The sequence below is a fragment of the Cryptomeria japonica genome, chromosome 8 (assembly GCF_030272615.1).
Source record: "Cryptomeria japonica chromosome 8, Sugi_1.0, whole genome shotgun sequence".
In the NCBI taxonomy this organism is placed as follows: Eukaryota; Viridiplantae; Streptophyta; class Pinopsida; order Cupressales; family Cupressaceae; genus Cryptomeria; species Cryptomeria japonica.
In genome coordinates, this window is record NC_081412.1 from 138,660,158 (window position 1) to 138,732,246 (window position 72,089).

The following is a 72,089-nucleotide window of genomic DNA, read 5'->3' on the forward strand; positions in this document are numbered from 1 at the left end:
GAACATTCAATGTGCATGTTAGTTTCTAGGGTTTAGGGAGAGTGTTTAGTCAATTTTTGAAAGAGTTTTCAAAGTTCACTAGGTTATTTTGAGAATTAAGAAAACATGTCAAAAATAAAGTTAAATGAGAACCCGCTCTATCTCTCATGTCCAGAATGTGAGCAATTGTGGTCTCAAAGTAGTTCAAAGGTCTAGTTGCTCTGAAACATTTTTTTTTGTTGGGCCCACAAGGGGACCCAACTAATGTAGGACATCCCGATGTCAATTGTTATTTAAAGAAATTATTATTTAACTAATTTAATGATTGGTGGGTTCTTATTTATTTCCAGATTTTAAAAGAGGATATCACTAGTGAGTGTTGAAGTTATTTAAATCATTAAAAATGATTTAAATAAATTAATGAAAGTTGAATGGTAGCACTTTAAAAGTAAAAGAAAAATCCATTTAAATGCATTGATGTTCTAAAGTATTTTTTTTTAAACATCTACCCCACAAAGCAAGAAGGGGTCAAAGAAAAACATGATATAGGGAGCAGGTAATGGTAGGGCCCATGAATGATTTTTGAAAGAATTTAAATAAAATGTTTCAAGGCATTGGTATGCTTCTCCCCATGAGCCCACAGATGAAGTGAAAAATATAATAAATGGTTGCATCCCACGTGTTTGTGAGGAATTTAAGATATTTTGAAAAGTCACATAGGCGAACGAGGTGGTTTCGCTACCTTGTGTGAAGATTAGGGTTTCAAGAAATATGACATGGGGATGTAGGGTGCACGTGCAATGTTAGGGTTTTCTTGTTGGTTTTCTCTGTTCTAAGAAAATCAAGTTTGACACATGTTTCTTGAATTTTTTAGAAGGTGCGAAGAAAACCCTAGGTCCACCATCTTTTAAGACAATATGGAATATTCAAATGTGCATCTATGAGCAATGACTAAGAAGATTCTAAATCAGTTTTGTTTTCATTCAACTAGGGGATCTTGTGGATATCTCACATTGTGCAACATTTGGAAAGTTTATCTTTTGTCTGGTACCAAATCGAGTTTTCAACTAACATCTTCTGTGCTTTCTTGGTGAGTACTATATGGTCTTTTTGTTAAATTACATATTTTTGTGGAATCTTTGTATAATGTGTAGAAAATAGGTTAAGTTTGATTGGGGAGAATGAAATGCTTAGGTTTCAAATATCACACAAAATATCACAACGAGAGGAGAATGTTCTGATGTTGTACCATTTGAAAGCTCACTTAGTAGATTTTGTTGTCATGGGCACCTTATTTGTTGATTGTATGGATTGGGTCCTTGCATCATGATCTTCTATCACTCTTTGCCAACGTGTAGTAAAAGCTAAAAGTTTTCTCTGTAGTTATTGTTGATCCATGGCTCTTAGGTATTGGCTATATTGGGTTGTTGCTTCGGTTTACAACAATATTATTAGTTGTCATAATAATCTGAGGAGAGTGCAACTTTTAAATAAAAAAAATTGTTTATCAAAGCGATTAGTAAGTGTCATATATATGAGGATGCCCTAAAGTCTATGACTAAAATGCCAATTTGACCCATTGGGTTTGCGTGGACATGTTTTCTTGATGCTTGTTCACCATGTGCATTGCATGGATCTGAGTTGGGGCTAGGAATGAATAGACAAGAAGCAAATTATTTGATTAGGATGGTTTGAGAAGAACCAAAATAAATAAATTTAAAAGGTATAAGCATTACTTCTTATGTAAGTTCAACATGTGACAGTTTATCTATTTTGAGTTTGCAAAAGCAAAATAAAGTATTGAAGAGCCCATTGAATTTACAAAGCGAATTAAAAAATTTGCAAAGGAGAAATTTTTTAGTGCCACATCTAATAGAGGAAATGAAGAGAGCAAAGTTGCCTTTGGCAATAGATCAATAAAATACCGTCAGCTCTATTTTCAAAGGAAACAAAAGAAATGCAAAAGATATCAAGATTTGAGGGTCACAGGTGATTGTGTGAAAAGTTAAGAGATGTTGTTTGGGATGAAAGATGAAAAATTAATTTGTCACTTAGAATGGGGTAAAACTCAATTATGAGTGAAAATACATGGAAAGTGGAAATTTTGTTTTTTTGTTTTACTAAAGGGGTAAATTGTAATTACAGGCTAAAATGTCTTCACATTGTAAACAAAGGTGAAAGTGACCATGCATCTTGATTAATATTTCATCACCCAATGAATTGCATGTCAAAAGGATTAGTTCCTATGACTTGCTGTATATTCATATGCTCCCTTGCTTGGTTGCAATACTCTAGGATTCTATTTGACATTTTTTCAAGGCCAAAAGAAAACTGACTTTGTAGATGTTTGATATCAATATTTTCAAAAATAATATCAGAGGTCAACTTGGGCTATCAATATTTTGCACATGTAATGGAATTAGGAAAAATATCCTAGTACATGTATTCAATGTACCTTAATGAACTGATTCCCCCAACGGTGGCTTTTATGATTAAAGTTTGATATTTTTTCAAGGCAATGATTTGGCAAGGTTTAGACAAGTTTTGAATGTTCAGTTTTAGAAAATGCTCAAGTAAGAAACTTTGAACATTATGGTATGTGCACAAAGATGGTGGTCAAAAAAGTGGACACCACCCAAAAAAAACATGGAAAAACAAGTAGCACGTACACGGTTCTAAAATTTGAATTCACCGCATACGTTCTTAGGTTTGTTATTCCCGAGCCTAGAGAAGGTAGCATGTACATGTTGCTTTTAGGAAAATGAGCGCACACGCGCTACGCCTAGGAAATGAGCACATATGCACTACTTATAGGAAAATGAGCACGTACATGCTAATAATCCAAAGATAACCGCGTACACGGTGCCTGTTAAAAAAATTGGGTCTCATTTACCTGTGAATAGCACGTTTTTACTTCATTTTTTCTTCATTTTATCTCCTAAACCACGAACGGGGTGCTAGATTTATCCTCCAGGCTATGGATCAAGGTTAGTTTTTGTTTATTTATGTCTTTCTTTCCCATTTGTTCAAATTGTTTTACATTTTGAATTTAATTTCATTAATTTTGATTAGGTTTTTTCATTTTTTGTTTCAAAAACCAAATTCTTCTAATCCATAGCAAGAACAACCAAATGTACCTCCTAAAAACCCACAAGAACAACCCCCAATTCCTCCCTTTGACTGCACACCTGAAACACGGGAGCAATTAATTAATCAGTTAGGACAAAATACGTCTAAAATCAATAGACTGATTGTTAAATTGAAAACATCTGAACTTGAGCATCACCAATCCCTCGCCACTAGCCTAGAAACATTAGCTAGTGGTGCCATAGCTATTTCCACACAAATTACCAAATGGGGAAGCCTTAGGGATAGGTGTTGTCAATTCTATGTCGATGGGCTATCATACGATGGAGTAAAAAACAAAAATATTACTAAACAACAAATATGTGCCCTTTTCCTTGATCCCAAAATTGGTCAATCATTACCTCTTAATGCAAAGAGGTTTCTCATACATTGGTGTACCAATGTGCAGATGAAGAATCTTTTTTGGCAGAGGTGGTGGATGGTCTTTAATGATCCACCTATATTAATTATGAGGTGCCATTATATTTTTTGATAAAAGTATATTGTGAGTTTGTGCTCAATGTGCGCCCAAACTATTTTGACATGAGAGAGTTCCATGGTAGAGGTGGTGGCTCTACCCAAGATAGACCTAGAGCCCATAGGCGATTACCTGTGGAGAGTCGTCGCCCCCTAGCACCCAAACCCAAGGTGCATCAGGTTGTCCCAGTAGAGCTAAAAGAGTCGATGGAGCTACAAACTCTTCAGGTGGCCACAACGTTGACTGGTGCCATCATCCAGCATGGGACGTCATTAGCACACCCTATTGTATTGGATGATGAGCCATTAGGTGGCAACAAAGAGCCCATCCAGCATATGTGTGTTAGTTGCTCGGGGATATGCTCAGGGATAGATGATGCAGTCAGTGTAGATGAATCCTCATCTCATTTGTGAACGATTTGCGGAAGTAGATGTCAGGCCTGCACGACTGAGGATTTTGCGCTGACAGATGAGTTGATGGACATGGTGTTTGCCCATGAGTGATAGACACAGGTGTGTTGATTTGAATTCATAGCATTTTATTTATCAGTCACTTTAAATTTGTAATTACATAAATGAATTTTTATTTATACATCGATTTAAATTGAGACAAATAATATGCATTTCAGGATGCAACAGTGGTATCCCATACTCCAATTTCTGGTTTTGACAGGGGATGAAATGTCCCAGATTGATGACATCATGCTCTCAGCAATCAATTTTGGCCTACAAGGCTATACATTATCATATTTTGTACAACCCTTTTTATGTATTGTTTTGATGGAATATGCAAGTCATTTCATTTTAGATTTTTAAAATTTTGTTTAATTTATTATCTGTACTAATATCTCATGTTAATTTTGTTTTTTTACGGTACCCCCTCCACGTCTAGGTCTCGTCCTAAGAAAAAGAATTCCTCGAAGACACCAAAACGTGGGAAGAAGGTAATTGAACACATTTTTAGTTGTATAATTGTTTGAAAATGTTGAAATCAAGTATTAGTTGGGGTTTGTAGATTGATTAGTGTTTTTTGTCTATTTCACATGTACAATGACCATTGAGCTATGTGGATTTATTGAATGCACCTGATTCACCTGTGGATCAAGAGAGGGCAGAGGTATGTATCACTACTTTATTTTCTTGATTTCATGATTATATGCACGCGTACATGTGAAATTGTGATATATTATAATCTTATAATTTTTTAATACAGGAAATATCCATACCTATTTTATCAATGGCGAACCCTCCTCCGTGCACTGGAGAAGCATTTCAAGATCCAGTACACATTTGTTTGATATTTAAAATTAATTGTTTTTAACCTTCAATACTTATCATTATATTAATTGTATTTAATCTTTGAACATTTTTTGTATAGGTAATAGTGACAATTTCTACATCGATGGTGAGCCATCCTCAGTCCATTGGAGAAGCATCTCAGGCACAGGTACGTCATTGTTCTCTATATTATAGCTTTTAAGTGTTTTTGATATATTTATGTTAGTACATTCTATTAATTGTACATTTGATCTACAATAGACCCCTTCGCAGTATGACCATAACGTGGATCCATTTAAGTATGTCTTCAAGAAAACTCCTAAGAGTGACAAGGAGAGGAGAGCGAAGACATTAGCTCCTAGATCAGCTAAATGCATAGTTATATTGTTAATTGTGAACTATTTTCTACAAAAGAATTCTAACTTGGCTTTTGAATTGTGTTTTTGCAGCCATCTACAGAGCCACGTACTGCATTGAAGAGGCTTGATTTTGATAATCCACCACAAGTTTAGGATCATATATTGTTAGTTTTGGTCATCGAATGACCAATACATATAGATATATTCTATATTTTTATTGTATATCGATTTGGACATGGCATATGCCACATTTTTTTAATACTTGTATTGACTTGGCAGACATGCCTTTATATATATATATATATATATATATATAAATGTCGATATTCGATCCAATAAATATGTACCGAGTTCATTATTTTGTATTCATTGTATTTTGTGGTTGTCCTTTTATAAATTTAATTGATCATTTTCCTATGTAATCAACAATATGAATATAAACAACAAAAATATATGATATAAAACATTGCAATCGTGGAATATGATTTGATAAAATTTCTAAAATGTTTAATTAACCCTACAAAACTCCTTGTATTCAGTTCATTATTGTGTATTCATTGTATTTGGTGGCTTCCCTTTTATAAATTTAAATGAATATTTGCATATGTAATCAACAATATAAATATAAACAACAAAAATCAACAATGTGAATATAAACAACAATATGTGTTTGGTACAAGAGCACCCTCACGCTCGCAATGGTCAAATTTTATTTGTCATGTGCACAAATCGACATCGCTAGCGCATTTGGGTGGGTAGGTTTACACTAGGCATGCCCCTGTCGTGCATCCCAAAGTACCGAAACATCGAGAGTCATACCATATTGATGCAATCTCTCAAGTGCCATGAGTCCAAAAAAATGTCAAAATTTGATGGACTGGTTCCTGAAATCCAAGACACATATGGTCGATCCATTTGAACTCATGGGGTCGCGTGAAGTTCCTCTACAATGACCTATCTTATTTTTTGATGATTCAGAGCCATTTTCAATTGGTAGCATTTTTTCACCTGCTACAAAAACCATCAGTTGCATGCAATGCAAAGTTGCAAGATTGGCTAGAATTGATTAGGTTTGTCGTGTGCACAAACCAACATCATGAGCATGTCCGAGTGGGTATTTTTACACTAGGCATGCCCCTATCATGCGTCCCAAAGCACTAGAACATCAAGAGTAATACCGTACCGGTGCAATCTCTCAAGTGCCCTGAGTCCAAAAAATTGTCAAAAATTGACGAACTGTTTCTTGAAATCCAGGACACATATGGTCAATCCATTTGAACCCGTGGGGTCATGTGAGGCTCCTCTATAATGGCCTATCTCCGTTTTTGAAGACTCAGAGATATTTTCAATTGGTAGCATTTTTTCGCCTGCTACAAAAACCGTCAGTTGCATGCAATGCAAAGTTGCAAGATTGGCTATAATTGATTCAGTTCGTCGTGTGCACAAATTGACATCATGAGTGCATTAGGGTGGATAGGTTCATGCTAGGCATTCCCTTGTCATGCATCCCAAAGCATCAGAATGTCAAGAGTCATACCGTACCTGGGCGATCTCTCAAGTGCGCTGAGTCCAAAAAATTGTCAAAATTTGATGGACTGTTTCTTGAAATCTAGGATACATGTGGTTGATCTATTTGAACCTGTGTGGTCACATGAGGCTCCTCTACAATGGCCTATCTTGGTTTTTGACGAATCGGAGCCATTTTCAATTGGTAGCATTTTTTGCCTATTGCAAAAACTGTCAGTTGCATGAAATGCAAAGTTGCAAGATTGGCTAGAATTGATTCGGTTTGTCGTGTGCACAAATTGACATCATGAGCACGTCTGGGTGGGTATTTTTATGCTAGGCATGTCCCTTTCATGCATCCCAAAGCATCGGACATCGAGAGTCATACCGTACCGAGGCGATCTCTCAAGTGCCCTAAGTCCAAAAAATTGTCAAAATTTGATGAACTATTTCTTGAAATCAAGGACATATATGGTCAATCCGTTTGAACTCATGGGGTCATGTGAGGCTCCTCTACAATGTCCTATCTCATTTTTTGACGACTTGAAGCCATTTTCAATTGGTAGCATTTTTTCGCCTGCTGCAAAAACCGTCAGTTGCATGCAATGCAAAGTTGTAAGATTGGCTAGAATTGATTTGGTTCATCGTGTGCATAAACTGATGTCACGAGTGCATCTAGGTGGGCAGGTTTACGCTAGGCATTCCCCTCTCATGCATCCCAAAGTGCCAGAATGTCGAGAGTCATACCGTACCAAGGCAATCTCTCAAGTGCCATGAGTCCAAAAATTATCAAAATTTGATAGACTGTTTCTTCAAATCCAGGACATGTATGGTCAATTTGTTTGAACCTGTGGGGTCATGTGAGGCTCATCTACAATGGCCTATCTCAGTTTTTGATTACTGGGAGCCATTTTCAATTGGTAGCATTTTTTTGCCTGCTGCAAAAACCATCAGTTGCATGCAATGCAAAGTTGTAAGATTGGATATAATTGATTCGGTTCATTGTGTACACAAACCAACGTCACAAGCATGTCCAAGGGGGAAATTTTATGCTAGGAATGCCCCTGTCGTGCATCCCAAAGTGTCGGAACGTCGAGAGTCATACCGTACCGGGGCGATCTCTCAAGTACCCTAAGTCCAAAAAAAAATCAAAATTTGACGAACTGTTTCTTGAAATCCAGGACACATATGGTCGATCCATTTGAACCCGTGGGGTCGCATGAGGCTCCTCTACAATGTTCTATCTTCGTTTTTGATGACTCGGAGCCATTTTCAATTGGTAGAATTTTTTCGCCTGCTGCAAAATCCATCAGTTGCATCCAATGCAAAGTTGCAAGATTGGCTAGAATTGATTCAGTTCATTGTGTGCACAAACCGACATCACGAGCGCATCTAGGTGGGAATTTTTATGCTAGGCATGCCCCTGTTGTGCATCCCAAAGCACTGGAACGTCGAGAGTTATACCCTATCGACGCAATGTAGAAGTTGCTTGACAACTTTTTTGACAAATTTTGCTCAAATTGTATCTAGTCTCAATGTATGACCCCTATGACCCGATAATGACTCAAATAATTCTCCATGATTATACAAGAATTAAGAATGTTCATGATTGACCAGGGACACATCACATATACTCAAAACATAGTCACAAAACATTGACACACAAAATAGTCACAAAATATTGTCACATATTTTTTTTAAAATTGCCTCTAAATATGGTCAAATCAGCTCTTGGCTATTTGATTATACAAAAAATTGTCTTACAAATAATCTCATGGGCTTTTATACAAAATTTGGCATTACAATATGTGCGATTCATCTCATCGTCATTTTAATATACAAATCATCTCATGGGCTTTATACAAAATTTGGCATTACAATATGTGCGATTCAACTCATTGCCATTTTAATATACAAAATTTGGCATGTACATATGTACAAATCAGCTCATTGCCATTTAAATATACAAAATTATGCCCCTAAACATGTAAAAATCAGCTCATGGGCATTTATATATACAAAAAATGAATATAGAACAATTCATCGACGATTTATACAAAATTCTCAAAATCATTCTACTCTGAACCATAGAATCAATCAAGTGAGCCTTCAGGATCGGCTCTAACCTGTATTGTGTCAAGTATTGCCTTGTGGTCAGATTCACAAACTTTCCATAAAATCTTGTTATGAGGTCTTCCATGATACTTCATCAAATGAATATTTGTTGCAACAACAAGGTTAGAGAAATGAAGAATATGTCTATGTGTTTCAAAGTCCTCGAACAACCAAACATCATAATTCTTGATAGGGTATCTCTGAAGCCATGTTCTTGTCACGACAACAGACCCTATTGGGTACTCAATACCCTCTCTGTCAATGATTGTGGTTGTCAAATTTCTTTTTGGCTCAACACAATGACACAAATAGTAATATGTTCCTTCTTCATTGTTCTCTTTTGCAACAACTGCATACACATGACTTGCATTTTATAAAGTGTTAATTAATACCAAAAATAAAGTATGATGTACAAAAAAATAAACCAAAAAAGAATACTTGCAAAAAAATTAACTCAAAAAATCACCTGAATCCACTAGGTCGGATACATGGTCAAAATCCACTGATGTCTCCATCTGGCTCAATTGTAGTGCTTTGGGAATTTGATATGAATCAATGGGAAACAACGGTCTACAAGACCATTTGTCAACTCACTCGTGTGATTCACATTCTTCCCACAAACAATACATGCATGAAGAGCAAAAACATACCATCTGTCTCATATAAATTACCAGTGAACTTGAATTTGAACTCATAAATGAGTGCATGTCACTCGATCCTCCAATTGTACAACAATCTAGATAGTTTTCAATGTTAGATTCAATGATCAACCAAAAATATCTATGAACCATTGGCGTACCTGGATTACCTGGACCCATCGTAGACTTACACCATCGCACAATTGTTTATGCATCTATCAACTCAGCACCACCTTCGTATTTCAATTCTTCTCTAGTTAGGGCTCTTTTCACACATGCTCCTGCACCATCGTGCTCTCCCTTACCATGTCCAACCTCAGTGAAATTCCAAAAATGTTGTACACCACTTGTCATATGCATCCTTTTCAACCAATAAAACATCCTTACATTCTTGAATTGTGCGGTGCAATTATCTGACCATATTAAGTGTCAGTTGTATCGTATATTCCTTTCCCTTAAACTATCATAGAAAACTTTAAAGAATCCTTGTACAAACTCCAATGAATGAACATGATCATCACTTATGTAGTAGTCATTCTCTCTTACAACCTTTCTATCCTCCTTTGTGCTATCATCTACATGCATGAATGCTATGCGTACAAAATTAGAAACTTGTGTAGAGTGATAATACACAGATTGCACTTCATTTTAAGGTTGTAGTGTATAATTTTCAACAAAATCAATGATAGAGACAATGGCACCAAGAGGAAAAATGTCCTTACATAGCTTGAATTGCTCATCTAACCATCGAGCTCTATGTGTATGCATTATGTACTCATAAACTAGTTTCTCTTGAAACATTTTCATAAATTCAGCTACACATATCATTTTTCACTAGCTCACATCTCTTCAAATCTTTTCCATCTTTAACTCCATATGTGACTGTCTTGTATTTTCCGAAAGAAACTAGTTTCGTACCAATTTCATGTCTTCTCTCCAAATGTACGCATATTGGTAAGCATTTCAAACCACCACATATAGTACAAGAACCTTCCAAACAAGACATCTTATATTACATAGCACACTTGAAATAAATTCTCTTACTGACTTAGGAGGTGCTTGTATATTACATTCCTGCAAAACATCCTTAGTGTGCAAAGTAGAACAAATATGATGAAAAATATCATAGTGCATGGAAAATTCAATATGTATCCTACAACAACACGTGGTGCATACATGATTAATCTTAATATAAAAAGGTTTTGCCATTTCAAAAAATCTTTGAGAAATTCTTATTTAAGGAAACTTTTGAAGGAATCTTTCATAAAAATTAGTTTGAGTCATATCCAAATAGTGTTTGGCATGTGGCTCACGATTTGTAGACCCAATTCGCCTTCTAACAACATCTCTTTGGTTGGGCAAAACTCTTGTGTTGTCATGCCAAAAATTTTCATTTAATGTTATTAGTGCATCAACAACAACCTTGTCTTTGCGTGGTAGTCTACCCGAGAATTCCCAAAGAGAATTATTGTTAGGTTCCTCTATTTTTTCCTGCCTCTTTAATGCTTTACTTAATGTTGTTCTACTAACGTTTAATGACTTGTTTTGCTTATCAGATGATCTTTTTTTATTTTCTTGCTCATTATGGTTGATGTAATGACACGTCGAGTAGCCTTAGAATATTTAGTACGTGACTTTGAACCAATAGCTTGATATGCATCAAATAGATTTCTCACAATAGTCCTTTCACTGTTACTTTTCAGATGATCTTAGGCCTAGAATTTTCATTGTCTCTCTAAAATTCAAATTTTTAATCATTTGAACAATTAATTGACATCTTGCGGTTTGATTTAAGTTTTCAAAATAGTTATGCTATATTATTTTAACCATTCTCCTACAAGTTTGTTCATTCATTTTATTCGGCATTTTCTTCAATATGTTCTCATCAATGTCAATTAGATACTTTGGTTTCCTACGAATGATTCTAGGAGGTGTTAACATCGGTGCATTATGTACATTCAATTCATCAAATAGAGAAGGTGTATGTTCATCATTTAATTGATTATTCAATGTGGCATCTTCTTCAATTGCATTAGGTTCATACGGTAAATCAAATGTCTCTTCTTCAATTACATTAGGTGCATTATGTTCATTTGGTAAATGGAATTGAGATGTTGAGGATGACATACCTTCTTCTCCCATTGTTCTTATGTCACGCAATTTCTTCATACGATTCCTTTGTCTTTCCTTTTGATCCTCTCGTTGTTCCATCGTTCCTTGCTTGTTCTTTCCCATGGTTGATATCGGTTGTTCTAAATAGAATCATATTACATATATATGTAAACAAAAGTTCATAAACAAACAAATAACCATAAATATGTATCTTATCACTATTTTTTTGGAATCAAACTATTAAGCAATCACAATACTATTGACAAAACTAATAAGAACAACAATTCAATCATTTGAAATCATGCAAAAACAAAAAAATCATTTACTTCTATGTATAAAATAGTGATAGAAGTGCAAACACAGTTTCAGTGGGGCCTTCAAGGACCTTGAAAACTTCTCTTGAGTCCATTGAGGCTCTTGGGCAACTAAAACTATGTCTATGTACTGCATACGTGCTACATTAATAACTGCATATACGTTGTTAGTCCATTAAATGTTGGCAAGCCCAACACACAATATGACCCTTAGAACATAATATGACCCCTAACAACGTCTGAGGGGTCATAGGGTGTCCTAAGGGGTCATATGACACTATCTTATCCCTTAGCAGACCATACGACCTATAACGAAACCAAATAGTGTCCTAAGGGGTCATAGAACACCATATGACCCTTTAGAACACCATATGGTGTTGTTATGGGTCATTGGTGTCCCAAGGGGTCATATGGCATCCTATGACCCCTTAGGACACCATATGGTGTTGTTATGGGTCGTATGGTCTCTTAAGGGGTCATATGGTGTCTTAAGGGGTCACAGGACACTATATGACCTCTTAGGAAACAATACGACCTCTAATGACACCTAAGGGGTCATATGGTGGGCCAATAAAATGATATATTAAATTTAAAGTTATGAATAGAACATCATACAATGAGACTCCAAGTGAACAAACAACGAGGCTTCGCTAAAAAGCAAGTGTAAGAGCTTGACCTAACCCTAAGAGTACTGCCTAAGTTCTAAAACATATGATGCTATTAAATTTACAAGGTTATAAAACTGATCTCGATTGTGACTATAGGAATTACACACTTGATTTATTTTATGGGTATGTACCATTCCAAGTCGTTTGACAAGTGATAATCATCATATACTAACACTACCATGCATACAACAAACTTTAATTTCTTTAGGTGATAGGCTTTGTGGAACAACATGGGAACTCTCGAATACCCACCACTATCATTCTCCAAGACATCATTTGTGTTACCCTCCCTCTTTCTCTTCCTATCGGTTGTTTCCTTGTGAGAAACATGTTGCAGGTACTCTGACTCATCATGTTGCTTTGTTGACACTATTTTCCACATCTGCTTTGCTCATTAAAAATGCATTCGAGAATAATATTGCTACAAGTTTCCTTGTTTGTCATGGTAATACACCCGTGGTTCAATTTCAAACCCTATTCCTCCTATTCAATATACACACACAAATCCATCAGTCAATTTTCTTAGGAGAGCATACATGATAAAAATCAAAGAGGAAGTTGTAGACAAGAAATAAATTTACTTACTTCTATAGAAGTGCAGACACAGTTACAGTGGGGTATGGAGGGAGGGAGGGAGAGAAGAAGAGAAAGAGGAATGGGGTATGGAGGAAGGGAGAATGGGAGAGAGGGATGGGGTATGGAGGAAGGGAGAAGGGGAGAGAGGGATGGGGTATGGAGGAAGGGAGAATGGGAGAGAGAGAGAGAGAGAGAGAGAGAGAGAGAGAGAGAGAGAGGCACCTTGTATGCGTTTGAGAGGGGGAGACAATACACTTACATGTGTATATATATTTAATATATTATATATATATATGTATATAATGTATATATGTATATAATGTATATATGTATATATATGTATATATACATGTATATATACATATATATACATATATATTATATGTATATACACATATTATATATACAATATCATATTATACAATAGTGCGTACATGCTACTTACACCATAAGTACCCCATACGCGCTTTTTAAACCATAAGTACCAGGTACGCGCTTTTGACTGTTTAGGCTTGGAAATAGGCCTTGATGACAAAGCTACGGTTTGGAAGTTTGATTTCCCTCCATTTCTCTCATTTTTGACGTGTTTTATTTTATCAACTTGGTTTATCGACTTTGTCATCATCAGGTTTACACTTCATCAAGTGGGTATTTCTAAAATTTCCACCATATTTTCACCCATCTTCTGAGCTTTCTAACCATATAATTTTTTTTCAATTTGAACAACAATAACATATTATTATTGAATTCTTTTACCGGTGTCTCCATAGTTCTCACAGACATAGGTGCACCATTTTTTGAATAAATTTTGATATACTTATCCAAATTTTAAAAACTTTATATATAATTGTAGTGCACTTTATTCTTTACTATTTTAAAAAAAAATGTATTTTCTATTTGTTTAGTGCAACTTATGCTTCGCGCACAAATAGGTACCTAATTTTCAAGATGTGCTCGATTGGAAAAATCATAAAAAAAACAAAATACCCAACAAAAAATTACAAAAAAATACACATCTTCTATTACTCACTCTTAACTATCTTTCAACCAAAGGATTTGTCAAAATACTAAATTTAACTATGACTGTTTTGATGCGCATGTCAGACACTATGTTATGTTTTTCAGAAAAAATTAGGGTCAGTTTTTCGTGCGCGAAGGATTTGACCCCCTTAATCTTATCCAATTTTGAAAAAGTTTAGTAGTTTGGAAACTAGATTCAGAGTACTACAATATTTATTCTTTGATTATCTTCATATCTTGAGTGGATGACTTTCAAATTTTGCCTCCAAGTTCAGGTTCACCCGATTTTAGAAAAAAAGTGTCCACTTATACCCCCCTTTTTGACCACCATCTTTGTGCACTTACCCACTAATATTTTTCACCTCGGGTATTGTTATGTGATTCCACTCAGTATTTTGATTCTCAATACAACATTCAATGTGCATGTCGATTTCTGGGGTTTAGGGAGAGTGTTTGGTCAGTTTTTGAAAGACTTTTCAATAGTCACTAGGTTATTTTGAGCATTAAGAAAACATGTCAAAAATAAAATTAAATGAGAACCCGCTTTTCCTCTCAGGTCCAGAATGTGCGCAATTGTGGTCTCAAAGCAGTTCAAAGGTCCATTTTCTTTTAAACATTTATTTTTGTTAGGCTCGCAAGGGGACCCAACTAATATAGGACATCTCGATGTCAATCAAGTGTCATGTAAAGAGATAATTATTTAAATTTTTTTTATTAAATAATATTGTGCTTAATGATTGACGGGTTCTTATTTATTTCTAAAGATTAAAAGAGGATATCACTAGTAAGTGAGTGTTGAGGGTATTTAAATCATTAAATACATTAATGAAAGTTGAATGGTAGAACTTTAAAAGTAAAAGAAAAAATCATTTAAATGCATTGATGTTCTAAAGTGTTTTTTTTTAAACATCTACCCCACAAATAAAGAAGAGGTCAAAGAAATAGATGATGTAGGGAGTAGGTAATGGTAGGGCCCATGAATGATTTTCGAAAGAATTTAAATAAAATATTTCAAGGCATTGGTATGCTTCTCCCCATGATCCCACAAATGAAGTGAAAAATATAAGAATTGGTTGCATCCCACGTGCTCGTGAGGAATTTAAGATATTTTGAAAACTCACATAGGTCAACGAGGTCTTTTTGCCTTGGGAACTTCACTTATTGAACTTGGGTTATAGCATGTGCTTTCATTACATACTAAATAATCCCCCTATTTTAAAAAAATATTGCCCTAAACTCCTTTTTTATGACCCCCTCCCAATACACAACCTGAATTAAAAGCCCCCCTATTTTCAACAAATATTATAATTTTCATAGTAGAAATTAAAAACCCCCTATTTTCACCGATAGGCAATATATTGCACCCTCATTTTTGGGATATTAAACCCCCCAATATGAATGCACATGATATAATATTGCCTAGGTAGTGAAGCCCTAATGCTTTTCACTACCCTGTGTGAAGATTAGGGTTTCAAGAAACGTGGCACGGGGATGCAAGGGGCATGTGCAATGTTAGGGTTTTCTTGTTGGTTTTATCTATTCTAATAAAATGAAGTTTGGCACATTTTTCTTGATTTTTTTGGAAGATTCAAAGAAAACCCTAGGTTCACCATATTTTAAGACAATATGGCATATTCAAATGTGCATCTGTGAGCAATGACTAAGAAGATTCTAAATCAGTTTTGTTTTCATTCAACTAGGGGATCTTGTGGATATCTCACATTGTGCAACATTTGGAAAGTTTGTCTTCGGTTTGGTACCAAATCAAATTTTCAACTAACATTTTTTGTGCTTTTCTTAGCGAGTACTATATGGTCTTTGTGTTTTATAGAAAGGAAATAGGGCATAGTTTTGTGGAAGCTTTGTATAATGTGCATAAAATAGGTTAAGTTTGATTGGGGAGAATGAAATGCTTAGGTTTCAAATATCACACAAAAGCTCACAACGAAAGGAGAATGTTCTGATGTTGTACCATTTGAAAGATCCCTTAGCATATTCTATTGTCATGGGCACATTATTTGTTGACCGTATGGATTAGGTCCTTGCATCATGATTTTCTATTACTCTTTGCCAACGCATAGTAAAAGCTAAAAAAATTCTCTACTGTTATTGTTGATCCATGGTTCAGAGGTATTGGACATATTTGGTTGTTGCTTTGGTTTACAATATTATTATTAGTTATGTCATAATAATTAGAGGAGAGTGCAACTTTGAATTTAAAAATAATAATTTAATAAAGCGATTAGTGAAGTTGCATATATATGAGGATGCCCTAACGTATGACTAAAAGGCCAACTTGACTCACTGGGATTGCGTGGACATGTTTTCTTGACACCTTTTCACCATGTGCATTGCATGGATTTGAGTTGTGGCTAGGAATACACAGTTGGGAAGAAAATTAATCGATTAGGATGGTTTGAGAAGAACCAAAAAAATTCAAATTTAAAAGGTAGAAGCATTACTTCTTATGTAAGTCCAACATGTGATAGTTTATCTGTTCTGAATTTGCAAAAGAAAAATAAAATATTGAAGAGCCCACTAAATTTGCAAAGGGAATTAAAAATGTTACAAAGGAAATAAATTTTAGTGCCACGTCTAATAGAGGAAATGAAGAGATCGACGCCATCTTTGGTAACATAAACAAAAATCCCGTCAACTTTGTTTTCAAAGGAAACAAAATCTATGCAAAAGATAGCAAGATCTGAGGGTCACATGTGATTGTGTGAATAGCTAAGAGATGCTCTTTGGGATGTAAGATGAAAAAATGATTTGACACTTAGAAAAGGGTAAAACTCAGTTATGAGTGAAAATACATGGAAAGTGGAAATTTTGTTTTTGTTTACTAAAGGGGTGAATTGTAACTATAGGCTAAAAGTTCTTCACGTTGTAAACAAAGGTGAAAGTGATTTAGATAAAAGGGGAGTGCTAATTTTACGACTGGGGCTAAAATATTTCCCACCAAATGTGAGCATATACTTTATTGAAGAGGCCAAGCAAGGAAAATAAAATAAAATTAGTTGTAATATACAAAAGAGAGAAATTCGTATGAGAATTATTTTACTCAAAGAATTAATTTTCACCAAAGGTGAAAGTTGTGAGAGAAATGACAAAGGCAAGCAGAGGTGATTTTACGTTATCCTTATGGGGATTATGTATAGTTGCAAAAATATTTATTCATGTGGACAAATTATTATTTGTGAAAATGATATTCAAGTTGCAAGGCATTAAAAGGAAAAAGATTATTACAAATTATTATTTTTGCCTACATAAAAATATTTTTCCATGGGAAAAGGCAATGTGCAGAAAATAAAATATTTTTAGCTATAGATTAAAGACAAACATAATGCAAAGGAGAGAAAATGTATATAAAATTTAGGTCAAGAAGAAATATGGAATTTGTTTTCTTACAAATCATATTTGAAAGTGGAAAGTTGTCAGCTACAGGGGCAATCCAAAAACTTCTACTTCTTTTTATTGTTCTCTCTTCTCAATTGTAAGGGTTTTGGATCTCTTATTTCTAAGAAGTATAATAGAGCAATGTTTACCTTAGGGTTGAAATTTCTTCAGTGGAATGAATGTGTAATTCTCTGAGCAATGCTAGTTAGTTTTGAGTAGATAACAAAAGTATTGCAGCAAATTGTCTCCACATTGTATTCTGGAACTTCATATGAATTGATAATACCAAGGGTATTTAGCTTTCTCATTACAATTTCCTTGTAATTGTGTGTTTTTTGTGTGTTTTCTTCAAGGAATGAATTAAATACATTATGCAAATAGTTGTGGGTTTGAGAATATAATTTGGATCTATAAGTATAATTTTTGTAATAGCACGAGGGGCTACAATAATGTTAGGCATTAGTGTCAAAGGGGCCACTAATTGGGAGTAATTTGTTGTTTGAATATGCATTTAGGATCTAAAAATTGACTCCACACCCAAGGATTAGGCATTGATTTATGGCATTTCTCAAATCTAGTTTAGCAACATTAATGTTCTTAAAATCTCTTTTAAATTTCTGTTGTAGGATTTAGTGTAGTGTAGGAATTGTTTCCAATTGTTGAGTAAAGAATCAATAACCAAGATCAAAGAAAGATTTAAAGTTATTTATGTTGGCCATTTGGAGGAATTGATTATGTATTGCATTGATGTTTTGTCATTGATGTCAACACTAGTTGTTTTCGATGCTTTACCGACACCCTTTTGGTCCCTGTAGGTTGTTTGGTTTCTGGTTGGATTTGATCTGGTATGATCCGGTATGCTCTGGTATGTTTGGGTTATGGAATTGGCTTATTCATGCTACTCAGATTCATGTTCAGTTAGTTAGTTTTGATTTGGTGATCAAATGCTATCCTGTTTGCTAGAAAGCTTGGTTTGTCGTTCCGACGAGGGTTTCACCGGCAAAGTTTTGATGATGATCTTTGATGAATTACATAAGTGGTGTTGGTGTGGCTTATGGTGGAGTTTCAAGACATCGCTGATGGTGATCGTGTTTGAGACTTGGCGGATTGAGATCATTGCTTTAGCGTATGGACCTATATTGGGTCCTGGTGTATCTAGGTTATGGACCGACTTAATGTAACATGTGGATTGGACCTCTCATTGTGCTTCCGGGATGTCTTATGGGTTGGATATTATTTGTTTGGTCTTTGGCTGACATGTTTTGTAATTATGTAATTGTTTTATTGTCTTGTGGCCAACCTTATTGTTTATGGTCGAGGGTTTGTATATATATGATGTAAGATATCATTGTAGATCATCATGGAATGGGATATGGGATGTAAGGAGCGAATAATGTAATAATAATTTTGGTAGAGGATTTGGTCGATCATTGGTGATCGAGTTGGGTTTATGTAAGAGGATTTAGTCCTCCAGTATTGAACTTAACCGGAATTGTATTCAAGCATAGGAGATGCTATCTTTGGAGTTCATTCCTTCTTCCAAATTGTAGTCTAGAGTTCTATGTAGTCAGTGAGACTCCTTTTGTGATGAGTAGTGCGCTCTAGGCGGTTGGCCTTCCTGCAAGTGCAAGCCCCTCAATTGTAATTCACATACTTACTATAGAAGTATTATCTAGCTGTGGGTAGGCTTCCCACCATGGTTTCTCCCCTTATCGGGTTTTCCACATATAAATCTTGGTGTCATGTGGATGGCATTTATTCTCTGATTATTGTTTATGCTTAATTAGTTTATCTATTGTTTTGGTATTTGGTTTATGCATTCCGGTATTGATCTTTTGGGTTTCGGTATTAAAGTTTTAATTGCTTAAGGTTTCGGTAATTTGGTGACAACTAATTCACCCCCCCCCTCCCCTCTCAGTTGTCTTTTGGTTATTTGAACTATCTAACAATTTAGACTACCCTTGGTTATCTGGTACAAAATACAATGTCTATGCAAAGTGCGTGTTGAATCTTTAGGCGTTATTAGGTACACCCACCTTGGTCTAGCAGAGCTAGAAGTGCAAGAGATTTTAGCCTTAAGTGGTTGAACGTCATTCGTTGACCCAATCTACCCCTAAGTCTGAGAATAAGAAATGGCTATTCTTTAGGATTTAGTGGATTTGTTGATTTGGAAACCAACATGTTGCATTCGTGAAATGGATTTGCCTTATTTTTCCATGCAACTACGATTTTTGAGTTCAAACAAGGAGGCTTCGTCTCCTTTGCATGCACCTAACCCTAAGTGAACCCCAACAGATCAAAAGTGAGTGAGGAAGTCACAAGGATCGAGGAACCATGAGGATCCGATACACCGATAGATCACAGTGAATATTGCTTCCTTCTGCCTCCATCTTCCACATAATCAATGCCCTTTTTTGCTCTACACATTTTCTTACCCTTACATGTGCCTTGAATGCCCCCAATATGCTTCTTACAAATGCCCTACTCTTGAGCGTTGTGATTTTGTTCCTTCCCACTTGTAGCCACATGCTCCACATTCGTTATGCCACCATGACGACCACTAGGGCTCCCTTTGCACATCGTTGATTTTTTAATCTAGAGTACAAAATAGTTGTTATTTATAGGCAATTTTATTACTATGTGCAAAAGGTATTATTTGTCACATGGAAGTGAGGAGAAGTATTCTCTTTGTTGAACTAGTCACCTTATTTATCACCCATTAGAATTCAAGCAATGAATAATTTGGGTTTAGTTAAATCAATGACTTCATTACCATTTTTAATCATATGAAAAGTATGTAGATGGCTAAAACAAATAGGGGAAGAGCACAAGTAGCTGTTATAGTTCTAATAACCGTTCACTCCTTGCACACCCAACCCCAATTACCAACTTTAAAGAAACCAAATTTTATGATAACTAAAAGTCCATAAATAGACTTCACATGTACCAATAGTCGCCTACCTTTTAGCATTTTTGGAGCATAATTAGCCCATTTGTGCATGAATGCCCTAGCAATCGTGCACAAAGTATTGACAATTTTAAGTGCACGGTTATTGGGGCATCTTTTAGTAGGTGACACTTTGAAATGTGTACTTTTTGACACTTGGGCGCATAATGGATCTCACAACATGCATCATTATTAACCAGAACCTAGAACAATAGCTATAAGTAGTTAAGTTGCATGCAAATATTACACAAAAGAAAAATCGTTAAAATCCAATATGCCATTTAGGCTCAAGTTAGCTATAACAATTATTGGTACACTTTCCCTATCTTTCCACCAAAATATTGCTTTAAAAAAAAACTTGATCGAATTTCTTTTCCAGCTCATTGTCATGATGATGGATCAAAAAATATGATCTAATATATGAACCAAAAAAATACATCTAATCAAATCCAAAAACTTTAAATACTCAATAAATATTGATATTACTCTCAATTAATGATAAAACTGAATACTATATGTACAAATTTGTTTGGAGGACAGTAGTAGTACTGATAAGATAAACCAGATCAAGTGAAATGTGTTTCAGTTACTGCTTATATGCCCACTCCCACGGGTCCAGCCATCCGTTTAGAATTTTAAAAGACACGTAATTGTCATAAATGTCTTGTGAGAATCTGGGCGGGTCCTGCGTGAATCGTCCAGTTAGTATAAAGCACTTCGGGTGTCTTCTCATTTCCAATCTAAATTAGAAAGAGATATGTCTAACAGGGACGAAGGATTTCTGTAGCACTTAGCCTGTGTACAAGAACTAAAAGAAAGGCGAAAGCCCATATAAGCCAGAAAAAGCATTTCCATTTTACACGCCTTTTGCACAGTTCTCTGATTGTCTGTCTTTTTGCTTTGGCTGTATTTTGAGGAAGGTGCAGGTAAAGGCAGGGTTGAGTATGGAAGTAGAAAAGGGGCAGAGCGAAGCAGAGAGCAATCTTCTGTCTCTGGCCAAGGGAAACCCTGATGCAGGCGCTGAATTTGTTTTGCAGTCCAAAGGTATAATATATTTTGCCTTTCCTTTTCACTCCCTCATAGGTAGTTTGCTATGTCAAATTGGATAAACTCACCACTCTGTTTGGACGTAGTCATTCGAATAAGAACCATTTTTTGGTTGGTGGTTTGAAATGAAGGGTAAGGAAGAAAAATTCTTAGGCAACAGTGACAAGTAAATCCCCAGGGACCTATACTAAGATATATTGATTTGATCTAGAAACACAACTCTGCTCTTTTAAACTTATCTTCAATTCTATTTGACAATGTCAATTTCGTTTTTGTTTTAAGAAATGTATTGATTAAAAAGATTGATCAGGGACATGGTGGCACGCTGGGTTTCATTTGACGACAGCAATAGTCGGACCGACTATTCTGACGCTGCCTTACGCCTTCCGCGGCATGGGATGGGCGTTGGGTCTCTTTTCCCTCTCCGCTGCTGCAGCTGTCACTTTTTACAGCTATTTTCTCATGTCCAAAGTACTCGATAACTGCGAGAAGCAGGGGCGTCGGCACATTCGATTCAGAGAGCTCACAAGAGACGTCCTTGGTAAATTTGTATCCTATCTTCATAACCCACATTCAAATTGCACGCTATCTGCTTATATGTGTGATTAATTGTGTGAAATAGGCTCTGGTTGGATGTTTTATCTGGTGGTCTCCATTCAAACCACAATTAACATGGGAGTGGGCGTCGGATGTATCCTTCTCAGTGCCGATTGTATGGAGGTACACTAACCCAATCGCCTCTCTTCTAGCTTTTGACATGAATTGGGCTTCTAATTGTGTAATTTTGCCTTGTACAGATCATTTACTCAAACATACAGCTACATGGAGACCTCAAATTGAATCATTTTATAATCATAGCGGCTGGAATCGTGATAGTGTTCTCTCAGCTACCGTCGTTTCATTCCCTCCGTTACATCAATTTGGGGTCGCTGGTGCTGAGCTTGGGGTACACGTTGTTGGTCGTCATTGCATGTATACATGCAGGTAATATCATTTCTCGCCCAATTCATTCAAATGTCGAAAGAGGAAGAGGAAGCGGCTATGCAGTAATATAAAGTTTTACTCATATAAGAGTAAAGTAATGTATCAATAATGTGCTCCTTATATGCTTGAGGTTTATATGACTGCATTGTCATTAAGGAAGCTGTTATACAGTCATATAAATCATCAGTTCTATAAACATAAAATAATAATCAGAAAATATGTACCTTATATTCTTAACCATATGACTGCATAGCCTGTTCCATCAAAATAAGGCTACTAATTTGTTGGTGGTTCGTACCGGGCAGGGTATTCTCACCATCCACCCCACCCGCAAAGGGATTACTCGCTCAAAGGTACAAAAGTGGGGCGACTATTCAATGCATTCACCGCCATGTCTATCCTCGGAAGTGTATTCGGCAACGGTATTCTTCCAGAGATTCAGGTTAATTTTCTGCCTCGAATTCTCACCAGAACTTATGATTTAATTGAATTTTGGTTTGGTGGTGCATTGGTGAATGGTAACCTGGATATTCTGAAGGAGGTTACAAACATTGTATCCTGTTTTTGTTTGTAAGATTGGCATTAATTTTCTATGGTTTGTTTAGGTTAAGGAAGATTGATTTTGGATTTGTATGGGTTAGTTTTCAAATCGATTCATATTTACTAATTCATTATCAAAAAGTGGAGAGCAATTAGAAATATGGATTGATTTTGGATTTGTGTATTTCAGTTTATTAGTTAAATCATACTTAGTAATCTATCATCAAAAAGTGAAGAGTGATTAGAAACATCTATTGAAAAGCTAAAATAAATCCAGAAACAATCTCACCAAATTTCCATTATATGATCCAAAAGATAAGTAGGGGAAGAGCACCACTAGCCGTCATAGCTAACTTTGCGCAGCCACAGATCCTAAACGGTACATCGGATTTTGATTTTTTTTTTTAGTTGTCTTCGTATGCGACTTAACTGTTTATAGCTATTGATCTGGCTTTTGGGTAGTAACGATGCACGTTGTGGAATCAGTTATGCGCACAAAGGTCAAAATGTACACATTTCAAATTGTCGCCTGATACCTAACTAAAGATGTTCTAGTAACCGTCAACTCAAAATCGCTAGTACTTGTTGACAAATGTCCCAATAGTGGTGCACAAATGTTCCAATAGTGGTACACAAATGGGACAAATGTTCCAATAGCTGTGCACAAATGGGCCAATTAATTACAAAAAATGATTGGCTATTGGTACAAAATAAATTTATTAATGGTGTTTTCACTATGACGGCTATTATGGGATCAACATGACAATAAGGTGACGGTTATTGGAACTATGTTATCTATTGGTGCTCTTCCCCTATTCTACATTTAATTTCCTGTAACCAATTCTCATCATAACTTTAATTTAATTGAATTTTGATTTGGTGGGGCCTTGGTGAATGGTAAGCTGGATATCATGTGACTTTTGTAAATGCAGTGTCAGTTATGTAGTTGGCACGAGTTTTCTACACATTATATTGATTTTGGATTTGAATGCGTTAGTTGTTTAATCCAATCATATTTAGTAAGTGATGATTAAAAATGTAGATTGATTTTAGATTTGTGTAATTTAGTTCTTAATCAAATCACACTAATGATTTATCATCAAAAAATATGAAAGATTAGAAACTTAAAATAAAAAATGAAACAATTAAATCTACAATCAATCTTATTTAATCTAGATTATATGATGAAATAAATAATTATTCTACATTTACCTACATAAAACAAGACTTTATAAAAAAATTACATCATTCAATTTCACTAGGGCAATTTCACTGGAATATGGATTATAATTGTCCGCATACCAAAGCTTTTAATGGGGTAGGTAGCTCTGTGCTGGATTGTTATAATGGAATTATCTTTAGCACGATACCCATTATTGTAAAGGAGCTGACAGATATTCAACAAAAGGAAATCTTATCAATGAAAAATGGTAAATCTTGCAGGCCACTGTAGCTCCTCCGGCCACAGGAAAGATGCTCAAAGGCTTATGTATGTGCTACGCAGTAATGCTTGTGGCATGCTACAGTGTGGCAGTATCGGGCTACTGGGCATTTGGCAACACTGCGCAGTCTAACATATTGCAAAGTCTGCTGCCCAAAGAAGGCCCCGCCCTTGCACCCACATGGTTGCTCGGCCTCTCTGTTCTTTTCGTACTCCTCCAGCTTTTTGCAATAGCACTGGTAACATATAATCAATATCTCCTTACATTTTTTGGATTTTTTCTTTAGAACGGAAACTGATCCGTGTGTGTATGTAAATAAGGTGTATTCTCAAGTAGCTTACGAGATCATGGAGAAGAAATCAGCAGATGTTAAGAAGGGGATTTTTGCAGCCCGAAACTTAATTCCTAGGTTGTTGCTGAGAACAGTGTATATAGTGATTTGTGCGGTGATTGCAGCCATGCTGCCATTTTTTGGAGATATAAATGCGCTGGTGGGTGCCATGGGCTTTATTCCACTGGACTTCATTCTTCCCATGCTTCTCTACTACAAGAGCTTCAAGCTCGCTACCAATTCCTCAATTTACTGGATAAACAGCGCTATTATGGTGATTTTCACAGGTGTTGGGATAATGGGTGCCATCTCCTCAGTGCGCCAAATAGCCATTGATGCTAAACGATTTCGCATTTTTAGCAATAATATGTTGGATTGATGCGGCTAATTTCATTAGCTGAGCATGCCCAGCAAATTTTGAGGAATTCTCACTCTGTTGAAATCAAATCCATTTTGTCATTATCAGTAAAAGGATCAAATGAATTCTCTACTGAAAAAGTCTGTAATTTTGATTCTAGCAACTTTAAGTGAAATATATTTAGAAACCGAATCAGCGACTTTTAAGATTTGTTTAGTCAATGAATAACCTCAGATGGACAGAGAATATCTTGTGGTCAGTGGCTGCTCTACTGCTCAGATTAGGAGGCTTTTGGTCCCCTCATGAGTACTGCGAAATTTAAAACACCAATGGAGCTTTCATATTCCGGAGTTCTACCTCTTGTACTAATCTCCTAGTTTTATACTTGTTGCCACTTTTATATTAAATAATTTGTTATATTGTTTAACTTTATTGTGTTTTTGATTAAGGGAAAACGGGTTTTGAAGGATCATGAAACTCTTTACATCAAAATATAAAATAGATATAGCATTGAAAGCTCAAGATGATAGTACAATAAAAAAAAAAGGGGGAGTACTCCAAAAGACAAAGGTTACCCATAAAAATCAAACAAGGGATAGAACTTGACTTCTCAACAAAGAGGAGAGAGCCACAACTACAAGATAGTCTGCCCCGAAAGACAACAAGTAACCCAATCAAAGACAAGGCTAGAAAAACTAGCCCAAGCAACCCACAATGAGGGCCCTCAAGATTTACAACTAGCCTTGTGGGAATGAAGAGTCATATTGAAGGAAGACTTGGACGTCTTTGAATGTTTCCCCTTTATAGTAATCCAACCCTCTTCAACTCTAGCAGTCGCCGCAGACCAATCCAAGGAGCCCAACACCGATCTATCTAGATTGGAGGAAGGAGAGAGAGAGGAGAGGGAGCAACAACCGTCGTAGGTACATGGCCACCATTAGCAGATGGGGCAAGAGAAGAAACAACACCCTATGAAGCTGTTGGCGAGGTAAGAGACAACAAACCCATTTCAGCAGAAGAGACAACAACATCCTATGATCCAACATTTTTAATCACCGAGCCATCCTCAGTGGCATCCGAAGAAACATTCTTCGCCAATAAGGAGACTGTACTAGCCATCGAAATCCCAACATCCAACGAATCATTAGAAGAGTCCTTCTTAACTGTATAATGTAGGTAAGAGGCTCTTGACCACCATGAAGCTGCAAGATTTTTCTTCTCAAGCCCACAATTCTTAGCCGCATGGCCGGTTTTAAAACATTTTTAACACCTGAACGGAATACTTTCATAATCCAAAGTTTCAACCCAGCTGCCAAAAGAGGAGTTAATGACAATCTCAACAAGTAGTCCCTTAAACACATTAGCTCCACGAAAATGCGAGCAAAAGTAGTGTGATAAAGCTTAACTTTATTGTGTTGTTCCTGCTTACTAATATAATAATAATGATTTTGTGAGGATCTATTGAATGTGAGTCTATGATTTCAATTATATCTTATTATTACAATTTTAATGATTTATTGTTGGATTTTATTGTATTGTTCTTCATTACTAATATAATAGTTATAATTCTTGTAGGCAGGAACTAATAACAATGTCTTATGGTTTGTTGTCTATGATTTCATTCATAGATTATTATTAAAATTTTGATAGTTTATTGTTTGATTTGTATTATATGTGTTTTTCTTATTAATATAATAATAATGATGATTTGGTGATGGTTTACTTAGAATCTTATTTTATAATTTAATTTATGAATTTTTATTTATATTTGTTAATCTTATGTTTTGTGTATTTTATTTTAGGAAGGTAATACTCTTAGTAGTTTACAAAGGAACATGAAAGAGATGGAGCTCTTTAATTTCTTACATCTAACGTTTATTTATTTTAATGATAAAATAGGGGAAGCGTACCAATAACCGTTATAGCTAACTTCGTGCACCCATAGATTCTAAACAGTATATTAGATTTTGATGATTTTTTTTGTTGTTGTCTCTGCACACCACTTAACTGCTTATAGCTATTCTTTTGGCTTCTAGGTAGTAAAGATGCACGTTGTGCGATCTGTTGTGTACGCAAGGGTCAAAAAGTACACTTTTCAATGTGTCGATCAATACTTGTTTAAAGATGCCTCAATAACTGTGGACTTAAAATCACCAATACTTATGCACAAATGTCCTAGTAGTTGTGTGCTATGGATGCCAATAAAAGTTCACAAATGGGCCAATTATGGTCCAAAAAAGCTAAAAAATGAGGAACCATTTGTACATGTGTAATTTATATATGAACTTTTAGTTATTTGTTTTTTGAATTTTTTAAAGCTAGTAATTGGGGGGTTGAATGTGCAAGGAGTGAATGGTTATTGTCTAGTAAGCATTTTCACATCTTTTGTACATTAAAACGATTATACTTTATGAGATGTCTTATTGTTTCATATTATTAGTGGTCCTACCTTTATAATATCTACATAATGCTCTAATATTAAATTATAAAAATTTGTACATATCATATGCTCTATAAATCATAAAACATTTAAAGAATTAAAGAATCTAATAAACTATTAGATTATTAATTATATAAATGGCAGTTTTGAGTATTTGTGTGACTAATACTACTTCAAGTATTTTTGCCACCTTTTCCATTTTCAAGGAGCTTTCTTCTCATTAAAATATGGTGAATTAAAAAAATTATAACTTGTATTTTATTATTATGCACAAAAGGTATTATTGGTCATATTGAAGTGAGGAGAAGTGTTTTGTTTGTTGTATTGGTCACTTAATTGATCACCCACTAGAATGTAAGCAATGAATACTTTAGGTTTAGTTGAATCAATGACTTCATTACCATCTTTAATAATAGGAAAAATATGTAGATGGATAAAACAAATAGGGGAAGAGCGCCAAGAGTTGTTATAGTTCCAATAACCATTCACTCTCTCTACACCCAACACCCTTATTACTAACTTCAAAGAAACCCAAAAAATGATAAGTAAAAGACTAAAAGTCCATTAATAAATTTCACATGTACTAGGGGAAGAGCACCAGTAGCCGTCATAGCTAACTTCGTGCAGCCACAAATCCTAAACAGTACATCGGATTTTGATTTTTTTTTTTTTAGTTGTCTTCGTATGCGACTTAACTGCTTATAGCTATTGATCTGGCTTCTGGGTAGTAACGATGCACGTTGTGGAAACAGTTATGCGCACAAAGGTCAAAAAGTACACATTTCAAAGTGTCGCCTGATACCTAACTAAAGATGTTCCAGTAATCGTCAACTCAAAATCGCTAGTACTTGTTGACAAATGTCCCAATAGTGGTGCACAAATGTTCCAATAGTGGTACACAAATGGGACAAATGTTCCAATAGCTGTGCACAAATGGGCCAATTAATTACAAAAAATGATTGGCTATTGGTACAAAATAAATTTATTAATGGTGTTTTCACTATGACGGCTATTGGGGGGTCAACATGACAATAAGGTGATGGTTATTGGAACTATGTTATCTATTGGTGCTCTTCCCCTAATAGCCACCTACTTTTTAGCATTTTTGGACCATAATTGTGGCCCATTTGTACACAACTATTGGGGCATTTGTGCAACTACTGAGGCATATGTGCACGATTATTGGCAATTTTAAGTGCACAGTTATTGGGGCATCTTTAAGTAGGTAGCAAGCGATATTTTTGAAATGTGTACTCTTTGACACTTGTGCAAATAATGGATCCCACAACGTACATCATTATCAGCGAGAAGGTAGAACAATAGCTATAAGCAATTAGTTGCATGCGAAGACATCCAGAGACAACAAAAAACAATTGTCGAAATCCAATGTAATATTAAGATATGTGGGTGTGCAAAGTTAGCTTCAAAAAAATTACTTGATCAAATTTCTCTTGGAGTTCATTGTCGTGATGATGGTTCAATAAGTATAATCCAAAATATAGACACAAAAAATACACAGAGTCAAATCCAAAAACTTTCAATACTCAATAATTATAGATATTATTCCATACTGCTGTAAAGTTGAATACTATTTGTATAAATTTCTATTTTAAAGATTGTTTGGAGGACAGTCGTAGTACTGATAAGATAAATCAGATCAAGTGAAATGTGAAAGGAGTTGAGGATAACCATTTCAATTACTGGTTGTATGTCCAGCCGTCTTGCGAGGCTGTGCCATACGTTTATAATTTTAAAAGAAAGACGTAATTGTCACAGATATCTTGTAGAATCTGGGCGGGTCGTGCGGGAGTCGTCCAGTTATTATAAAGCACTTCGGGTGTCTTCGCATTTCCAATGTAAATCAGAAAGATATGTCTAACAGGGGAGAAGGATTTATGTAGCAGTTAGTCTGTCTTCAAGAACTAAAAGAAAGACGAAAGCCCAGATAAGCCAGAGAAAAGCATTTACATTTTACCCGCCTTTTGCTCAGTTTTCTGATTGTCTGCCCTTTTGCTCTGCCTGTATTTTGAGGAAGGTGCAGGTAAAGGTAGGGTTGAGTATGGAAGTAGAAAAGAGGCAGAGCGAAGCAGAGAGCAATCTTCTGCCTCTGGCCAAGCTTGGCCCTGATGCAGGCGCTGAATTTGTTTTGCAGTCTAAAGGTATAATATATTTTGCCTTTCCTTTTCACTCCCTCATAGGTAGTTTGCTATGTCAAATTGGATAAACTCACCACTCTGTTTGGACGTAGTCATTCGAATAAGAACCAATTTTTTTTTGGTGATTTGAAATGACTTGGGTAAGGAAGAAAAATTCTTAGGCAACAGTGACAAGTAAATCCCCAGGACCTATACTAAGATATCTTGTTTTGATAGAAGCACAACCTTGTTCTGTTAAAACATATCTTCAATTGTATTAGACAATGTCAATTTCATTTTTGTTTTAAGAAATGTATTGATTAGAGAGATTGATTAGGGACATGGTGGCACGCTGGGTTCCATTTAACGACAGCAATAGTCGGACCGACTATTCTGACGCTGCCTTACGCCTTCCGCGGCATGGGATGGGCGTTGGGTCTCTTTTCCCTCTCCACTGCTGCAGCTGTCACTTTTTACAGCTATTTTCTCATGTCCAAAGTACTCGATAACTGCGAGAAGCAGGGGCGTCGCCACATTCGATTCAGAGAGCTCGCAAGAGACGTCCTTGGTAAATTTGCATCCTATCTTCATAACCCACATTCAAATTGCACACTATCTGCTTATATGTGTGATTAATTGTGTGCATAGGCTCTGGTTGGATGTTTTATCTGGTGGTCTCCATTCAGACCACAATTAACATGGGAGTGGGCGTCGGATGTATTCTTCTCAGTGCCGATTGTATGGAGGTACCCCACCTCCTTAAACCCAGCACTATAATCGCCTCTCTTCTAGTTCTTGACATGAATTGGGCCTTCTAATTGTGTAATTGTGCCTTGTACAGATCATTTACTCGAACATTCAGCCACACGGAGACCTCAAATTGAATCATTTTATAATCATAGCGGCTGGGATCGTGATAGTGTTCTCTCAGCTACCGTCGTTTCATTCCCTCCGTTATATCAATTTAGGGTCGCTGGTGCTTAGCTTGGGGTACACTTTGTGCGTCGTAATTGCATGTATACATGCAGGTAACATCATTTCTCGCCCAATTCATTCTATTGTCAAAACAAGGCTACTAATTTGTTGGTGATTCGTCCTGGGCAGGGTATTCTCACCATCCACCCTACCCGCAAAGGGATTACTCGCTCAAAGGATCAAAAGTGGTACGACTATTCAATGCATTCAACGCGATGTCTATCCTCGGAAGTGTATTCGGCAACGGTATTCTGCCGGAGATTCAGGTTAATTTCTTGCACCGAATTCTCATCAGTACTTTAATTTGATTGAATTTTGGTTCGGTGGGGCTTTGGTGAATGGTAAGCTAGATATCTTATTGGAGATTAGAAATATGTGGTATTAGTTGTATGGATGGCATGAGTTTTCTACAGTTTGTTTAGATTAGATAAGATTGATTTTAGATTGGAGTGGATCATATTTATTGATCTATAATTAAAAGTGGAGAGTGACTAGAAATATGGATTGATTTTAAATACCTGATTTAATTTTTTAATCAAATCATTCATACTGATCTATCATTAAAAAAAGTCAAGAATTATTAGAAACATCTATTGAAAAACTAAAACAATTAAATCCAGAAGCAACTTTAACTAATTTCTTTTGTACAATCCAAAAGATAATTATTCTACATTTAATTTCCTGTATCAGATTTTCACCATAACTTTAATTTAATTGAATTTTTTTATGGTGGGGCCTTGGTGAATGGTAAGCTGGATATCCTACTGGAATTTAGAAACATTTTATCATTTAGTTTATGTAAATGTAGTGTTAGTTGTGTAGTTGACATGAGTTTTCTACCGTTTATGTAAGATTGATTTTAGATTTGCATGGGTTAATTTTTTAATCTAATCATGCTTAGTGATTCATTAAAAAAAGGAAGAGTGATTAGAAATGTGAATTGATTTTAGATTTGTTTGCTTGATTTTTTAATCAAATCATACTTAATGATCCATCATAAAAAAGTGAAAGTGATTAGAAAAATCAATTGAAAAACAAAACAATCAAATCTAAAAACAATCTTATCTAATTGATTATATGGTCCAAAAGATAATTATTCTACATTTACCTATTTAAAACAACACTTGATTTTTATAAGCTTTTTTACACCATTCAAATTCACCAAGGCAATTTAACAGGAATATGGATTTTAATTGTCGGCAGACCAAAGCTTTTAATGGGGTAGTTAGCTCTGTACTGGATTGTTATAATGGAATCACCTTTAGCACGATGCCCATTATTGTAAAGGAGATGACAAGTATTCAACAAAATGATATCTTTTTTAATGAAAAATGGCAATTCTTGCAGGCCACTGTAGCTCCTCCGGCCACGGGAAAGATGTTCAAAGGCTTATGCATGTGCTACGCAGTAATGCTTGTGGCATGCTACAGTGTGGCAGTATCAGGCTACTCGGCATTTGGCAACACTGCACAGTCTAACATATTGCAGAGTCTGCTGCCCAAAGAAGGTCCCGCCCTTGCACCCACATGGTTGCTCGGCCTCGCTGTTATTTTCGTACTCCTCCAGCTTTTTGCAATAGCACTGGTAACATATAATCAATCTCTCCTTACATTTTTTGGATTTTTTTCTTTAGAGCAGAAATTGATCTGTGTGTGTATGTAAATAAGGTGTATTCTCAAGTAGCTTACGAGATCATGGAGAAGAAATCAGCAGATGTTAAGAAGGGAATTTTTGCAGCCCGAAACTTAATTCCGAGGTTGTTTCTGAGAACAGTTTATATAGTGATTTGTGCGGTGATTGCAGCCATGCTGCCATTTTTTGGAGATATAAATGCGCTGGTGGGTGCCATTGGCTTTATTCCACTGGATTTCATTCTTCCCATGCTTCTCTACTACAAGAGCTTCAAGCTCGCTCCCAATTCCTCAATTTACCGGATAAACAATGCTATTATGGTGATTTTCACGGTTGTTGGGATAATGGGTGCCATCTCCTCAGTGCGCCAGATAGTCATTGATGCTAAACGTTTTCACATTTTTAGCAATAATGTGTTGGACTGATGCGGCTAATTTCATTAGCTGGGCATGCCCAGCATATTTTAAGGAGTTCTCACTCTGTTAAAATCAAACCCACTTTGCCATTATCAGTAAAAGGATCAAATGAATTCCCCACTGAAAAAGCCTGTAATTTTGATTCTAGCAACTTTAACTGAAATATATATTTAGAACCAAATCACCGACTTCTAGATTTGTTTAGTCAATGAAAAACCGGAGATGGGCAGAGAATATCGTGTGGTTAGTGGCTACTCTACTATTCGCATTAGGAGGCTTTTGGTCCCCTCAGGAGCATGCTCTGAAATTAAAAACACTAATGGAGCTTTCATATTCTAGAGGTTCTACCACTTGTACTAATCCCCTAATTTTATACTTAGTTGCCACTTCTATATGAAATAATTTGTAATATTGACTTTATTGTATTGTTAACAATGACTTTGTGATGGTTTACTTGAATGTGAGTATGATTTCATTTATAGATTATTATTATAATTTTAATAATTTATTGTTTGATTTGTATTATATTTTTCTTTCTTAGTAATATAATAATGATGATTTTATGAGGTAAGGTCGATGAAGTTATCAAATTCTACATTTGATCATATTAACTGATTAAAAAATAGTAGTTTATTTTTTAATTTAAATTAATAAATACTATCAAATGTACAATATAATGGCTGCATAGACAAGGGTATTTGTGATGATTTATTTAGAATTTTATTTTATAATTTAATTTATGAATTCTTATTTATATTACTTGGTAAAACTAAAATAATTTATGACTCTTTAATCTTCTACATCTAATACATTAAAATTTTAAATTAATATTTTTACAAATTAAAAAAATAAATTCATATTAGTTTCTTAATAGATTGTTAAGGTCTAAAATTAGTTTTTATTAAATTTAAATTATATTAGTTCAGGAGTTTCATATTTACATATCATCTATAGGAGTAAAAATGTCTCTTTTGATCTTCAATGGCTCACTAGATGCTATATCTTTATAGAATTCAATTTTGTTTTTTACAATATTTTTTTGGATTTAGAATCTAAGGCAACATAATAATAATTATACATATTGCATCAATTGATTTGTCGAGCACTAAGACTTTAAACTAATGGTCCTTTGGACTTGACCCCAATTAGCAACACATTGGATTCTAATATCATATACACTTATCAAGATCACAAAAATCATGTGACAAAAGGGTAAAAATAATGTCTACACTTTACTAGGCTTTACCCATGGTTACACATGCCTATTAGTTGCATTTAGTGGGTTTTCAAACCCACAATGGGAAAAAATAGTTATGAGTGTTTAGATGGTTCTCAGTTACATAAATGCAACACTTGGAATTATCTTACACACCTTACTATTGGGACTTAAGAATTAAGAACTTAAAAACTTCAAACTTTCTCAAATTTATTTTAAAGATAAATTAAAACTAGAGATCAATTCAAAAATTTCCTTTTATGTCATATCTATCTATGAGACAAATCCACAATTCATAAAAATTAAATTACAATTAATAATATTTGGACTTAACTATTTGATTGATTCAATATGTGGTTCCTACCTTAATCTAGATGCATGACTTTAGAAATTTAATCATGGTACTAACTCCTAAGTCTAAATGAATATAACTCCATGATAATTTCAAATTAGCCCCAAGAAGAATATTGAACCTAAAATATTCTTTCAGAGATCAAGTCTCCTTGGATATTGACCCAAACTCAATCTTGACATTGAAGGTAATTAACTTTTAATTTAAATGAAATACTTCTAATTGTTGCATGTCTAGGTGGCTTTGGCAATGCCATGTTAATAATCTCAATCATTCCTAGGAACATGTGGCAAGATATCACCACTAATAGACACTAAAATTAAACTAAATGATTGACAAAGGAAAATGAAAAAAGTCTAAGGTGAAATATAGGCTACTATATTAAGGCTCTTATAATAAAACAATGTAGATTTAAAAAGAAAAAAATGTGTAATGTTGTGAAAAAGGGTGATTGAGAAGTCAAGAGGAAAGCTTTTCTCTCCTCAAGGAAAGGAGTGAAAATTTCGTAAAAGATTCTCTTCAACCTCTCACACACATTACATTTAAAAGAGGGGGGAGAATTCACTAGATCCAATCTCAAAAGATTGAATGCTAAGTGAATTGACAACAAAGTTAGAAAGTAAAAGTAACCCCTCTTTTATAATGCAATAGGTTGAATTATATGATTTAGGAATAAGTGTAAAAGAGACAAAGAAATGATTATAAACTGAGATAGAAATGCAGGATGAAGCTGTGCACCTGGAATTAGCAATAAAAGACCGAGATGAAGCTCCCCTACAAATTTCGGCAAAATTTGTCGGGACCATGTTGAAAGTGCACACAGTCCTCCGAAAAATCCGCGCATCAAAAATGGTTTTTCGACCTTTGAGAATGGAGTCCGAATTTGCAAATATAGTTGCACACTTGCAACCTACACACATAAAAGAGAGGAAATGTTGTTGGGATTGGGGGTTTTCCTTCAAGTCAAACCTCGATTTTGGAATTAACCAAATGATGAAAAAAGTACTTGCAAGTAAATGAAAGTAAATAACTAAAGTAGAGTTCACCTCAAGAGAGGATGTAATTCAAATGTTGATAGAATTATTTAAGGGATATATAGAATAGGATGTCAAAGTGATCTCCTCTTCAATGGTTGAATCCTTGACTTGAATGCAACACTTAGCCTTGAAAGGAGACTTGAGATGCTCGATGCTTGAAAGGATACCAAGGTAACACTTAGCCTTGAAAGGATACTTGAGATGCTCATCGAATTACAAGGGTGAATTCCAAACACTTTGTATAATTTGATTGATGCTAGGTGGCAAGGGGCAATTAGCCTTGATAAAGAATTTATTGATTATGCACTTAAACACTTGCAACCAGAAGCAACTAAAGAGTAAATTGAATAGATATAGGTAAATTCAAAAGCCTTGTATAGATCAAAGAAGATATTAACTAGAATGTTGATAGGTGATACTGAATCAGTCCAAAAGGAGACTGAAATTCTGATAAAGAAATCATTAGGTCTCATCCCTGAAGAAGAAGAAAAATATGGAGAAGAGGAGGCTCATACACCTGTTAAGTTAAAGGGAGAAGATTTTCCTAAGGGTGTTAAGCCTACGGATTTGGAGCTAGATAATAAGTACCTGCATGATGACCCTGTTGATACTAATCTTATTGATATACCAGATGATAATACTGGTAATGCAGTTAATAATGACACAGATAATGTTGACAATACAAGAGATAATGTAAATATAGTAGATATTGATGTACAAATGGATGATCTCTAAGAGCAACAACAAGATGTAAATAATGAAGCTGAGAAGGAAACTGATAAGAGCTCAACTAAGCAATCAGTAAATGCACAGTCAACAGAAACTCAGACTGCACCAATCAATGTAAGTGCAGATGAAAATGTTAATATTGTCAATGAGGATAATCCGAAGGATTTAGTTGATAAGGCAAAGGAGGCACTGACTATTGAACAAAGTGTGGAAATGCAACCACCATCGGTAAAGGAACATCATGTTGAAAGTCAACTGCCACTAGTCACTACAACAACACAGAAGGAACAAATAGAGACATGAAAAGAGAAACCAGAGAAGAAGTCAGAAGAGAAAAAGGAGGAAGAGAAGAAAACATAGTAAGAAATGAAAGAGAACAAGGAGAAGACAGATAATAAGGATCAAGAGAAGAAGAAGAAAACATTGATCGATGATGATGATGATGATGATGAGGACTCCGTGAGTATTAAAGGTCCTATAGATATGGACATTCTAAGTTCTGTTGAATTAATGGAGATTGCTACTGCTATGCAATCCTGAGCACAAAAGAAGAGGTTGAAAGAGTAGAAACAAGAAGCAGAGACCGTTCAAACTATTGTTGAAATTTTATCAAGTATCCTAATAGAGGCTGATACAGATAATCTATCCACCCCTATTGCAAAGCTTGGACAGTTAGTTGTTGATGCTAGTGAACAACTAAAATAACTTGAAGAGATAGCTCATGATTTAGCAGAAAGAGATTACAAGAAGAAATGAGGAGAATAGTTAATGGTTGAGATAGATAAAGGCAAAGTGGCTCTTACGGTGAACAAAGATCTTTTGAAAATCGGAATAGAGACCGGAGGTAAAATTTTGGCCACTATATCTAAAGTATCATTATTCTATTTTGACTTAAAGAAAAAGAGAGAAGATACAAAAAAGGAACTAGAGAGGTGAAGCATACATACCAGTAGAGAACTCCGCAATAACTTTTGGTAAATTAGTTGATGCCTTACATCACATCTTAGAAATTTATGGTTTTGAACAGGTGAAGCGGATAAGATCCTTGAAGGAACTAAAGAATTAGTTAATTCCAAAGGTTGAAATTTTACAGTGAGCATACAAGGAGTCTGAAGCAATTTTGGCTACCATGGAGATGAGAACTATTGATGCTAAGGAAGAATTTGCTACACAGATTTTGACACATGTTGAAATCACTGAGACACTGTTAGAAACATGAGACAATGAACTTAAACAGTTGAAGTTTTATTTCAGTGACATTTTCTTGAGAATTGCATTGTAAAGACTTCAAAACTCTTATATCTATCTATATATGCAGTTTTTGTTGACAAATTTTGATGTAATGTATGTAATTTACTTTTCTATTTGGCATTGTTGTCAAAGGGGAATAGAATTAGTTGAAGAGTCAAAATTTTGTATGAACTGTCAAGGGGGAGTAATGATTCATTTTTGTAATGGCATGCAATTGCTAAGGGGGAGTGTATGTCATGAAGTTTGGATTTTGTTGTGCACACGTAGTTGACAAAATTTTCGTAAGTGTTGCCATCAATGACAACATACAAAATAGTCATCATACATAAATCTAAGTTCTATGCACAACAAACTGTAGCGTCCTAAAATTGTGACACTTGCAATTTCGACTGCATTTCGGTCTTCACGATGGCGACGCAACACGCAACCTGAATGGAGACCCCGAAACTTGCTCATGACACCAAAAATTGCATTTTTCAGCACCCTGGCCTGAACCTCCTTTGCACCCTGCTGTCCCGGGAGGTGGGACCAGAGCGCCCAGCGCCCTGGTCCCCAGGACCATGGCGCCCAGCGCCCTGGTCCCTGGGTCCTATTTTGGGCCCGGTCTCCTAAGGGGTCTCGGGTCTTTTTGTTTGCAAATTGGAAAATTATCTTTCCTGGTCAGCCTAAGGTCAGGAAAATCAGTCTATCAACCCTAAATGACAAGTATATAAACTACATTGTCCTCTCCCATTTGCGTAAGAAGGTCATATGTGCAAAAGCGTGGAAACTATACTCAAGCATTCAAGCATTCAAGCAGTCCTTCAAGCAATTGATCATTTCAAGTCTCCATTCAAGGCTAAGTGTTGCATTCAAGACAAGGATTCAACCATTGAAGAGGAGATCACATACTACATGCTACATACAACATACAAACATACAACAAACAACAACATCTAAACCTTCACACATAAGGATACAAACATCCTTAGAACAAGGTATTAGTACTTGTTTTACAGTCATTTACATTTACAGCTCTTGCTCATTTCTTGGTTAATTCCAAAACCGGGGTTTGACCTAAAGGCAAACCCCTAATCCCTAACCCCCCAATCGTCTTCGCTTTTCTGTGTGTAGGTTGCAGGTACGTGGCTGAAATTGAAGATCTGGAATCCTTGTGCAGAGACGAACAGATCCCCCTTCGTTTCGCGGATTTTTCGGAGGACCGTGGCGTCGGGCACCATCGTCCCGACAACTTTCGCTCAAATTTGCAGGACAGTGCTGTATCAACATTTCACTACTAATTCCAGGTCCGCAGCTTCATACTGTATTCCTATCTCAGTTTATAAGTGAATCTTTCTCACTTTCTATGCATTCCTAGCTTAATTCTTCTATGCACATTCTTTACAAAAGAGGGTAGCCTTGCTGTCATAACCCTTGAAACTCATTTAGCATCCAATCTTGCATTGCGTGGGATTGGATCTTGTGGGTTTCAACCCCTCTTTTGAATGTAAAGTCTCTCCCCTAAGTGAAAACCATCAACCCTAGTGAATCTCCCTTCTCTCTCCTCAGAGTTGGAAGAGGGGAGAGCAACTAGGGTTCGATCGCGATTTTCCGCTTTACATTTTGGTGAACCTGACATGAACATCCTTTCTGATTATTCATGATTAGATCTGAAATTTGATTCTTTGATTACATTTCCATGTTTGATCTTTTGCAAAAATTTTAGAGGTGATTGCATAAAAACCCTAAATTTTCTTTTTAGTAATTAAACTTGTGAAATGTTTAATTATTAATGCTTGTTTCAGATCTGCCCTACTATTACAAATTATCAATTCATATTTGTGCTTTAATTTTGAAAATTAAGTGGTTAAGTGTCAAAACCCTAATTTTTAAAACCCTCTTGATTCAACCTTTGTCTGACAATTTCACTGATCAAAACATCTCCAAATCAGCTGTAACTTTGGATTCCGCAATAAAATCACAATATCTTTCATCCCTGAAAATTTGAAAAAAAGTTGCGAGGACCGTGTGCACTCCGAGCGCCATCGTCCCCGACATTTTTTTTGAAATTTCGGGAGCGAGATCTTACTGTATTTTCCTGCTAAAATCCAGAATTTTGGCTGATTTTATCAATTATAACACCTTCAAAATTACAGTCAAAGTTGGTCTAGGGATTGCTTGGATTAACGCTTCTAATCATTCAAAAATCATCGAAATTGAAATTTTATGTCAAAATTGTGTTCTTACTGTCCTAAATTTGAAAAGTGTGTTTGCATTCATTCGAAATTTCAGTGCTTTATTCAAATTCTTACAATTTGTGACTTTTGAAATTAAGTGCTTAATTACAACAACTTTAATTTCCGCTTTCAAAATTGAATTTTGCGTGAAATTTAGTCAATTTTTTAAATTTCAAAATTTGCATTGCTCTTGACATTCCCTCTAAAATCATAAAATTCAAAATTTCAGTTTCCCTCTCTTTTTCAAAATTCAAATTTTGCATTTTTCGACAATCTTGGTAGGGTTCAATTTTGAGATTGCAACTTTAATTTGGCCTATCTACAGATCGTAAAATCACTCAATTTTTCCAGATTAGCTTTAAAATCATCATACCTTTCATCCCTGCAAATTTCAAAAAAAGTTGCAAGGACCGTGTTGCACTCCGAGCGCCACGGTCCCCGACATTTTTTCCGAAATTTCGGGAGATTGTCCTGATTGTATTTAACAGCTTAAATCTGGAAGATTGGCTGATTTTACTGAAAATTGCTACCTCTAAATTCAAAACTTTCTCTCTCTCTCTAGTGCATGAGTTTTACAACAATAAGCCCTACTTACACTATTCCCGTTAGACGAAGCCGTAGAATTAAGTCTTTCCGAGGTTTAATTACCGAGGAGATGGAACCTAATTTGAATAGCCTTTTTAACGAGGACATGGGTAATTCCTCTAATCCTCCTAATGATGAAGAAGCTCTCCATGAGGTTTCTGAAGAATAAATTTTGAAATTGGATAACCAATTTGACGATTTTTGACAATGGATGTCTCAAGAATACCCCGATAGTCAAGCTCTTCCTTTAATTGAGGGTTTAAAACGTATGCTTCAAAGTGATAAGAATGGAATTGATATTTTGCATGGTATTGCACACATTGTGGATTCGAATGTGATGCCTATGAAGAGTTGTGCTGAAAATTTGGGTTATACACAACCTCGTACTCAAGTCAATCATTCTATTCCTTTGATGACTTCTATTGCTAGCATACCTACCTTTACATCAAACATAATGGCTACTTCTACACAAGACATTCCTCCTATGATCACTAGTCATGGGGGCAATCCTCCCTCTTCTTCAATTAACCCTATCCCTTCATTCAATCCGACTTCTTCATTCATTCCTTCAATGAGTGTTCCTATTACATCTTCACAAATGAACATGACGCAAGGGGGCAATTCATTTAACCATTCCATTCCTCCTTGTAGTGTTCCTCTTGTCCAATCATCTCCTATGACTAACTATCATAGAGTCCCACCACCTTACTCTTTGCCTTCTTTCAATAACATAACACCTCCATCTCAATCTAACACATCTAATATGAATTCTTCGACTGAAGTGACCATTAACAATCTTGCACAAACTGTCTCTTCTTTACAGCAACAAATTGCCTCTATGAATCAATCTAAGTTTAGTGTGCCCACATTTGATGTTGCGAGCCCACTTTCTCTTGACATTGTTCGAGCTATTCCCCCTAAACATGTTGAAATTCCGCATTTGGAGCTTTATAATGGTAAAGGTGATCCTCTAACACATGTTAAAACTTTTCAAACAATTTGTACTGATTTTGCTTATGACCCAAGGTTGCTTGCAAAACTATTCACGAGAACATTAAGAGACAAAGCCCTACAATGGTATTGCTCGTTGCCTTCTTATTCTATTACTTCTTTCGAACAACTTGCAAATGCTTTCATTCAACAATTTCAAAACAATATAAGTCCTAAAGTTACTTTGATTGATTTAATGCATTGTAAACAAGGTGTTAAAGAAAAAGTGACTTTTTCATTGGTAGATATAAGCATTTGTATGCTCAAATTTCTTTTCTAGTGCCTGACAATGATATTCAAAGAATCTTTATTTCTAATTTACAAAAAGATATTTGAGACAAACTTCTATTTTTTGAGTTTACTTCTTTCCAAGAGTTGTGTGCAACTTTTCACAATTATCAACTGACTGTGAGTCAAATGGAACAATCACATCCTATGGCTCCGAGTGATAAGGGTGATAGCAGTCAACAACCATTTGGAAAGTTTAAACCGAACAGAGATTCCATCAAATTCAATGAAAACATCATCAACAACAATGTGAATGCAGCATCAGGTGTGCCTCCTATTTCTAAATTTTTTAAGAAAGAAAGAAAGTATACTCCTTTGGATGAATCATTGCATAGTATTATGAATAAGTTATTGGAACAAAATGTGCTTACTCTTCCTCCTATAAGGCAAATTGATCCTGCAAAGATTACTTCACCTTATTTTGATAACAAAGCCTTTTGTCAATTTCATCGTCAGCCTGGGCATGATACTGAAAAATGTTTTTCTTTAAAGGGTAAAATTCAAGATTTGATTGATAATAATACTATTTCTGTTTTTGGAGTGAATGATAAAGGCAACACATCTGTAGCTCCTCCTAACCAAAATCTGCAGATTTTCATTGATCCATTACCTTCTCATACCTCTAATGCGATTGAGGCTAATGATTCCTCTCTCTCATCTGATGGTCTTGTGTCTATGGCTCCGAATGTGATTAACTTTGTAGAGCAGCAAGAAAACCCTAAAGAACCTTCCATCACATTTGATTCCAGTGAAACCATCAGGGCACCTGATGGTCCTTTATACATAGTTGCAAAAGTCAAGAATACACCTTGCCGTGGAGCGCTTATTGATCCTTCGTACATGGTTAATATCATTACTGAAGAATTTCTTTTAACTTTGCAATTGAATCAAGTGATTTATGACAAAACAGATGTGATTGTGAAACTATTTGATGCATTTTCTTCTCCTGCAATTGGTTCTATTACATTGCCTATTGAGGTCCATAACAAATCCCTTGATGTGAACTTTGCTATTATTCCATCTTCCGAACAATTTCGTGTGAAGCTGGGCTATCCTTGGCTATCTTTCATGAAAGCTATTGCTTCTCCTATACATAAGTGTTTGAAATTTCCCCATAATGGTGAAGTTGTTACTGTCAATCATAGTCTCTTTAAACCAGCTGAAAGAACTTCTAGTGTTCCTATTGATTACTTTTGGCCTAAACAATTCCAATCTCTTCCTCCGCGAAGTGATCATCTTTTCAAATCTTATCAAAAGTGGAAAACAAATATGATCCTATCTCTAAGTGAACCTAGAACACCCAAACTTGACATTCCTATCATTCTTGAGAAGGAAGTTCTTCCTTTGAAAGATAAAACTAATGTCTTTCCTCAAGAAGATTCCCAACCCATCCCTATGGATGTGACTATGTCTATATCTAATAAACTTCCTAAAAGTAGACCCATCCCTCCTCATCATGATGGACTTGGTCTCCTTCCTAAACCAAATATTCCTCCCTTATATGGAGCAGTTCCTCCTCCTTCCTTTTATAGAGAGAAGAGACCTTCTTCTTCTCCTATTATCTAGCCTAAGAGACCACAACCTAAACACCCAAGTGATAAGGATGAGAACATTCCTCCTCCTCAATATTTTTCACTTCCTACTAAGACTAGACGAAATCGTTCTGCACATGAACGCCGACGAAAGCGTCGTCTTAGAGCTCAAGCAGCTGCTTCTCAAACTTTGCAATCTCCAAAAACACCTTCAATAAGCATTATTCCATTTTCTCCAAAATCTCCAAAACATAAGATGCATGATGGTCTTGATCTTGTGCGAGTTAAAGATCCTATTTTTATAAATCTTGATGATGATATAGATGAAAATGTTACTTCTCTTGCTTCTGATAGTGAATATGAACTTGTTGATATTGATAACCATTTATCTAATGAATTTTCTAAAGCACTTATCCTAGCTCCTGGACAAGAACAATGTGGCCCGGAACATGAACATAGCCCTTGTTTGGATCTTGTGATAGCTCCATCTGCTGTGTTGGATGTTCCTCCTCTAGCGTGTTCCCTGCCTTCCCGAAACATTGATCAACAAGATCGGGGGGTAGATGACGTGCTAGACTAGATACATTAGCATAGCAGATTCTCTCCTCCTCTCTTGTGTTACTTCTTCTATATGTTATTCTCATTCTTCTATTTGTTGTCCTTAGTGTTGTCTACTTGAAGACGATGCAAAGCATTGAGATCTCTCGATCTCTCTCATGTTGACTCAAAAGACACGTGTTCCCTTCTTCTAGGTGACCTTCCTTGATTGGGGAATGAAGAACAATTATGCATACATACATATGATATACATGAATTATCATACAGCATACTGACCCCAAGGAAAGTGAAGTCACCTCGTGCTTTGTGTTTTGTGTCTATTATCCTTGGGCTTATCTCACACTTGGGGGCTAAATCCTTGCGATAACGTGCTCCTTTCCTTTCTCATTCTTATATGTATCACTACCTTAAAGCAATCACCCCCGGTGAGGCGTGTGCGATCGCTTTAACGTAAGGGGGCATACATCCCGTTCATATCTTTTCAAGATACTTGAAAATTTCTTGACAAATTTAGCTTTGCCTTGAAAATTTTTGATATCTTTCTTGCATGACTCATAGTGAGGGAACATTACTACTGACAGTCATGGTTCTCCCTCGTGATCTTCCCTTTTACTTTGTCAATCGAAGTCGCAAGATCCTTAGTCCACTGGGGGCTTGGTGTATCTTGCCTCCTTGACATGGTGAAAGTCTTTCAATGATTGTTCCTTGTACTTTACCGGAAGTATGAGCATACATACTCCCGCTAAAGTGTGGGCTAAATGTAGCGTCCTAAAATTGCGACACTTGCAATTTCGACTGCATTTCGGTCTTCACGATGGCGACGCAACACGCAACCTGAATGGAGACCCGGAAACTTGCTCATGACACCAAAAATTGCATTTTTCAGCACCCTGGTCTGAACCTTCTTTGCACCCTGCTGTCTCGGGAGGTGGGACCAGAGCGCCTTGGTCCCCAGGACCATGGTGCCCAGCGCCCTGGTCCCTGGGTCCTATTTTGGGCCCGGTCTCCTAAGGGGTCTCGGGTCTTTTTGTTTGCAAATTGGAAAATTATCTTTCCTGGTCGGCCTAAGGTCAGGAAAATCAGTCTATCAGCCCTAAATGACAAGTATATAAACTACATTGTCCTCTCCCATTTGACTAAGAAGGTCATATGTGCAAAAGCGTGGAAACTATACTCAAGCATTCAAGCATTCAAGCATTCTTTCAAGCAATTGATTATTTCAAGTCTCCATTCAAGGCTAAGTGTTGCATTCAAGACAAGGATTCAACCATTGAAGAGGAGATCACATACTACATGCTACATACAACATACAAACATACAACAAACAACAACATCTAAACCTTCGCACATAAGGATACAAACATCCTTAGAACAAGGTATTAGTACTTGTTTTACAATCATTTACATTTACAGCTCTTGCTCATTTCTTGGTTAATTCCAAAACCGGGGTTTGACCTAAAGGCAAACCCCTAATCCCTAACCCCCCAATCGTCTTCGCTTTTCTGTGTGTAGGTTGCAGGTACGCGGCTGAAATTGAAGATCTGGAATCCTTGTGCAGAGACAAACAGATCCCCCTTCGTTTCGCGGATTTTTCGGAGGACCGTGGCGCCGGGCGCCATTGTCCTGACAACTTTCGCTCAAATTTGCAGGACAACGCCATATCGACATTTCACTGCTAATTCCAGGTCCGCAGCTTCATACTATATTCCTATCTCAGTTTATAAGCGAATCTTTCTCACTTTCTATGCATTCCTAGCTTAATTCTTCTATGCACATTCTTTACAAAAGAGGGTAGCCTTGCTGTCATAACCCTTGAAACTCATTTAGCATCCAATCTTGCATTGCATGGGATTGGATCTTGTGGGTTTCAACCCCTCTTTTGAATGTAAAGTCTCTCCCCTAAGTGAAAACCATCAACCCTAGTGAATCTCCCTTCTCTCTCCTCAGAGTTGGAAGAGGGGAGAGCAACTAGGGTTCGATCGCGATTTTCCGCTTTACACAAACATATACTGATTGCATCAAGCAAATACACATTACATTACTAGCTGACCATATGATTAAATGCCAACACCCTTGTCCTAGGAGGACCTAGGGGGGACAGGGTGCCACGCCCCTTTCCTACCCTAATTCAGGACAGGAAGCAACAACAAGGGGTGCGGGGTGCGAGGAAATGCAAGCTTCAAGCAGTGTGAGTATGTTGGTCATTTGGAGGAATTGATTATGTGTTGCATTGATGTTTTGTCATTGATGTCAGCACTAGTTATTTTGATTTCTTTACCAGTATCCTTCTGGTCCTGATAGGTTGTTTGGTTTATGGTTGGATTAGATCATGATGATCTAGTATGCTCTAGTATATTTTGGCTTATGGAATTGGCTTAGTTATGCTACTCAGATTCATGTTCAGTCAGTTGGTTTTGATTTGGTGATTGGATGCTATCCTGTATGCTGGCAAACTTGATTTGTTGTTCCAGTGAGGGTTTCACCGACAGAGCTTTATTGAAGATCTTTGATTATATGCATAAGTGGTGTTGGTGCAGCTTCTAGTAGAGGTTCAGGATGCTGATGGTGGTCATGTTTGAGACTTGGTTGATTGGGATCATTGCTTTAGCGTGTGTGGACTAAATTGGATCTCGATTTATCTAGGTTATGGACCGACTTAATGTAACGTGTGGATTGGACCTCTCGATGTGTTTCTGGGATGTCTTATGGGTTGGATATTATTTGTTTGGTCTCAGGCCAACATGTTTTGTAATTATTTTATTGTCTGGTGGCCGACCATATTGTTTGTGTTCGAGGGTTGGTATATATATGATGTAAGATCTTATCATAGATCATGTATGCGGGATATATATGTAAGGGATATGGATATGTAAGGAGCGAATAATGTAATAATCATTTAGGCAGAGGATTTTGTCAATCATTGGTGATCCAGTTGGGTTTATGTAAGAGGATTTAGTCCTCTGGTATTGAGCTTAACTAGAACTATACTCAGGAATAGGAGATGCTATCATTGCAGTTCATTCTTCCTTTCGAATTATAGTCTGGATATTTATGTTGTCGGTGAGACTAGGATTTTGTAATGAAAAGTGTGGTTTAGGTTGTTGGCCTTCCTATAAGTGTAGGCCCCTCTATTTGTAATCACATACTTACTGCAGAAGTATTATCTGACTATGGGTAGGCTTCCCACCATGGTTTTTCCCTTTATCAGGTTTTCCACATACAAATATTGGTGTCATGTGGATGGTATTTATTCTCTAATTGTTGCTTGTACTTAATTGATTTATCTACTATTTTGGTAATTGGTTTATGCATTCCGGTATTGATCTTTTGGGTTTTGGTATTAAAGTTTTAATTTCTTAAGGTTCCGGTAATCTGGTAGCAACTGATTCACCCCCCCCAGTTGTCTTCCAATTATTTAAACTGTCTAACAATTGCTATTAGAGCTCTGGTCCTCTCTGCAAAAGCTTAACTGCTTGAGGAAGATCTTGTGGTGACTAACAATTCAAGTTCATCTAGTTCATTTGATGCTATCTTTCAGAGAGATATTCCTAGGCTTGATAGAACAAATTATAGAGTATGGAAGATTCAGATGGAGACTCATCTGAGATGTCTTGGCAAGGAAATTTGGGAAACCATAGAGAATGGTGTTACACCTTATAATCCAACATCTGGCAATCCTCCTCTGACAAACCTGGATAAGGAGCTTGAGAATGATTGTAGAGAAAGAGAAGCTCTCTTGTGTGTCCTTTCTGATAAGCAAATAATGGAATTAACTGACAAATCATCTGCAAAGGCTATATGGGACAAGTTGGAGATACTTAATGAAGATGACCCTACTATTAAGATTGCTAAACTTGATGGTTATTAGGTGAGATATAAAAACCTGAAGATGGAAGAAGATGAAAGGGTTACTACATTCATGGAAAGGGTAAATGAGATTGTTATGAGAATTCAATGTTGTGGTGGAACTCTGAGTAAAGATGAAATAGTTTCTAAAGTTCTGAGAGCTTTGCCACCGATTTACAAGATGAAGGCTACTACAATTAATGAATTGAGAACAATACCTAATACTTGTGTCAGTAGAGATACCTTGGTTGGAAAATTATCTTCTTTTGAGCTTGAAGAATTTGGACCTTCTGGAGTTGTGAAGTCTGAACTTGTTTTTCATGCATCTACATCATCAACCGGCAAATAAGATTGGAAAGCTTTGTATGCAAAGGAATTGGATGATATGAAGAGAGAAGATGAAGAATTTGAGTAACTTGAAGCCCTATTTGCTAGAAGAGTACCTAAAGGACCGGTAGGAAGTAAGTATGAAGGAAAAGAAACTTTTAAATGTTTTGTATGTAATAAGATAGGACATTTTGCATCTAGATGTCCTGAAAGGAATTCAAGATTTGAAGAGAGAGCTAGAAGATCTTTTAAGCCTAACCCTAGATATTAGAACAAGTATAAGTACAGGAAAAAAAGAGATAAAACATGCTACATTGTGGATGAGGAAGGTGTGATTGATTCTGATGATGAATCGGCACAAGACTCTGCTAGTGGTTCTGATAATGGAAAGGAATGGGTGTTCCTAGCTGTCAAGGAAGATGTTCTGACACTAAAAGAGAATGTACCTGAAGAGAAGGCACTTGCTGCTAAAATTGAAGATAAGGATGAATGGGTAATTGATAGTGGATGTTCACATCATATGACTGGATATAAAAGGAAGTTTCTATCTTTGCAAGAATTTGATGGTGGTCTGGTTAGATTTGGAGATGACAAAGCCTATATGATCAAAGGAAAATGAACTATATCATTGGATTGTAAGCATAATACTGATAATGTTTATTTTTTTGAAGGTTTAAGGCATAATATTTTGAGTGTAGAACAATTGGTGGATAAGGGATTTCAATTACAATTCAAGGATGGAAAATGCAAAATCATTAATAGATCTGGTTTGCAGATTGCAACCGGTACTCAGACAAAAGGTAATATATTTCATTTGAATTCTAGTGAGAAGACATGTTTAATTGTACAAATTGACGAGACTTGGCTATGGCATAAAAGGCTATGCTATGTGAATTTTGATTGCATGGTAAAGATCAGTTCAACTAAGGCGGTTAGAGATATACCTAACATTGTGAATCCCTATAATCCAGTATGTAAGGAACGTCAAATGGGAAAATAGGTCAGAACCTCTTTTAAGAGTATACAAGACAAATCTAATGATGTGTTAGGGTTTCAAGCAGATCCGAAGCAAATATGAACTAACAATTATATGCAGATTTAAATACAAAAGATAAATAAATAAAACAAGACACAGATAAGATAGAGATTTAACGTGGTTCACCCAGAATGGGTTACGTCCACCATACACAACCGTCCAATCTTTCTTATTATCTAGTAAAAAAAGTACATCAACCTTACAATGCCTTAAGCATCTCAGCCGCTTATAACATGCATTTTTAGGGCAAAAAACAAAGTCAGCCCTTTTAGGGCAACAAACAAAGTCGGTCTTTTTAGGGTTTTATTACAATGTCGGTTTTCATCAATGAAAAATAGCAAAAAAAAATTTCTCGGGGGCTATCGCCCCCAAACCCTGGCGAGGATACGTGCAGAGTGTACAGTACTTTAGTGATTAGTCACCACATTTCAACAATCTCCCACTTGGAGACTGATACTACACAACACCACTGTACATGCAACATCCGCTGGATAAAACACTAGGACTTGATTGGTATAAATTCCACAATTATCAATCAAGAAGACCAACAGAAACTGATGAAGAAATCAACTTCTCTTGTGGAACTGCCTTTGTGAACATATTGGCAGGATTCTCACTTGTGTGAATCTTCTCAAGCCGTAACTGACCCTCCTCCAAAATAGTCCGAATGAAGTGGTACCTGAGCTGAATGTGCTTTGTCCTTGAATGAAAAGCAGAGTTCTTCGCAAGATGAATGACACTCTAGCTATCAGTATACAATGGGATATCCTCTTATGTCTAGCCCAATTCTTTCAAAAAACATTGCAACCAAATCATCTCTTTGCTGGCTTCTGTAGCAGCAACATACTCAGCTTCAGTGGTTGAAAGTGCAACAACCTTTTGCAACCTAGAAATCCAACTAACTGTAGTTCCCCCTATAGTAAAAACATACCCTGTAGTACTCCTCTGTGAATCAATATCACCCGCCAGATCAGAGTCAACAAATCCACTTAGAGCAGCATTAGATCCTTTGAAACATAATGCCTTCGTAGTAGTTCCTTTCAAATACCGAAGAATCCATTTCACAACATTTCAATGTTCCATACCCGGATTACTCATAAACCTGCTCACAACTCCCACTGCATGTGCAATATCTGGCCTTGTGCATACCATTGCATACATCAGACTGCCAACAACTGATGAATACAGGATGTTAGACGTTTTATTAACCTCTTCCTGTGCTTTTTGGCACATCTCCTTAGTCAATTTGAAATGATTAGCCAAAGGTGTACTAACTGCTTTTGCATCCTGCATGTTAAATCTTTTCAACACCTTCTTTATATACTCACTTTGGGACAAATTCAAGGTTCTATTTTTCTTGTCCCGTGTAATCCTCATACCGATAATTTGCTTAGCTGCACCCAAATCCTTCATAGCAAATGACCTGGCTAATTTTCGTTTAAGATCATTTATATGTTGCATGTTAGACCCAGCAACAAGCATGTCATCAACATAAAGCAACAGGATAATATAACTACCATTATCAAATCTCTTAAAATATACACAATGATCAGAATGACATCTATGATAACCGTGTTCAGCCATGAAACTATCAAATTTTAAATACCATTGTCGGGGTGCTTGCTTTAGGCCATACAGACTTTTCTTCAACTTGCACACCAAGTTCTCATTTCCTTTGACCTCATATCCCTGTGGTTGCAACATGTAAATTTCCTCCTCCAAATCTCCATGAAGAAAAGTTGTTTTGACATCTAATTGTTCAAGATGTAAATCATCTGCAGCCACAAGACTAAGTACAGTTCTAATTGAAGTCATTTTTACAACTGGAAAAAATATTTCATCATAATCTATACCTTTTTTCTATGCAAAACCTTTTACCATAAGTCTGGCCTTATATCTTTTCTGACCTTCTTCCTCCTCCTTCAGCCGATAAACCCATTTGTTAGGCAAGGCTCTTTTTTCTGTAGGTAAAGGGACTAAGTCCCAAGTCTTATTTTTCATCAAGGAGTCCATCTCCTCTTTCATGCCTAACTACCACTATTGTTTCGCATCCACCTGCATTGCTTTTTCATATTCTTCTGGTTCACCAGAATCTGCTAATAAAATAGAATACAAAGAAGGAGAAAATCTTTCAGGGGGTCTACTTGTCCTCGTAGAACGTCTAACACTTGCAGGAGTTTGTGGGACAATCTGTTGTTGCTGAGCATCAGGTACCTGTGGCATTTCATTTTCAGAAATCTCATCCAACACCACATATTCTTGTTTGTCATGTTCATGCTTCTTTTCCTGCATTTGTTCTTTATACATAACCTTCTCATTGAATATAACATCTCTACTTCTAATTATTTTCTTATTTTCAAAATCCCATAGTCAATAGCCATATTCATCTATCCCATATCCAATGAAGGTACATTTCTGAGATTTAGCATCAAGCTTGGTTCTATTTTCTTTATCAACATGGACAAAAGCTTCACAACCAAAAGTTTTTAGAAAAGAATAATTTACCTTTTTACCAGTCCATGCCTTCTTTGGAATACCACCATCCAAAGGGGTTGAAGGTCCTCTATTTATCAAATAGACAACAGTATGTACAACATCTGCCCAAAAATGTAAGGGCAATCCAGCATACAATCTCATGCTCCTCGCACGTTCCATGATGGTCCTATTCATTCTCTCTGACACACCATTTTCCTGTGGAGTTCCTGGAACTGTCTTCTGCTTTCGAATCTCATTTAAGGAACAGTAATCTTCAAATGCTTTGCTGCAATACTCACCTCCATTATCCGATCTGAGACACTTCAACTTTTTCCTATCTCATTCTCAACCAAAGCTTTCCATTTCTTAAAAGTTTCAAAAACATCTATTTTTTGTTTTAGGAAATATACCCATGTTTTTCTGGTTGAGTCATCAATAAAAATAACATAATAACAAGAGCCACCAAGAGATGATACCTGAGCTGGTCCCCATACATCTGAATGTACAAGCTCTAACTTCTCACTCTTCTTCTCTTTCCCAACCTTAAGAAATCTGACTCTTTTTTGTTTGCCATAAACACAGTTTTCACAAAACTCTAAATCAATCTTCTTTAGTCTTGGCAATAGATTTTTGGAGTGAAGGATTTTCATCCCTTTCTCACTCATGTGCCCAAGCCTATAGTGCCACATTATCGAATCTGTTCTTGCAACATTTATTGTTGTTGTCCCTGCAGTAACTTTATCTGTAGCAGCTAAGGTAGAGTAAGTGTTACCAGTACACAGATATAATGTGCCTACCTTCCCACCTTTAGCTATTACTAATGATCCTTTAGTGACCTTCCACATACTGTCTGAGAAGGTAACTATGCAACCTTCACTACCTAGTTGTCCTGCAGAAATTAAATTTCTTCTTAAATTAGGAACATGTCTTACCTCCTGTAGAAACCAGTCATTACCATTTTGCAACTTGATCTTTATCTTTCATTTTCCAACAATTTGACAGGGCTCATCATCACCCAAATATACCTGTCCAAAATCACCTTGAACATAATCTAGAAAATATTTTCTATGGGGTGTAGCATGAAATGAAGCCCCAAAATCTATTACCCAGGAATCATTAACATTATCCAAACATAAGATTAAAGCATCTTGTAAAGTATTACTTGCAATATTAGCTTCCTTACTGTCATTTTCATATTTGTCTCCTTCTTTGTTTTTCCGAGACCAACAATCTTTCTTTAGATGACCAGGCTTTTCACAGTACCAGCAATCTTTCTTTCCTCTAGATTGAGAGCATCCTTTCTTTGACTTCCCTCGTGACTTCTCATTCCCAGGGCCTTTTCCTCTTTCCTTTGATCTTCCTCTGTTCTCCACATTCAAAACACTACCCGATGATGTTGGAGTCTCACCTGTGCTTTTCCTTCGCATTTCCTCGCTTAGGATAACACCAACAATATCATCAAATACCAAAGTATTTTTACTAAAGACAGAGTTACTTACAGCCATAACCAAGTTATTCCAGCTTTCTGGCAAAGAACATAAAATCAAGAGAGCCCTAACCTCTTCTGCAAAGGTAATTTTTACTAAAGACAATTGACTGGTAATTGTATTAAATTCATTTAAGTGTTCTGCTACAGATCCTCCCTCACTCATTTTCAAATTAAACAAACGCTTCATAAGAAATACCTTATTCGAAGCCGAGGGTTTCTCATACAACTTAGCCAATGTTGCCATCAAATCTATAGTCATTTTTGCTTCTGTTATATTGAATGCTACAGATGACGCAAGGCACAATCGAATGGATCCCAATGCCTTTCTATCTAAAATGTCCCACTCTTCATCTGATATTGTGGTCGGTTGCTTTGCCTTTCCTTCCAATGGCTGCCACAAATCCTTTTGATACAGGTAATCCTTCATCTGCATTTTCCATAACTGATAATTCTAGCCGTTAAACTTTTCAACCTTGAATTTGGAATCCTCCATTGCTCCCACTCAAATCTGAAAGTCCTGCCAATTTACAGAAAACATCGCTCTGATACCAATTGTTAGGGTTTCAAGTAGATCCGAAGCAAATATGAACTAACAATTATATGCAGATTTAAATACAAAAGATAAAGAAATAAAATAGGACACAGATAACACAAAGATTTAATGTGGTTCACCCAGAATGGGTTACGTCCACCATACACAGTCGTCCAATCTTTCTTATTATCCAGCAAAAAAAGTACATCAACCTTACAATGCCTTAAGCATCCCAACCGCTTATAACATGCATTTTTAGGGCAACAAACAAAGTCGGCCTTTTTAGGGTTTTATTACAATGTTGGTTTTCATCAACGAAAAATGACAAAAAAAATTTTCTCGGGGGCTGCCGCCCCCGGACCCCGGCGAGGATACATGCTGAGTGTACAGTACTTTGCTGATCAGTCACCACATTTCAACATGATGTTCTTGATCTTATTCATACTGATTTGTGTGGCCCTGCTAGAATTAAAAATTTTCAAGGTGATAGATATTTTATGCTAATCGTTGATGATTATTCTAGAATGATGTGGGTTACTTTTCTAAGGGAGAAATTTGAGGCTTTTGAGAAGTTTAAAATCTTTAAAGCTAAAGTTGAAACTGAGATAGGATTGAATATTAAATGTTTTAGGTCAGATCATGGTGGATAATTCACATCCAGTGAGTTTAATAGCTTTTGTGAGAAGCATTGCATAAGGAGACAATTTTCTAATCCCCAGACACCTCAACGGAATGGAGTTGTGGAAAGGAAAAACAAAATTATCTTGGATGTTGCTAGAACAATGATGATGGAAGCTAATCTACCTCATATCTATTGGAGAGAAGTAGTGAGCACAACAGTTTATACATTCAACAATGTACATATCAAAGGAGAAACCGATAAGACACCTTATGAATTATGGTTTGGCAATACACCTATAATTAAGTATTTCAGAATCTTTGGTAGTAAATGTTATATTAGGAGAGATGACAACATTGGCAAACTTGATCCTAGATGTGATGAAGGAATATCTCTTGTTTATTTTAATGAAAGCAAAGCATAGAGATGTTATAACAAGAGATTGCAGAGAATTGTGGAGAGTGTTAATGTCAAGGTGGATGAGTTGAATAGAAATCAAATAAGAGTTAATGAGCAAGAACCGACAGTGGAAATGATCATAATTGAACCAGTAACACCTTTATCAGAACAAAATGTTGAACCAGTTACTCTAGCAGTATCAAAAAATTCAATAGTACCTGAAGAACCGGGAAGAAGAACAGAGAATCATAGGGCTCCTAGGTATGTAAGGTTGAATCATTCAGAAGGTCAGATCATTGGGGATAAGAACAATGGAGTGATGACAAGAAGAAGATTGGCAACTAATGAGGTATGTTTAATTTCTCAAGTTGAACTGGTATCAGTAATTGAAGCATATAAAGATGAATGTTGGATGAAAGCTATGGAAGAAGAATTAGATCAGATAGAGAAGAATAACACATGGACTTCAGTTCCTCGGCCTAAAAATAAGAATGTTATTGGAACTAAATAGGTTTTTAGGAATAAATTGAATGAAGATGGACAAGTTGTAAGAAATAAAGTTATATTGGTTTGTAAAGGATATTCTCAAAAGGAAGGAATTGATTATGGTGAAACTTTTGCACCTGTAGCTATGATTGAAGCTGTAAGATTATTTCTTGCCTATGCTGCACATAAAAACTACAAGGTTTACCAGATGGATGTTAAGTGTGCCTTTTTGAATGGAGATCTTGATATGCAAGGTTAGATAAATATCTTTTCAAGCTTCGTTTCAGTAAAGGTAATGCTGACAGTAATTTATATTATAAAATCCATGATGATAATATACTAATCATTGAGGTGAGGATAAGTTGTACATGAAATTTTTTAAAAATATGGAGAAAGAATTTGAAATGTCTATGATTGGAGAAATGAAATGTTTGGAATTTAGAAACATTTTATCATTTAGTTTTTGTAAATGCAATGTTAGTTGTGTAGTTGGCATGAGTTTTCTACAGTCTATGTAAGATTGATTTTAGATTTGCATAGTTAATTTTTTAATCTAATCATGCTTAGTGATTCATTAAAAAAAAGGAGAGTGATTAGAAATGTAAATTGATTTTAGATTTGTTTGATTGATTTTTTAATCAAATCATACCTAGTGATCCATCATTAAAAAATAAAAAATGAAACCGACTAGAAACACCAATTCAAAAATAAAACAATCAAATCTAAAAACAATCTTATCTAATTGATTGTATGGTCCAAAAGATAATTATTCTACATTTACCTATTTAAAACAGCACTTGATTTTTATAAGCTTTTTTAGACCATTCAAATTCACCAAGGCAATTTAACAGGAATATGGATTTTAATTGTCGGCGGACCAAAGCTTTTAATGGGGTAGTTAGCTCTGTACTGGATTGTTATAATGGAATCACCTTTAGCACGATGCCCATTATTGTAAAGGAGCTGACAAGTATTCAACAAAATGATATCTTTTTTAATGAAAAATGGCAATTCTTGCAGGCCACTGTGGCTCCTCCGGCCACGGGAAAGATGTTCAAAGGCTTATGCATGTGCTACGCAGTAATGCTTGTGGCATGCTACAGTGTGGCAGTATCAGGCTACTGGACATTTGGCAACACTGCACAGTCTAACATATTGCAGAGTCTGCTGCCCAAAGAAGGTCCCGCCCTTGCACCCACATGGTTGCTGTTATTTTCGTACTCCTTCAGCTTTTTGCAATAGCACTAGTAACATATAATCAATTTCTCCATAAATTTTTTGGATTTTTTTCTTTAGAGCAGAAACTGATCTGTGTGTGTATGTAAATAAGTTCTATTCTCAAGTAGCTTACGAGATCATGGAGAAGAAATCAGCAGATGTTAAGAAGGGAATTTTTGCAGCCCGAAACTTAATTCTGAGGTTGTTTCTGAGAACAGTTTATATAGTGATTTGTGCAGTGATTGCAGCCATGCTGCCATTTTTTGGAGATATAAATGCGCTGGTGGGTGCCATTGGCTTTATTACACTGGACTTCATTCTTCCCATGCTTCTCTACTACAAGAGCTTCAAGCTCGCTCCCAATTCCTCAATTTACCAGATAAACAATGCTATTATGGTGATTTTCACGGGTGTTGGGATAATGGGTGCCATCTCCTCAGTGCGCCAAATCGCCATTGATGCTAAACATTTTCACATTTTTAGCAATAATGTGTTGGACTGATGCGGCTAATTTCATTAGCTGGGCATGCCCAGCATATTTTAAGGAATTCTCACTCTGTTAAAATCAAACCCAGTTTGCCATTATCAGTAAAAGGATCAAATGAATTCCCCACTGAAAAAGCCTGCAATTTTGTTAGTTTAAAAACGATCAGATAAACACATAATAATGAACAGAAAACAACAGAAAGAATAATAGACACAACAAAGAACTCAAGACACAAGATTAACGCGGTTCACCACTAAGTGGCTACATCCACCAGAAACGCAGGGAGAATTCTCATTAGCCAATATCCAATTACACAGTACATACATGACTTCACTTAGTCATTTATATAGACATCTCAGATATGAAATGAAGAGTCTTCTGGGGAAGACAAACAACCATGTGACTGTTGGGCTTCATATACCCAACAATCTCCCCCGTGAAGTCCAATTGGCACAACCTGTAACATTCCCTACATCTTCATTTCAAGGCTCATACTACAACCAGCTTTTGAGAAGATTTTAATATTGCCAAACTCTGTTCATGAACAGTATGAATTAATCTTCTCCAAGTCAGATTAGAGCTAAAAACATATTTTCTAACTACTTCATCTGGTAATCCATAATCAGGAACACTACTATCTGCAGATGCATAATACACTCCTCCATCAAAGTCTCTTGCTCTTGTGCTCCCCCATAATAGAATATCTAGAAGATCACCATTATCAGATTTTAATACCCAAATATAAAACTCTCGTACAAGTGTGAATAGCATACAAACATCACTCCCAATTCTCACGGTTGCCTCATTGCCCACATCTGGAACACACCAACTCTCATTTGGTCCCACGACATCCAACATAAAAAAATCAAATGAATCATTACTACTGCCATCAAACTGGCCAGATTGGAATCCATGTTCTCTCTTTATTTGACCAACACCAGATGCAATATTCTTATGAAATTGGGCTGCCACGAGATCTGATTTTGACCTTCCAGCTGTAGACCTTGCACCAACGGGCTCCATATCAAATGAATTTGTTGTATTTTGTGTAGAAACTTGTGTAGTACCTGCAATCAATGCATTCCACTCCACCTCTATTTTTGCAATCTCGAGCAATAAATCATCACTCTTTTGTTCTTTTTGAAATTCATTTTCCTCAAAAACCTTATCCTTAGCCTTTTCGAAGTCTTCTGGATCTTGCATAGCCTTGAGCCAAAGGCTCTCTCCTGCCTCTGTGAGCTCTATAATCCCTACGCTCCTGGGATATTCAATCTCCAGGCACCTCGAATCGTCTTGTGGATTCTTTCCACTAAAGAAAGGCTTTTCTATCAATAAGGCATACTTTTTTGTGAGGAAAGAGTCCTCTATTAGGAGTTTCCCATCACTTTCCTCTTGCTGAAATACGGTCTCTTTAGAAAAATCCCATTCTTTCTCAAAGTTATCTTTTCCAATATTCATGATGCAACACAAAACCATCAACTTCTGGTCCATACAAATTAGTTTGTCGATGAGTAGGAGATTCTCTTCCTTCAACCTCATAAATTTTTCTTTTTCATAATCCTCCCGAATCTTGGTCTCAACCTCATCAACTTCATCCCCACTTGCTTCAGCGTCCTCCTCTTCAGCATCCTCTTCTTCAGTCGAATCAAGAAAATCTTCAAACAACGAATACTTCAAACCCTCTTCTTCTTCAGCCGAAGTCTCTTCCTTTTTCCAGCCATCCCACCAATGACATTCGGTTTCAACCTCCACTTGAACATCACTCTCTACCGAGTCTAGACTGCCAAGAAATTTTTTGATGATTGATTCAGCTTCATCATCTAATTTGGCCTCATCATCTAAAACTTCAGCATGTTTGTCAATAACATAAAAGCACCCAGCTCTGGGATCAAACAAAAAGTAAGGGCACCCATATCTAGGATCAACTATCCAATAGGATCCCATCTTTGCTCAAGCCAACCGTGGCTCTAATACCAATTGTTAGTTTAAAAATGAGCAGAGAAAACACATAATAGTGAACAGAAAATAGCAGAAAGAATAATAGACACAACAAAGAATTCAAGACACAAGATTAATGTGGTTCACCACTAAGTGGCTATGTCCACCAGAAACGTGGGGAGAATTCTCATTAACCAATATCTAGTTACACAGTACATACATGACTGCACTCAGTCATTTATATAGACATCTTAGATATGAAATGAAGAGTGTTCTGGGGAAGACAAACAACCATGTGACTGTTGGGCTTCATATACCCAACAAATTTTGATTCTAGGAACTTTAACTGTAGTATATTTAGAACCAAATCACCGACTTCTAAGATTTGTTTATTCAATGAATAACTGTAGATGGACAGATAATATCTTGTGGTTAGTGGCTACTCTAATACTTAGATTAGGAGGCTTTTGGTCCCCTCATGAGCATGCTGTGAAATTAAAAACACCAATGGAGCTTTCATATTCTAGAGATTCTACCACTTGTACTAATCCCCTAATTTTATACTTAGTTGCCACTTCTATATGAAATAATTTGTAATATATTTTGATAATTTATTGTTTGACTTTATTGTATTGTTAACAATGACTTTGTGATGGTTTACTTGAATGTGAGTATGATTTCATTTATAGATTATTATTATAATTTTAATAATTTATTGTTTGATTTGTATTATATTTTTCTTTCTTAGTAATATAATAATGATGGTTTTATGAGGTAAGGTTGATGAAGTTATCAAATTCTACATTTGATCATATTAATTGATTAAAAAATAGTAGTTTATTTTTTTAGTTAATTAATAAATACTATCAAATGTACAATACAATGGCTGCATAGACAAGGTTATTTTGTGATGATTTACTTAGAATTTTATTTTATAATTTAATTTATGAATTCTTATTAATATTACTTGGTAAAACTGAAATAATCTTTTGTTTTCTATACTTTATTTTAGAATGGTTACATTCTTAGTGGTTAATGATAGAACATGAAAGAGATATGGCTCTTTAATCTTCTACATCTAATATATTAAAAAAATTACAAATTAAAAAACAAATCATATTAGTTTCTTAATATATTGTTAAGGTCTAAAATTAGTTTAAATTACACTTAAATTATATTAGTTTAGTATTTTCATATTTTCATATCATCTATAGGAGTTAAAATGCTTCTTTTGATCTTCAATGGCTCACTAGATGCTGTATCTTTATAGAATTCAATTTTGTTTTTTACAATATTTTTCTGGATTTAGAATCCAAGGTAACATAATAATAATTATACATATTGCATCAATTGATATGTCTAGCACTAAGAGTGTAAACTAATGGTCCTTTGGACTTCACCCCTATTTGCAACACATTGGATTCTAATATCATATACACTTATCAAGATCACAAAAAAAATGTGACACAAGGTTAAAAATAAGGTCTACACTTTACTAGGCTTTACCCATGGCTTCATTGTCAACTTGTAAAATGGTGACACATGCCTACTAGTTGCATTTAGTGGGTTTTCAAATCCACAATGGGAAAAAATAGTTTTGAGTGTTTAGATGGTTCTCAAGTTACATAAATAGAACACTTGGAATCATCTTACACACCTTACTATTGGACTTAAGAATTAAGAAATTAAAAACTTCAAACTTTCTCAAATTTATTTTAAAGATAAGTTAAAACTAGAGATCAAATTCAAAAATTTCCTTTCATGTCATATCTATCTATGAGGCAAATCCAAAATTCATAAAAATTAAATTACAATTAATAATATTTGGACTTAACTATTTGATTGATTAAATATGTTGTTCCTACCTTAATCTAGACACATGACTTTAGAAATTTAACCATGGTACTAACTCCTAAGTCTAAATGAATAACTCCATGATAATTTCAAATTAGTTCCAAGAAGAATATTGAACCTAAAATATTCTGTCAGAGATCAAACCTCCTTGGATATTGACCCAAACTCAATCTCGACATTGAATGTAATTAACTTTTAATTTAAATGGAATACTTTTAATTGTTGCATGTCTAGGTGGCTTTGGCAATGCCACATTTATAATCTCAATCATTCCTAGGAACATGTGGCAAGATATCACCACTAATAGACACTAAAATTAAACTAAATGTTTGACAAAGGAAAATGAAAAATTCTAAGGTGGAATATAGGCTACTATATTAAGGCTCTTCTAATAAAACAATATAGATTTAAAAAGAAAAAATGATACCAAAACACCAAATGTATTCTCAAGACTATGGAAATACCATGATTCTAATAGGACATTAGAGATAATAGTAACTAATTTGGATTGAGATCTATATTGAATCAAACCTAGGATGAGAACCACTTAATCTGTTTTGAATTCAAAGGGATCCATTATGAATGTTAGACACCATAAACTACCGTATCTTATTTAACAAATAACTTTGATCTAACACTAAGCAAATAACACCATGAATAAGAAGAAGAATAGAGCATAGAAGTGGGTGAAAGTTGACATCTAAATGCATCAAAGAGGTTATCAAACCACAAAGTAGTTTATAGCTAAGGACTTTATTATGGTGCACCTAATTTTTCTTGAAACTTGAAAGTGAGAAACATGTGTATCTCAATTTTGATATGGTTTTCAACCATAGACATGATCATATACCATAATTAAATATACTATAAAGGAATTAAGCGGGATCCATTCACTAAATCTAAGGAGTTGGAGTTCCAAATTTAACATCCAACTAAATTGTGGTGAATTCCAATACCAAATTAACTCTTGAAGGTTCAAAACCTACGAGAAAGGGTTCAATATTATCTTAGATTTGATATTCTTTATATTTGGGTTTAATACAAATAAGTCTTCTAATAAAAGAGTTTAAATGGAATTGGCAAGTAGCCCCATCTCTCAACATAATTATGATAGTTGAAAAAATCTTGTCTAATTAGCCAAAACCTATGACTTTATAGTTAAATAAAAAATTTATATTTTTTAAGCAATTAAATGAAGATATCTATGATTTTAAACCTATCCATAATATATTCTCATAATAATAATATAAAAATAACATATATTTTGTCTAAATCACTTGAAAAAAACTTATTAATTTTAAGACAATCTTTATGATGATAAATGTGTTTATGAAAAACCATAGTTGTGAGAAGCCTGAGCCCTAAATAACTATTTTTAGTCCTAGCTTATTCTACAAATTAATGGAACTAATACAAATAGATTTTTATAAAAATAGTACTATAATCTAGAGATGCATTGATATCATTTCCTAATAATTTTCAAACCTTTAAGAGCATTTGACATTAACGAATTTAATAATTTTCAAACCTTTAAGAGCATTTGACATTAGTGAATTTAATATTGAAATGAAATAAGGTTTCACGTATTCATAGAGTTCTATGTATTAAGTATCTTATAAAAAAATTCATGATGGAAAATGTGAGATCATGATAGGTCAAATAATATCCCTAAACTTGGTTATGAAAATTCTAAAAATAGATTAAATTGACTTCACATAAAAAAATGAATGAGTTATCTTGATAATCTAAGAGTAAGATAGTAACAAAAATCATAAGTAATTGGATATAGTTTATGGTCTATCGCTTTTTTTAAATCAAAACATACTTAGTCATCAATCAAATCAAAGTCTATACTTTATGGACAACAATGGTAGTAATAAAAATTAGAAGAAATTGGATATAGTTTATGGACTATACATTTTCTAACATCAAAACATTCTTAGTGATCAACAAATCGCAGCTTATACTTTATGGAATACTATATTTTGTCGTAGTAATAAAAAATAAGCAATTGGATATAATTTATGGGCTATTGATTTTAGATTTGTGTGATCTAATTTTTCAATCATATCATACTTAGTGATTCATCATCAAAAAATAAAAAGTAATTAAAAATATCGATTGAAAAAATAACACAATCAAAGATCCGAAAGATAATTATTTCTCCACTAAAAAAACCTGTAATTTTGATTCTACCAACTTCAACTGAAATATATTTAGAACAAAATCACCGACTTTTGAAATATGTTTAGTTAATGAATAACCCTCAGATGGACAGAGAATATCTTGTGGTCCGTGGCTATTCTACTGCTCATATTAAGAGGCTTTTGGTCCCCTCATGAGCATACTATGAAATTAAAAACATCAGTGGGGCTTTCACATTGTAGAGATTATACCTCTGCGTTGATCCGTTAATTTCTACTGTTAGCCACTTTTATATTTAAATAAATTGTTAATAGATTCTGATAATTTATTGCTCTACTTGTTCTTGTACTGATTTTCTTGTTTATTTACTAGTATAATAACGATGACTTTGTGACGGTTTACTTGATTGTGATTCTATGTTTTAATTTATGGATTATAATTAGTACTATCCTTTCAAATTGAATTAGTCTCATGTTTTGTATATGTTGTTTTAGAAGGGTTATCTTCTTCGTGGTTAAATGCGAAAATGAAGGAAATATGATTCTTTAATCTTCTATACATCTAACACTCTTCTAAAAAAATAAAATAAATTAAAACTATTATTTTCAATATTTAAATAAATGTTTTATATTAATATCTTAATATTATCAAAAGTTTATTAAGTGTAATATTTTTATAAATTTAATTTGGTTTATAATAACTTTTTGGATATAGAATTTAAGGCAATACATTGGTAATTAGTGTAACATTCTATATTTGACATCCTCTGCATTATGTTATATGTTATATTTTGCTTTTTTATTTTTATTTTGATTCTAACAATTTGAATAAGGAACAATTAAGAATATGTTAATGAATCGATTTATATCATGTAGAAATAGTTCGAAGTAATGTCAATATGGAATTGATTTTTATAGAATTGAAAATAGATGTTTTGTAATGTGTTTGATGGTTTATTCTTATGCTTCTAAATTTTATTAGACTACATAGTCTTTTTGGTTTGTTAAGGTGGATGCATGAAACTGTCTTCCTCCTCCAAGATTGAAAGGGAGAGAATCATAGAAGAGAGGGACGTAGATCTAAAAGGAAAAATTGGAGGTCATCAGTGTGAAATAAGCCAAGAAAATGGAAGCAAGATTGATATAACAATCAAAATCTATTGTAGGTAGAATGATTGATATTAGATTGATCAAAGTACATCAATATATAGGAAATGGGGAACTCGAATTTTCTATATTTGGAGAGAAAGTAGGTAGGGTAGATAAGGTAGGTAAATCTCTCAACCACCAACTAAGCTAAGCTTAAATTGTAGTAAAATATAGTATAAATACTATTTACACTCCCTTAAACATATCTTAGGTGAGGAGAAAGAGTGGGTCCTGACATTGAATCTTAATAAGTTACCTAAGTACAATGCATTTGAAAAAGAAGAGGAGGAAACACAATGGAATAAACTTCCCCCAAAAATGAGAAAAAAGAAGAAGAAAGGAACTAGAAGGCCTCCCATAAGAAGGATTCTACTATTGAAGTGGACCTCACCCCAGGAAGAGCTCATAAGTGGATGAACTTGGTCTTGGTGAAGGGTTTGATGAATATATTAGCAACCAAATCTAAAGAGTCACAAAAGACTAAGTCAATGACGTGTATATTGGCTAATAGATTTGTCTCCTCAAATATTTAAATATTATTACTTGACAATAATAAAACTCCCTCATATGATAAAATTTTGATTTTTTTTCACTATTTAAAAGTGGGGTATATTGTTAACCAACAAGCAGTAAAGGTGGACTAATATTTTCCCATGGCCATGATACAAATGTGATGAAAGGATTTGAAACGAGAAGGTAAATTTTAGAAAACTAACTTGAACACAAGTGCTATTGAGACTAAATGATTTTAAAGAATGAATATCACTAGCATCCCAATATAAAGATGGAAATAGCAATGATAAAATGGACACTTCGAATTCAAATTTTACTGAATCCTAGAAGAAAATGAATGCAACTTTAATGAATATGACATTCAAATAGAAAGGCAATATTCAAACATTTAATCAAGCTCACAAACTTAAAATAAATATTAAAGTAAAACATTCAATTCCAAAGGCACACAAACAAAAGGATTCAGGAACAAGAATTTTTTAATTGATTAAACTTTGACTGTGTCTCACTCTTACACTAAAATAAAATTGGAACAAAAAATTAGGACCATTCCATAGTCCTTCAATTACATATTTATAACTATCCAAAATGTAACTGCCCAATAGTCTTCGAAATAGATTCTTTTATAAGAATCATTTAAAATAAAGTTTTAAAATATTTTTGAACTTTATTAAATATTAAAAATTTATTAAAATAGATCTAGACTAAGGTTAAGGTGGCTTATTTTATGGGCATGTGTTGGTTCCATCGACTGGGACTTGTTGTGATATTGGTATCAATATTCAACTATGTAGTTATCAAGTTAAACTCATTGACCCATGTTTCATGAGTATTGGTTCACAAGAACCCATCTCTCCTGAGAATGAATGGTCCACTTAGCACTCATTACATCTAGAAGATGCTCACAAAGGTAAAGCATTGGACCTTCCCAGGACATCACCAATCCTAGTACTACTCCAATTCAAGCGCAGTTAACCACGAAGTTTCCTCCAAGGGTAAACCCACTTAGCTTGAAATCCCATTTGCAAAACCTTTAGTAAGTGTTATACCTTATGAACCATTAATTATATACCCCCTTTAGCTCATTAATGGATAAGTAGGAGGCCATAAGAAGTCAAATTATGATATTGCTATTAGGATTCAATTGTGTAGCTTTTGAGTCAAACTCATTGACCTATGTTTCATGAGGAGTGGTTCACAAGAACCTGTCTCTAGTGAGAATGAATGGTCTACTTAGCACTCATTTCATCTAGGTGATGCTCATAGACATGAAGCATTGGGACTTCTCAGGAGGTCACCCATCCCAGTACTTACTCCAACTTAGCCGCACTTAACCATAAAGTTTCATCCAAGGTTAAACCCACTTAGCTTGCAACCCAATTTGCAAAAATCTTTAGCAAGTCTTGTGCCTTATGAACCATTCATTATAGATCCCCTTAATCTCATCAATTGATAAGTAGGAGGCCACAACAAGTTAAATTATGATATTGATATTAGGATTCAACTATGCAAGTTTTGAGTCAAACTCATTGACCATGTTTCATGAGTAGTAGCTCACAAGCACCCATCTATCATGAGAATGAATGGTCCACTTGTCACTCATTTCATCTAGGTGATGCTCATAGAGGTGAAGCATTAGGACTTCCCGGGAGGTCATCGATCCTAATACTACTCCAACTCAAGCCTACTTAACCACAAAGTTTCTTCCAAGGTTAAAACCATTTAGCTTGCAACCCCATTTGCAAAATCTTCAGCAATTGTTGTTCCTTATGAACCATCACTTGATTTAAGTAGGAGGCCACAATAAGTCAAATTATGATATTGCTATTAGAATTCAACTATGTAGTTTTTTATTCAGACTCATTGACCCATGTTTCATGAGTAGCGGTTCACAAGAACCTATCTCTAATGGGAATGAATGGTCTACTTAGCACTCATTGCATCTAGGTGATGCTCATAGAAGTGAAGCATTGGGCCTTCTAGGGAGGTTACCCATCCAATGCTACTCCAACTCAAGCATGCTTAACCACAAAGTTTCCTCCAAGGTTAAATCCACATAGCTTGCAACCCCATTTGCAAAACCTTCAACAAGTATTATTCCTTATGAACCATTCATTATAGAGTCCCTTTAACTCATTAGTTGATAAGTAGGAGGGTAGAACAAGTCAAATTATGATGTTTCTATTAGGATTCAATTATGGTTTTTTGAGTCAAACTCATTGATCCATGTTTCATGAGTAGGGTTTTGGTTCAATACATTGGGACTTGTTGTGCTACCACTACTCGTGCCTTGGAATTCATTAGAGCTTCTATCACTATTGGGATCTCTACATGTTGAGGAATGAGTACATTTTTAGTTATGAGTTTGCATAAGGCTTTGTTTACATAAATGTTATCTATCTTGGTGGTGATGACCATCATACTAGTGTAGAGAACAATCAATCCTTTCCAACTTCTTTAAAGTATCCTTATTAAAGGCCTTTTCATGTAAGAATACATAAATTACCTTCATAAATTCTTCTTTCAGCTCATTCACAGTGGCATCTCCATCATTGTCTTTCTTTTTGAGCTAACATCCAATATTTGTGAATTATTTAATGACATCAGCCAACATATGATTGCATTTCATAAGAAATTTTCTTTCCTCTTTGATATTTTCTTAAGGAAATAATCTTTTCACTTGATTCTTTCTCTCTCCAATACACACCTTGTATGAATTATATTTTGAACTATGTTCTCTATTGTATCTTTGTCTAAATATATATCCACAATCTCTTTTAGCTCATTATCTTACCAACGATAGTACTAGGAATCTCACCAGTAGCAAGAGCCAAGGATGGGGCTACCTATATATTGTCATTCAACACCTTTTGTGAGGGAATAGTCAATGATTGTGTGAAGATAGTTGAAAACATTAGGATCTCCTACAAAGAGTTGAACATACACATGTTTGAAGAAGAGGCAGGTGACCTAGCTAAAGGCCTGCAAAGGAGTTGCATCATTGGTCTTTGGAAGAGGAGAGGTGAAAAAATTTAGAGAAGGAAGAGCCTACTAAACAACAAGTACAAATGTAGACAAAGTAGTTATTGGAGCTGATTTTCTATGACAAAAATCAAGAGAAGGGTCCTAGAAGGTTTGAGGACCCCAAACAAGGTGCGATGTAGATGTAGAGAGAAAACACAAGGAGAAGAAAAGGCCACACTAGACACCATCTACATATGGATCATGTCTATGGGTTGTGAAAATGGAGGGACATTATGAAGAGAGAGACTAGTGATATCCCTAAGGAGGGAGAAATGAAAACTTGCACCCACTTAGGATGAGGCTCGTCAATAGACCTCAAATCAACATGAAATATGGAGAGAAAATGTATCTAGAGATGGTAGGAGAAATAAAAACTAGTGCAGGCATGAAAGTAGAAGGAGAAGAAGCAAAAAATAGAGATTCACCCTTAGTCTTCAAGGAAGCCTCATTCTCTTGATCCATTGCCTATTAATGACACTTACACTCATGTGCAAGTTGTTTTTGACGTAGATGGGATCCAAGAGTAGAAGCCTGATAAGACCCATAGAATCCTGCATCACAGGTGGAGATGTCTGTGTCATTGCTAATAGAAGAGAAGGCTCAACCAATGGAATAAGAGGTTTCATGGAAGAAAGAATTTTTATACTCAATTATAGACATATTTCCTCTTAATAGGTGCTAAAGGAGAGGGGTGAGTAAACAAATAATGCTTACCCTTTCCATACAAAGTAGGGTGAGTTATTTCACCAAGGATAGGAATCTCAAAAGGAGGACGTGCCTTAAACTTCAACAATGTAGGTGTCTTTCCTTTTTATGGGCTAGGTACAATCAAAGGATCATAAGACACCAGTAGAGTTTGCATGGTTCTTGGTGGACGAAGAGGCCTACCCTAAAGAATAAGCTTATTCTTTCCTATTGACGAGGAGGGGGAAAAAGATGAAGCACTTTGTTGTATAAGTGTAGACATAGATGCAGAGGTAGGTGTAGGAGGATCCAAAGAAATACTAGGTTGAGCCAAGTTAGGTGCTAACTCCCCAATATTATACTTATAATATGATTTGCACAATGGATACACATGAGGAAGCATAGGCTCAACCGGAGTAGGGTAGAAATGATCAAGACAAAATCCCCCATGTGATACTAGTGGTTGATATCTAGTATCTTGGGTAGTATGCGTGGTGCCCTTATGGGGAAAATTTACACACTTGTGCACTACTAAGGGGACTACATCCTTATAAACCAGCCATAGAATGCCTAGCTTCACCTAGAATAAGTTAGTTGTAGTAATTACAACAAATGTGTTATAAACTTCCTTGGGTCTCACAACGACCATTAAGGTAATTCATCCCATAGGGGGGACAAAAAGACCATCATGTATACAAATGGTGGCCTTACACTTGTCATATTTTACCCAATGCAATCCATTGGGGTGAGCTCACAATAATGGTTCCCACTTTCATCCACGAAGGAAAAATGTGATGGCAAGAAAAAAAATTCAGAGGGGGTTCGAGTGAAGTGGGGGTGTTCGAACGAACTACTCCTTGGGGTTCGAGTGAACCCCCCACTTCGCTCGAATCCCCGCTTTTGAGAAAACCGCCTTTAACGTTTTTTTATGTATATTTTTAATTATATTGGGGGGGTTCGCTCAAACCCCCCTTCATTTGAAGCCATTTTTTTACACTTCTCTGAAGCTTTCTACAATTTTTTGCAGATTTTTGGCCTTCAAACCTCTGGTTGAAGGCTCAAATGGAATGATCTTGATAAACCAAAATGTAGTATGGTAGTCCTTGAAGAAAGCTTTCCAATTACTATAATTTTATTACATATTGAGTTTATTATGAACTTTTTTTTTTAATTTTACCAAACATAGGTTTTTCACCGAACATGAATTTCTTTGTTCAATGCATCGGGAAAAATAGTAAACCAATTCAAATTTTTTTTGAAAAACATCTATGCCCTAACTATTGATGTCTTCTTTCTAACAATTATTTTTTTTAATTTCGATATATATAGAACAAGTTATGTGTTCAAATGAACACCTATGTCTAAAATATAATTGTTCGGACTTCAAAACCTAATAAAATGAAAAATATTCAACATATCACTATCAAACCAACTGCAAGCCCTAGATATTGATGTCACAAACCGAAATTCAAAATAATTGAGTTTTTATCATTTATAGAAAAAAAATTATGCATTTCAGGAGGCACTTCACTCTTAAAAAATGTAGTTTGTTGTAAAAAACTACTTTTCGAGGGAGATGGAAAAATTAAAAAAAATCTTCAAACAAATTTGAAAAAAAAATATATAGAATCTACAGACAAAATGCTACAAATCACTAATTTACATCATCTTCAAATTCTTAATAGTTTAAAAGTTATAGTTGTCGGAAGATGAAGATTATTTTTAAAAATGTTCATCTCAGTGACAAAAGTGGCAAAAAAGTGGGAACCATTATTGTGAGTTCACCCATTGATAAATAGGGCCTCCTTTGTGATCACATCAACTCTACATGAAGGATCAACCATAACACTTGTGATAGTGCTACCATTAATCTTGATAGGGATGTAAAGAGGAGCAGGCTTTCCATATTATGACAAGTCAAGAGGTGTGAATGATATATCAATACTCTTACTCTTGTAACTTGGGGGAGAAATCAGAGTGATGGTGACAATGTTCACATTAGAAGACTCACTTGGTGGAGGAGAAGATCATGCAAAAATAAAATTAGTTGAATGTGGAGGGAATAGATTTGTGTTCTGATTGATTAAAAAATAGGTTTTAAGGACCCAAAACCTTTACATCATAGAAATAGAAAGAGCAGCAAAAGGATTAAAAGTCCGCATACATAACGACTGGCTAGAAGACCAATGAACAGAAAGAACAATAGAGCAACAAAACAACAAAACATAGCAAAGAAACCAAGGAGATGCTACACAACAATTTTCTTTAGCAGGTCCTCTGCCTTTATCACCAACTCATCATAGGTAGCCTCGACAGCTTTCAACTCTTCCAGATCCTTGTTCATTTTCTTTTCCTTCCTCTTGCCTCTGGTGCGGGTTCTGGGACCTTGAGCTTCCCCTGTACCTTCAGTGTCTAGGTCAATTCCCTGGATTTCCTTGTCATCATCAAGCTTACTGATGAGGGTATGAGTATTATTGGCCAAGATTTTTAGAATACTAACGCTCTACTCCGCGTTATTCGTAAGGCACTCCTCAATTTTTTCCACTTTAGTGACAGTATCCGAGAGTGTTTTTTCACTAGTTTCCGCAAGGCTTTTTCTGTTCAGCATCTCCTTTTCAATCTTCTCAAACCTGGGGTTGAAAGCATCTCTGATGTCTTCCGCTTTAGCAATAGTGTTTTTCAAATCCTCAATATAGTCAGCCATTGTATTCCCCTCCCCTATATTAATGGTCTCCAGAATCAGGACTCTGCTGCATAGTTTTTTATACTCATCCACAACTTTCTTGTAACCATCAATGAGCCATTCTATAGTTTTCATAAAACCATGCAAGCCCTCGGGAGGACGGCCATAGGGGGGAGTCGCTTTACCAGGGGTTACCTATTCATCTTTAGGGATATGGAGGGTGGAGATAGTGTCGGTAGCCCTGAGAGTCTCTTCCATTGTCTCCTTTTCCAGGCTGTGCTTGGCTTCCAGGGTCCTAGCTTGCTTGTCAGCTTCCGGTTCCTTGCCAGTATCCTCTTTTTACTTATGCTTTTTCTGGGTCTGGGCTTGATTTTTAATTTTCTTCTTCAACAACCCTTTAGGGTTCTTCTTCTCCTCAGAATAATTTGAATCCTCTTCTTCCAAAGAGATGCTGATCAAGGGTTTGATTTGAATTTTTTTGCCCTTGGAAGATGAGGGTCTTGTTTTCCTCTTCTTACTACTCTCATACTCTGAATCATCAAAGCTATCCTCAGTATCAGACGAGGAATCATTGTCGAATTCCTCCTCCTCCGAAAAAGCAGAATCAAACACATCTTCCTCAGAGTCCATAGAGGGTTGCATCTAATTAATTTGACTGGCCTTTAAATGGTCATAAATAAGGACCATTAGGCCTTGGTGCATTGCAATATCGCCCAGAGGATTCTCTTTGTAGGCTTTAAGGGAAGCATTCATTGAGCAAAGCAAGAAATAAGGAAAATTCACCTTATCATTATGCCTAAAGTGGTTTAACAGAACAAAATGATACCCATAGACTTTCGTAAACCTACCATCTAGAGTAATATACCATATTAAAACAAAGAGAATTTCCCGCCAGGTTTTGGCAAAAGCCCTAGGCGGGTAGTAGGTTTTGCTCAACTTTACCATTTGTTTTTTCTCTTTCTTAGTAACCGGGTGCCTTTCAATAGCTTCCCTACTGACCTTCCTGTCTCTGTAGAAGTTGCAGCCTTCCCTGTTGAGACTCGTAGCTTTAGCAATTAAATCTTACTCAATTTCCACCATTTGGTCACCCATTTTTAACATGCCCTTCTTCCAGTTTTTGCAAAAAAGGCTAGTTACCATTCCATCATGGCCGTGGAGTCTCTCTATGAAGTTTGAGAGACCACCCTTCTGCAAAATACCCCACACCTCTTCCTTCTGTTTCCATTCATTGCAACTACTTGGCTCATATCGTCTCCTATTTCCGCCCATGATGTCGCTTCTCACAGCCAAATTTTGAAACTTGCAGAGCTGGTTAAACAAAGAGCTTTTCAGAGCTAAAACAATTACCCAACAAGCATGGGAGTTGATGGCATTGATGTTATAATGAGTGATTTTCTCATTATAGAAATAACTCGAAGTGCTCACATCAGTACTTTTCATTATTACCCTGTCAATCAAGAGTCTTTGGGGTACTTTTATATCGCTCATCACTTATGATTTGTCTAAAATCTTTAGGGAGTCTGCTCTCACCCATCCATGTGGTAATTGTCTCATTTTTAACTGCCAAATTGGCAGCCCAATTAGCAGAACAGTTGGCCTCCCGATAGATATGGGAGATATG

At 35.6% G+C, this 72,089-nt stretch overlaps 2 protein-coding genes across 2 annotated transcripts; both read left to right on the plus strand.

The window, feature by feature from the left end:
* The first annotated feature begins 21,126 nt into the window (after positions 1-21,126).
* LOC131032309 (probable GABA transporter 2) lies at positions 21,127-25,567 on the plus strand. Its single transcript, XM_057963251.2, has 7 exons — positions 21,127-21,555; positions 21,869-22,099; positions 22,181-22,278; positions 22,356-22,542; positions 22,848-22,984; positions 24,526-24,762; positions 24,845-25,567. Exons 1-7 carry the CDS (start codon positions 21,456-21,458, stop codon positions 25,232-25,234), a joined length of 1,380 nt encoding a protein of 459 aa, XP_057819234.1. The 5' UTR covers positions 21,127-21,455; the 3' UTR covers positions 25,235-25,567.
* A 3,750-nt stretch (positions 25,568-29,317) lies between these two features.
* Positions 29,318-33,290, plus strand: LOC131032308 (probable GABA transporter 2). Its single transcript, XM_057963250.2, has 7 exons — positions 29,318-29,812; positions 30,126-30,356; positions 30,437-30,534; positions 30,630-30,816; positions 30,893-31,029; positions 32,111-32,347; positions 32,431-33,290. Exons 1-7 carry the CDS (start codon positions 29,713-29,715, stop codon positions 32,818-32,820), a joined length of 1,380 nt encoding a protein of 459 aa, XP_057819233.1. The 5' UTR covers positions 29,318-29,712; the 3' UTR covers positions 32,821-33,290.
* The last annotated feature ends 38,799 nt before the right edge of the window (positions 33,291-72,089 follow it).

Bases quoted from the DNA above. Each gene is read 5' to 3' on its own strand.
- LOC131032309 (XM_057963251.2), top strand. From the start codon at position 21,456: ATGGAAGTAGAAAAGGGGCAGAGCGAAGCAGAGAGCAATCTTCTGTCT. The intron at 22,279-22,355 runs GTACACTAACCC...TGCCTTGTACAG, and splicing joins TCAGTGCCGATTGTATGGAG to ATCATTTACTCAAACATACA. The intron at 22,985-24,525 runs GTTAATTTTCTG...TAAATCTTGCAG, and splicing joins GTATTCTTCCAGAGATTCAG to GCCACTGTAGCTCCTCCGGC.
- LOC131032308 (XM_057963250.2), top strand. From the start codon at position 29,713: ATGGAAGTAGAAAAGAGGCAGAGCGAAGCAGAGAGCAATCTTCTGCCT. The intron at 29,813-30,125 runs GTATAATATATT...GAGATTGATTAG, and splicing joins ATTTGTTTTGCAGTCTAAAG to GGACATGGTGGCACGCTGGG. The intron at 31,030-32,110 runs GTTAATTTCTTG...CAATTCTTGCAG, and splicing joins GTATTCTGCCGGAGATTCAG to GCCACTGTAGCTCCTCCGGC.